Genomic DNA, 72089 nt, shown 5'->3' with positions numbered 1-72089 from the left:
CTTGATGTCAGCTCAGGTTTCATGAGTTCGAGCCCCACATAGGGCTCTGCACTCACAGTGCAGAGCCTTCTTGAGATTTCTCCCCCTCTCTTTGCCCCTCCCCCGCTTGCACTCTCTCTGGCTTTCTCAAAAATAAATAATAAGTGGAAAACAAACAAACAAACAAAAAACCCACCAGAAACTAGTTCTTCTCCTTTACTTAGCTTTGGCCAAGCTTGCCCCCTGAGAACTGAGCCGACCAGGGCTTGAGGCAACCAAAGTAGAGACCAAGCCCCAGTTCCAGGCTGCTCCCTTGTCTGCCAAACCTGAGCACAGCCCCAACCACCCTCCAGGCTGTTCCTTAAGGTTCTTGAGAATCTGGTTATGAGCCCTCACAGGGGATTCATTCAAACCATTTGGTGCTTTGGCATCAAAGCTCAAAGCATCCATGTCAGCCTTCCAGCATGCCAGTTGACAGTTGGCTCCTAGACTCTGCTCTGGTCCTGCCCGATCTCTCGTCTTGTTCTGGCATCTCCACCCCCAGCGGCTCCACCCCTCATGCCATGCTTCCCCCCAGCCTCACATAGACAGTCACCCAGCTGGCTGCCTCCACGTAGCTTATGAAAAGAAAGGAAAGGAAAGCTAACCAAAGAAAAGAGAAAACAGAAGAAGGGAGGACAGACTAATACAGAGCCCCAACATTCTTCAGAGTACTCTGTATCTTCGCAAGAGAGACAGGATGGAATTGAGGGCAGAGGAGAGGAATGTCAGTAGTTGTTTGACTTATCCTCCTGCACATCAGACATCTTAATAGAGAAGAACAAATACAGAGAAATAAAAAGGGTCCTGAGAAAAGTGGGGGGAAATTTTTAAAATTATTTTTTTAAAGACTTTACTTTTTATTATTTTTTAGTTTTTATTTTAGAGAGAGAGACAGCATGAGAAAGGGGCAGAGGCAGAGAGAGAATCCCAAGCAGGCTCCATGCTCAGAACAGAGTCTGATGCGAGGCTCAGTCCCATGAGCCGTGAGATCATGACCTGAGCCGAAATCAAGAGTCAGACGCTCAGCCTACTGAGCCACCCAGGCGCCCCTAAAAACGACTTTAATAAAGAGAATGAACTTGCACTTATAATTTAAACATTTAATTTCAATTTTCAATCCTCAAAATGACCCTTGGGGTAGGTGATAGTAAACCAATTTCATAAAAAAGGAAACTGAGTCTCAGAGTTGACTGAAGTCTGACTCAGCAATTTTCCTTCCAGTTTTCTATCCTGCTGTGAGAAATACTCATACATGTGCAGAAAGATGTATGCACGAGGATGTTAATGGCAACATTATTATATCAAAAAATTCAAAATAAATCTCCATATATAAGAAAGTGATTAACAGCATACTATAGATATTAATTAGTGGCATATCTTGGGGATACCATTTAGCTATATATTTTTTAATGCAGCAAATGTATTGGTAATAGGTAGAAAGCTCTTCAAGAGGCATATGGGTGGCTCAGTCAGTTAAGCATCCGACTCCTGATTTCAGCTCAGATCACAGTCTCCTGGTTCGTGAGTTCAAGCCCCACATTGGGCTCTGCACTGACAGTCCAGAGCCTGTTTTGGGATTCTCTCTCTCTCTCTCTCTCTCTCTCTCTCACCCTCTCTCTTGCCCCTCTGCCCTCACTCTCTCTCTCAAGATAAGTAAACTTAAAAAAAAAAAAAAAAGAAAGCTCTTCAAGTCATACTAAGTAAAAAAAGTTGCTGAACAATATGTTTAGTATGATTCCATTTATGTTAAAGATTTTTTCTTCATATATTTTTATCTGTACATATATGTATACAAATGGTTATAAAAACTATGAAAGGACACACACCAAAACTTCAATATACAGTCAAAATGAAGATCCTCCTTCACCCAACACCTCCCACATCACCTGAAGTTCTTTTTCTTTTCCCAGAGAAAGCCATTTCCTGTATATATTTCTTTATTGTTTGACTTTTTTTTCAATGAGAATATAGTCACAATTCCTTGTATAATTATTAAAACAAGTTTGTTTTTTAAAACCATAGGATCCTGTGCAAATATATCATGCTGCTATGATATTAGTTTTGCACGGGAAACATCTGCTACTTTGCAAAAGCCTGAAAGTAAATTGGCCTTTCTTTTTTGCTTTTTTCTTATGTCAGCAGCAGCAAATTCCTACGGGACCCTTAGCAAAACAGATTACCCTTCACGCTTGCTTCTGACTGATGGAGAGACTTAGTATGCAGACTAGAGACATGGACAGAATTGCCGGGTCACCTGCAAGCAGTATTTAACATCTGTAGGCAATGTAAGGTCTCATTCCATGATGTCCTCAACAGCTGCTGGAAGGCCAAAATTATATTTAATGCAAGTCCGCCTCACCAGTCTAGACATAGGAAGGAACAGATGAGAGCAGGATCCTTAAGCAGCTCTCATATCCTGAGCTGAAATAAGTGACCATCAAAAGGCAGAGCTGAAGAAATACCAAAAGGACACATTGAAGTCATTAGCAGAACTAGCAGGAAGTAGAGTCTATATCTGCCTTAATACCATGAAGAAAACCTGTTCTTGTACAAATTTTAACGAATGCCAAAATTCTGTCTCTCATATGTTTCCCACTTGATTCCCCACAACTATGGCAAACAGCGTAGGCAGTGATGATATTTCCTCAGGGGAGGAAACTGAGACCCAGAAAGGAAAGGTGATTGACTTGAGAACCCAGTCAGTGAAGGGGGTGCGGCTCGTTGCCCCTCGTGTGATTTCTGGGCACAGCAGTTACGTGGCCTGGGAGGCAGAGCCCCCCTCCACACATCAGTTTCTGGCAGGCATTAAAGGAGCCGCAGGGTCCCTTTTCTAGCAGGTTCAGCAGGCTGCAAACATTCCTCCAGTCCTACTCAGCATTCTCTCACTAACACCTCCGGTGTTGACATCTATAGACCAGGACAATTAAATATGGATGTCTGTGCAATCACAGACATAATATATCTTCCTGGTGAGCTAAATATATATACATATGTATAAATATAATATATATTTAATATTAAATATATAAATATATATATTTGTTGTTTTTAAATAGGGCATGCTCTTAGACCTCTCTCTTTCTCTTTATGCCTTAGAAAAAGCCTCAAAAACCTTACTCAAAAAATATGAAGTTATTTTTTAAGTCAAATTTTGTTTCCATATGGAAGCACAGCTTTTGATATAATACTATGTACCCTTAAATTAATAATAAAAGAACATCCAGAAAGATAGGCTGATGGCAGAATGCCAAAATTAACTTCAGAGAAATGCAAGCCAACTGACAAAAGGAATAGAGGGCAGCCGGGGAAGGACAGAAAACCAAACAGACATAGCAGATGGCATGAGAGCAGGTCTGCTTTTCTCAAGTAACCACCAGCTCTGCAGGCATGAGGTGCATGGAGGGGGACGATGAGTTCATTCACACAGTATGGGAGCCCCCTTTCTGGGTGGCCTGGTCTCACCGTCACCAACCAGGAAGATACACACAATAAGGCTTTCGGAGTGCTGTGAGATCACACTTGTGGATGCAGCAAGAGCATTTTCCCCATTATGCCTTCACTCTCATTTTCTACCCATGTGACCTTAGTTAAATCGCTTATTTTTTTGAACCTCTTCCTTATCTATACAAGGAAAGCATCACTCTGCCCGACTCACAGAGCTGTCCGAAAGATGCAAATGCTTTCTGCACACAAAGCACAACACAAACGAAAGATTCTGACTCGCACTAGCATTGCCCCGCGGATGAAAGAAAGATTAAATGAGTTTAATCAGGGTTAAACACACAGAACTAAGAGATAACTGGGAAGTTAGTCAGAAGGAAAGCTAAGTCTATTTAGGGAGCAAAAACAGGACAGGATAGTGATATGGATGGCTAGGGCACTTCTTATTTTAATTTTGTTTTACTATTTTACTCCTATGATACGAATGAAAGCAATAGCAATTATTAAAGCTACAAATTGAGAGTCAAGCACTGCACAGGTGGTTTGTGTACCTCACTGTTAGTATGAGTCATGGCATGATAAACAATGCTGCTAAATAACAGATGACTCTTTTTACAAGTTAGTTATTTTTTCATTCAACAATTTTTTACTGAGGGCCTACCAAGCACTGGACCACTGCTAGGCTATAGTGGGATGAATACTGTGAAAAAAACAAAGTGGTGACAAAACAGTGCAGGGTGTTGGTAGAGGTCAGGGGAGGACATCTTCTTTTCATAAAAGTAGTCAGGGGAGGCTGCCTGGAAGAGGCAGCATTTGAGCGGAGAGTTGAAGAATGAAAATGAGCCTTTGCAGAACTGAGAGTGGAGCATTTCAAGCAGACAGAATGGCAAATTTAAAAGGGGAAAGGATAGGAAAGAACCTGACATAGATGAGAAACATAAAGGAGCCCAATGTGGCTGGAGTTTAGTTGCAGCATATACGTTTAGTTGCATCTTGTAAGGCACGGTTTTGTGAGTACCTCGCAGATGCCATGAAAATTTAAACAGCAGACATACTGCACTATGAAAGAGGTAGAAATGCTTTGTCCCATCATGAACAATGGGGACCTGGGGATCTGTTCACCCACCCACAGAGAGGGACACATGATGAATGGGTTCATCTTGAGCACAGCACTCAACTATATCTACCGTAGCCCACATTTATCACTGTTAAAGCAGTTGATGTCCTGTATTTTCTGTGCAGATCAAAATAGCATCAATTGAAAAGACAAAGAGGACGCATCTTTCCTCCACTATTATAAGAGACTTGGAAGATACCTCTGGCCAATAAAATACTCTCCATTTACCGTAGTTTTGCATAAGGTGCCATTTTTACTTAATAAGATAGGAGAGTAATTGAATATAATTTAAAAAGAAGACCTTCAGAGGATTGCTGTGACAGGTTCTAAAAACACTTTGGAATTAAATCAGTCTATGAACAAATATTTAGTTTGTTTCTACTATACTATGCACTGTGGAAAATGCAAAGTAACAAAAGGCAAAGCTACTTCCCTTGAGGAATTTACAACTTACCTGTGGAGAAAAGTTGTATTGAAAATAGAAATTTAATAAGAAATTGTATGTCATGAAATACAATGAATGTTCTTTTGTATAGCTTAAACTGCTGTATGAGTCCAGAAAAAAAAAAACAACAACAACAACAACAATCATTTGGGGCTGATGTTAATCACATAAAGTTTCGTTATGCCCGGTGTATGGAAGATAATCAATAAATGCTTTGTTTGGATGAATAAGTGAGGCATATTTGAGTTTGGACTACAAGAATGTGTGGAAAATTAATTGGCAATGAGAAATAGAGGATCTCAAGGCAAGGGGACCAGCAGGATCTTATGCATGGGTGGGAATAAATATGACATATAGAGCGTCAATAGAGGTAGGCTGTGTGAAGAAAAATCATACCAGTTGACATAGGACCAGCAAAATTAAAACTTTGGATTTGACTCAAGAAGCTGTTCTAGGTTCCTGAGAAAGAGAGGAACATGCTGAAAACAATGTTTTAGGAAAATTACTCTCATAGTTGTATTCAAGGGAAAAGAAACAGAAGACAAAAAGTCCAGTTACAAATTACATAGACATTTTTAGAATAGCACAGTATAAAAAACAAATCCATAAATACCTAAAGTTATATATAAGTTAAAGACTTTGTACAGTGCATATATGATAATAGTAAGAGGATGAATGATGAGGTTATCAGAGCCTGTTGTTACACATTCGGAAGATCCAAGCTGTGCCTCTCTGAAATGCTCCCTTGCTGTTGCTCGCACATACACCTGCCATGTACATTCCTGCCTGAGGGCATTTACACCTACTGTTCCTTCTACCTGAAGTGTTCTTTCCCAAACATCTGAAAGAGTGGCTCCCTCACTCCTTCATTCCTCTATTCAAATACCTCCTCAGGGGCGCCTGGGTGGCTCAGTCTAAGCCTCTGACTCTTGATTTTAGCTCACGTCATGATCTCATGGTTCATGAGTTCGACCCCTGTGTTGGGCCCCGTGCTAACAGTGCTGAGCCTCCTTGGGATTCTCTCTCTTTCTCTCTCTCTCTCTCTCAAAATAAATAAACTTTAAAACAAACAAAAATAATTTTTTTAAAAAAGAAAAAACAACTATCACCTCCTCAGTGGGCCTTTCTAAACCATGCTATTAGAAACTGCAGCCATCCAGAACTCTCTACTTCCCCTCCTGCGTTATTCTACTTCAGAGCAGTTATTATCATCTCACATTTTATGTATTTTACTGATTTATTTGTTTATTGACTTTTCCCCCCAATTAGAATATTAAGTGAGGGACTTTTGTTTGTTTTGCTCATTGTTTTATCTCCAATATCTGGAACATTTACAGGAGTAAATATGTAAGTTTTTTCTTACTATTTAAATATCCTTAAAGATAATTGGCTTTCTAAATAAAAATAATAAGGAGGCACTGCAGTGTTAATATATATAGTTTGAAAATGTATGACAACAATAGCACAAAATATAGGAGTGGAATAAAGGAAGTATGCTTTAAGTCTCTTACTATTGTGATAAGTCATATAATCTTACCTGAGGCTAAAATGTGACAAGTAAACTATGTATACTATAGATTACAAGGCAACAACTAAAAAAAAAAAAAAATTAACAAAACAAAGAGTAACCACTATTAAGACATCAATGGAGGGGCACCTGGGTGGCTCAGTCTGCTAAGCGACGGACCTCCGCTCAGGTCATGATCTCGCGGTTCCTATGTTCAAGCCCTGCGTTAGGCTCTGTGCTGACAGCTCAGAGCCTGGAGCCTGCTTCAGATTCTGTGTCTCCCTCTCTCTCTCTGCCCCTCCCCCACTCATGCTCTGTCTCTCTCTCCTTCAAATCTAAACATTAAATTTTTTTTAAAAAAGACAACAATGGAGAGAAAATGAAATAATAAAAAAATGCATGCAACTAATCCAAAAAGGGGAAAAAAAAAGAAAAAAAAAGGAAGCAAAAAACAGATAAGACAAATAGAAAATAAATAAAATATTAGAGGCACTCCTAAACAAATCTATAATTACACTCAATGGAAATGGTCTGAACATCCCAACTAAGCTACCAAGATTACCAAAATAAAACAGCAAGACCTCACTATATGCTATCTATAAGAAAAACACTTTAAATATATAGACACAGACAAGTTAAGTAAAAGAATGTGAAAAGATATATTATTCTAATACTAACCAAATGAAATCTAGGGAGGCTACAGGAATATCAGATAAAGTAGATTTGAGAACAAAGAATATTATCAAAGATAAGAATCGTCTTTTCAGAAAAAATAAATGGTCAATTCATTAAGATGACATAAAAATCGTAAATGTTTATGCACCTAATAACAGAGCTCCAAAATACATGAACTGATATAACTGAAAGGAGAACTGAAAAAATTCAGTTACAGTTGGAGATTAAAGCAGCAAAACAAGAAAAAAATCAATAAAACCAAATGATTCTTCTGGAAGATCAATAAAATTGTTGAATGTTTAGGCAAAATGATCAGGAAAAAGGAGACACAAATTACTACAATAGGAGTAGGAATGGTGAAAAAAAAAGAAAGAAAGAAAGAGAATTAAAGAAAGAAAGAAAAAAAGAAAGAAAGAAATCAGGGGAAAAAAAAACCCTCAGAAACACAGACACAAAAATTCTAAACAAAATTTAGCAAGTAAAATTCATTAAAAATCCATTATAACCAAGTGAGGTTTATTTTAACATTCAGAATCAATGTAATTCATATATTATTAACTAAAAAAAAAAAAGCATGTGATTATCTCAGTAGATGCATATAAACCATTTGACAAAATTTAATAACCATTCCTAATAAAACTGTCAGGAAACTAAGAATAGAAAGGAATTTTCTCATCCTTATAAGGGGCATTTGTGAAAAATTTTAAACTAGTATCATACTTAATGGAGAAAAACTGAAAAATTTCCCCTTAAGATTAGGAACAAGACAAGAATTCTACTCTCATTACTTCTATTCAGTGGTGAACTGAAGGTTCTAGCCATTGAAATAACATGAGAAAAAGAAATAAAAGACATCAAGATTGGAAAGGAAGAATTAAACTACCTTGATTTGCAGAAATGTGACTATGCAGAAAACCTAATGGAGTGGCTAAAGACTGTTGCAGAATATAGGATCAATTTACAAAAAATAAATATATTTCTATTCTAGCAATGAATAATCCAAAATTGAAATAAAAAGTAAAAAGCTACTTACAATTTCATCAAAAAATATTAAAGATAAATCTGGCAAAAGATATGAATGACCTATCCACTGAAACCTACAAACTATTACTAGAAGAAAATAAAGAGGACCCAAATATATGGAGTGACACTGTATCTGTGTATCAGGAAGCTAAAATTTAAGATGTAAATTCTTAATAATAATTATATATATTGATATATCAAGTTGATTGTTATATAGAGTCAACAAAATTACAATAAAAATCTCAGGAGGCTTTTTAAAAATAGAAATTGACACACTTTCTAAAATTCATGTGGAAATGCAAATGACTTAGAATAGGCATTGTTGAATAATCATTCAAACAACATTGAAAAAGAAAAGCAAAGTTGGAGAGCTAGCAATACATGATTTCAAGAATTGTTACAAAGCTACTATAATCAGAAAGCATGGTTTTGGCATAACAGGCAAATAAATCAATGAAACAGAATAGGGTCCAGAAATAAATCCACATATACATATACAATTGATTTTTTACAAAGTTTCAAAAGCAATGCAGTAGAGAAAGAATAGTCTTTCAACAAATGGTATGGGAAAATTGGATATCCAAATTAAAAAAGAAAAACAAGAACTTGGATCTGTACCTTGCACCATGTGGAAACTGACATAAATGGGTTATAGACCTAAATGTGAAATCTAAAACTTGAAAATTTCTAGAAAATGCATAGGAGAAAATCTTTGCAACTTTAGGTTGGGCAAGGATTTCTAAGAACAATAAAAGCACAATCCATTAAAAACATTTAATTGAATTTTCTGTAAATTAAAAACTTCTGTTCCTCAAAATATACTTAAAAAATGAAAATTCATGCAACTAATAACTAAGATTAATTGTTGAAGAGCATATATCTGATAATGTACTTATATCCAGAATAAAGAACTCTCAAAACTTAACAGTAAGAAAACAACCCAGAAGAAATGGGAAAATGATCCAAACAGACATTTCACCAAAGATATACAAATGGCAAGTAAACACATGAAAAGGTACTCAACACCATCATCCATTAGGTAAATGCAAATTAAAGCGGCAATGAGATACCATTACACATTTATTAGAATGGCCAAAACTAAAAAGATTACACACATCAACTAAGGTGTTCAAGAGACTGGAACTCTCATCAACAGCAGGTAAAAAACAGATTATCAGTTTCTTTGAAATGTAAACCTGTATCTACTATGTGATGTAGCTGTTCTAGTCCTAGGCTTTTACTCAAGAGAAATAAAAACATCTGTCCATCCAACAACTTGTACTTAAATGTTTATGGCTTCCTATGTAATAGTCAGGCACTGGAAAAAGCTCAGATGTCTATCAACAGGTGAACAGACAAACTATGGTATATCCATACCATATGGATATGCATTCCATATGGATACCAATGGAATACTGCTCTGCCATATAAATAAATTAATGCTTAATATATGTTACAACATTGATGAATCTAAAAAAAAGAAGCCAGACCCCCCCCCAAAAAAGGGAGGTGGGGGGTTACCTACTTTATTACTCCATTTACATAAAGTTCTAAAAGATATAAAGTAACCCTTAGTTTATTAAACAGGTTAGTGGTGAACTGAAGACAGGCAAAGGAGATGATGGGAGGATTTGAAAGTTTACAAGGAAACTTTTGTGGGTGATGGATATGTTCGTTATCTTAATTAGGTTATATTTTCATGTGTGTATTCATATATCAGATTATCAAAATTATATGGTCAGGTATGGGTCATTTATTGTGTGCCAATTATACTTCAATAAAACTTCTTGTAAAAGTTGGTCCCTTAGTCACACTATCCACATTGCAGGCTCTCAGTAGTCACATGTAGCTGGTGGTTTCCAATGGGGCAGTGCTGATGTACAATATTTTCACTGCCACAGAAAGTTAATTTGGAGAGTGCTGCCCCTAAGGTCTTGGGAAGGGGCTTTCTGAAGACAGAATGGAAGCAGATAAAGAAGGGAACCTGAGAAGAGAGAACCCCATGCTGTGCAGCTTGGCAATCTTACAATGCAGCTGAGTAACTTGAGTTACCGTAAGTCAGCTTCAGGACTTCTGGTTCCTTCTATAACTTCTCAGAACTCACAAATCAGCATTTATAACAAATACTCTTGGTCTCTCAGTAGCTCAAAGTACAGCTATCACAACCACTGCAGAACTAGGCAAGAATTATTTGGGTAAAGTTCCATTACTTCAGAGATGGTGTGATGGATGCAGGAAGAAGAATGTGGGGTCCTAGATCTAAGGAGACAATTAAACTCCACAAATTGATAGTCTTAGAGGATAAAGCTTAAGGAAACACTGCTGTGATTAGCACTGTAAATGTATACTGGCAGGAAAACATTTACACACTTTGCCTAAACAAAATTCCCAAGTTTCCAAGACCTGGTGCCAGGTGGCACGTAGCAATAAACTGACATGCTGAGAGACCAGGAATAGCTCAGCCTTTCAATGTATAAGTGATAAATCTGGATTTCTGGGCTGCAGACTTATTTTGATATATAGTTTGCTTCCTCTCTTCAGTCCCTTGTGCAGATTTACTTTCTGCTTGTCAGTATTTTTTTCCAGTTATACCCAACCCTGGAAAGTTTCACTGAAACATCACTACTTAAGGTCTTCCTGTTATCACCTGGGGTCTGAGAGGTGTAGAGTCACGTAAACTCATTTGTTTCCCCTCAGAGTGCAACCTTCTCCCTGAACACTAGCTCCTTTAGAACCCCCAAACCACTGCTGTTTACCTTCCCGTGGCTTCTTCTCAACCCAATCAACCCAAGAGCCAAATCACCAATCCTCTGAGAAAGAAAGGATAAGTTATACCTCTAGCTCTAATGTGTCCTTCTCTGAAAAAAATGCTCACTCTCATTAATCAACAGTAAACATAATTGGATGTGGGAAGTGATGTGGTGTATAAGGGACAAGTTGAAAGGAGGCAGACAAGAACGAGATAATTGTGATTTCTGTCCTAATTAACAGAGATAATAAACTTCAGAATTAAAGTTCTCAGGTTGACTTAAAGCTCTGAGTCATTAGATAAGAATTCAATTAAAGGATGAATTCTGTTCCTAAATTTAATGAAGAGATGGTGCTAGATTTTGCTACATTTCATTTCTTGGCGATGTGGACGTGAAAGAACGTGAATGTGTTCCTTGTCTCGTCAGAGTCCATTAGAATGCTAGAAACCTGCCTGCATACTAATGGGGAAGGGAGAAGGTTCTCTGACTCTGTCAACTGAGGTGAAAGCTTTCTCCCTAGTGGGGAGACATTAGGAAAACCTTAATGTATTTTTAACAAATAATTTAAAATTTTAATACTCAGAGTATTTCTGAATCTTCTTCCATTGAAAAGTAGATTCAAATTTTTACTTTGTGACTTGACTACTTTCAGCAATGGCAGTAAACGCATAATAATTTCTGAGGTGTCTGAGGTAAAAAGTTTTTTAAATATGTGTAACTAGAATTTATTGAATACTTATTGAGTGCTAGGCATTGTTCTAAACACTTTATTTTAATTTACTAAATTCTTACAGTTTTTCTTCTTCTTCTTCTTCTCCTTCTTCTTCTTATTATTATTTTCATTTCAATAATGAGAAAACTGAGGCACAAAAGGTTAAATGACTTGTCCAAAATCACACAAATAGTGGGTGATAGAGCCAGGATAAATTAAATTCTAGTTCTAGTTAATCTCTCCTAAAAATCCAAAATTGACAAAAATTGGTATTAAGCTTTAGATATATTCTGAACCACTTGGAATATCACACCATTTCTCATGACTTATCTGAAGTCCAACTTTAAAAATCCAAGTAGTTTTTCTCCAAATACTTAAGAAAAAATGCACAATAGAGCCAAAGGTTTTTTCTCCCCCTCAGATATGGACATTACTTGCACTTAAAAATTTAAGAATGCAAATGATAAAAATATTGCATATTAAAAAGATTTCATTTTAGTTCAGAAAAAAATCATTGAGCATACAATAAAGACTAGAAATACTCTACAATGTTAATGAGTATATTAAGATTGTGTGACTATTGATAATTTCCCAGTGTTCTGAAATTAAAGTATATATTTAAATGCTTTCAGGACACTCTAAGTTTTTTAGAAATTTTTTACCTAAAACATTTTTTAAAAATCAGATATTAGTTGGAAAGAAGAGGAAATTTTTGACCAACAGAGTTGGAAAACAGTTGGAAAGAATTATAAAAAATCTTGGGAGCCCTCTCGATTCCCAGAGCTCTTCAGGAAAAATACAAACTCTTCCGTCTGTTTGCGTCAGAACTGAGACATTCTCTTCTAATACTACAGTTGTTTTCTAGTGGCTGTGGACATCAACCAGGGAGAGTCATTTTTAGCTTCCGTTGGCTCATGCTAAAAGGCTGATGGAAACAGAGAAATTGCCCCACTGAAGAATAAATTTGGACCCCACTTTTTACTCACCATTTGTTCCACTGACATTAAGCTTCTCACAGTTCCCAAATAAACCATGCCCATCTTTCCTCAAAATACCATTTCTCTTCTCTCATATCCACCTTGAATTTTTCTCATCTTCAAAGCCCCCGTCATATGTCACCTTAACCTACGTGAAGTCTTTTCTGCCTGCTCAAGGCAAAGTTACTCAGATCCACATCTAGGAATCCTCCAGGTCCAAGATCCAGTCAAGATCCCAGGAGACAATATACCAGGGGGAAACAGAAAGTGTACAAAATAGTGGGAATCCAAATCTAGCAAGAGTAGAGAAATTGGGAGAAAATAGTCTCTAGAAACCAAGTAGTGGGAATGCTGAAGTCTATATTAGATAGTCCTAGGAGAATTGCAGAAGTTGTAGAACAAGGGGCCAACATGTCAATGGGAGCAGGAATAAGTGAAAAGAGAATGTCAATTCAATTCACACACACACACACACACACACACACACACACACACACACACACACCCTTACCATAGCATGACTGTTAGTTATTCAGACTCCAATGGATTGTGACTTGTTACTGACCTTAAAGCCAAGGCCTCTGATTCTTGTTGATTGGGTCCTTCCCTGAGCCCCTGGTACTGTGCCTGATATCTGAGTCTCTGGATCTTAACTTTGCTTTACTAAGTCAGAAAAGCTGCCCACACTTCGCTTAGAAAGTCTCCTTGGACTGGAGCTGGGCCTGGACCAACTTACTGTTTGAAGGATGCTTAGCCAGACCCCCTCTGGACCACCCCTGACATTTTCCCCAGGGTCCTGGTTTATTCTTAAGAAAAAATAATACATAATGTCTGAAAGATTTCTATAAACCATGTGAAATAAATACATAAAGGAAATAAATCCAGAAGATTCCAAAAATACTTTTGAAGAAGTAAAAATATGTAATCCTCCAGTGACCAAGTTCTGTCACCATGACCAAAATATCTTGCCACTATTCTTGACTCTCCATCTGCTTTGCTATCATCTTTTCTTGAAGACAGTGTTGCAATAACTTACCAACTGGTCTTCCCACCTCCAGTTTGACCTTCTTCTGATCCAAGGGTCTAGTAATTCAGATACTTAAGAAGAAGAAAGAAGGAACACAAATGAATGACCAGAGCTGAGTATAATTACATATGCAAACAGTGCAAATGGGTTGGGGCCAAGGAGAAAGCACTTGTGCCATATATAAGGGACACCCACTCCTCAGCTACAGCTTATAGTTTTCTTCCAGAAATACAGGCCAGTCTTTCTAGAATACCCTATTAAACAAACAAACAAACAAACAAAAAAGACCAAAAATTCAGATTTTCATGTAAAAAACAAATCTAAATGTTGACTGCCCCTCTTTTCTTGATGTAATAAATTCCTCCGTATGCCTGAAACTGTTTGAAGTTGAGTTTCTATCACAAGGAAACCAAGAGTCCTGACTAATAGAGTTCTTTAATGAGCTGTTTACATGACTTCCTCCCAGGGTCACCTGGGTGGCACAGTTAAGTGTCCAACTTTGGCTCAGGTCATAATCTTGCAGTTCGTGGGTTCAAGCCCCATGTCTGACTCTGCTGACAGCTCGAGCCTGGAGCCTGCTTTGGATTCTGTGTCTCCTTCTTTCTCTGCCCCTCCCCTGTTCATGCTCTGTCTCTATCTCTCAAAAATGAATAAACATTAAAATTTATGTGACTTCCTCCCAAACTCGAGGGCAAGTTAGTCACTTCTGTACCCCTGGTGCTGCACAGGGGCTGGCACCAAACTGGAATTTAATTATTTACAAATGAATGGAGAGATGCATAAATACATGCTCTCTGAAGACCTAAAAGCAGGGAATGAAAATTCCAAAATAATAGGCAGTAGGAGATTGATTCTTGAAATTGCAGAAAAAGCTTATAAACAGATACTTGTGTTTCTTATTCAGGCTCTAAGCTCTTTCAGGGAAGGAGGGCTCGCACCTAACTCCTTAAAGACTGCCATCCGTTTTGACCCCTCGTGAGAATGGACAGTCAGCAAACCCAAAAGGTCAATGTGTTCAAGCAGAAGGAACACAAACTCACATTTCCTTAGGGTACACATTTACTCAGAGTAAACAGGCAGATAATGACTGAGTCTTTTTAGATCCAAGGACAAATCAAAGAAGCTTTAAGAAACAAAACAAAAAAGCTTTGAGGTTACTATTTTGAATAATGCCTTGGGTAATAAGAGGCAATTATCCACCTGAGCCATTGTCAGGGGCCACTTCCATGCCCTAAGTTGCTCTTCCATTTTGTTAACATTCATTTATTCATTGCCCACAAGGAAGTGCCTCTATATCGGATGACCCTGTACAGTTTTGACCTTGGACAGTTACCGCCAGACATACACATACCCTTCCTCTGTGTGTGTGAGACATAAATATCTTCTCCACTTCCTTCCCCAAGCCCCAGTTTCCTGCACCTGGCATACCAGAACAAATAGACAAGCACGTTTGGAAAGGTGCTGGCATACAGTTTGTTACAGTGGGAGGGCAGTTATCAATTATCTGGTTGAAACTTCAACTTTAAAATGATGAAACCAAGGTCCAGAGAGGATAGCATCCACCTAAGGCCCACAGCTAGTTAAATGGCTGTGCCTGACCCAGCCTGGCAGTTCTCGGTGTATAGTCACAAAACTGAAACTCTAATTACACAGTTTTGCTGACCTTGAGGTATAAAATTGCCATTCCTCTAAAGGGCGTTAGATACATTAGCCAAATTGGAGCAGTTAATTTGCAAATGAGCAATTTTGGTTTTCAGATCTTGTTATGGGGGGGGGGGGGGGGGGGGGACACAACTGAACCTTAAAACCAACTGGCCTTAAAACAGTCAAGTCACGAATTCTCTTTTTCCTGTATTCAATCCACACACTTCAGGACATTGCCCTGGGAGGTAGGAAGTCCCCCTGCTCTGCCTGGAGCTCAGAAGCACTCAGGACTGAGGCAATTCCTGCCTCAGCCTGCTGAACCTTGCGGGTGAGAAACAGAAGATTGTTTTCCAAGCTGAGATTATTTTTCAGCACACTGAGTAATAAGGACGGCTCCAGGGAGGCTTGGGAGAACTTTATGAAAGGTTTTGTTTGCATGAAACCCGGAATCATAAGGCACTGGAAAAGGCAGGGTTTCAAAGGCACTGTTTGCTGCTGCTTTCTGTATCGGCCACCTCCTTCTACAAATTTGGGGCATTTCATTTTCAAAGAGGTTATGAACACTTGCGATGTAAAATGGAAGCCAGGGAAATGCTATTGTCTGCTAAGTCCTCAAGCTATTATTTCCGAAAAACAAGATTTCTGCTCGGCTACCCTGCTTGTCAGTGAATTCTCATCCATCAGTCTGCCATAATGCCTTTGGGGATGCCTGGGCGCCTTTGCAATAGGCAGGTACCTAAATCAATCCAGTCTAATGAGTGTCTGTCTTAAGTACAGAGACATCTGCAAAGACATATTCCTTCCTCATCTAAGCTGGCCGTTCACCAATGACAAGAAAGCCTGCCATTCACCGTCACACCATAGGCAGGCCAGCCCTGCACAGTTTAATGAAGAAAGAAGGATCTTTTCCTCTATGTCCCATGTTGTGACCCACCTCATCTTCTATGCCCCCCTGTGGCCCTAAAACATGTGCTGACATGTTTTATCAAATTTCAGGGACCCAGAGACTCAATGGCACCCCCATAATCTAACGTCTCCCCAGCTCTACTCCCACTAACCATACTAACATGTCTTTCCTACATGCTTTCTCTTTGAAGTAACTAATTAATCTGATCAACAAAACTGGTGTCTCCAAACTTTGGTCATTTGTCAGCCATCCTCACAACTTTTGCATTGTCTGTGAACCACCTGCGCTGTGACTTACCTAACAGTTTTACTTAAATTCACTCATTTTTAAATGTAGATAATTGCTTTAAATTTAACCAGCTATATCTGTGACATTGCAGGTTTGATGCACTATTTATTTTAATGTATATTAGGAACAATATATATGTAGAACTTTTTTTTGTATGTGGAACTATTAAAATAAAAAATATTGAATAAGAAATCCCTTAGGATTTATGTACTTTTCTGTATGTAGATTCTAACAATATCAGTTTAAAAATTAGAATAAGAGGGACGTCTGGGTGGCTCAATTGGCTGACCACCCAACGTTGCCTCAGATCATGATCTTGTGGGTTGTGAGCCCTGCATCAGGCTCTCTGCTGTCAGTGCAGAGCCAGCTTCAGTTCCTTGGTCTCTCTCTCTCTCTCTCTCTCTCTCTCTCTCTCCCTCCCTCTCTCTGCACCTCCCCTGTTTGTGCGCTCTGTTTCTCAAAAATAAATAAACTTAAATAAGAATAAGAAATAAAGCTATAAGTTTTTTGTTTTTGTTTTTTTAATGAAAAGATGATCACTATCCAGGGTTAAGCAGTGCTTCTCAGGTTGCAGTAAGTATCAGTGACCTGGAGAGCTTGATGAAACACAGATTCCAAACACTCCCTAGAGAACCTGAGCGAGCAGCGGTGGACTGGGGCCCTTGGATTTGCGTCTCTCACAGGTTCCCAGGTGATGGCCTTGCTTCTGGTTTGCAGATCTCACTTAGTGGTGTTGAGGGAAAATAAACTGAGAAAGCACCATCCATTTTTAGATTGCCTTGTGTAAAAATACATGAGGTATAAAAAAAAATCTAGAAATAAAATTTTTTTTAAAAAGAAAGAAAATATTTCCTACTCATTATGCATTTACTACAAGCATACCCTATCAAAACAGAACTTTATAAAAAAATTTAAGTTTATTTATTTTGAGAGAGAGAGAACACGTGAGTGTATGTGCTTGGGTGCACATGAGCAGGGGAGGGACAGAGAGAGAGAGACAGAGAGAGAGAGAGAGAGAGAGAGAGAGAGAGAATCCCGAGCAGACTCCATGCTTAGCACAGAGCTGATGCTGGGCTTGATCCCACACAGATCATGACCTGAGCCGAAATCAAGAGTCAGACACTGAACCGACTGAGCCACCCAGGCACTGCACAGAATTTTTTTTTTACTTTTAATTTTGAAACAATTTCAAACTTAAAGAATAGTTGAAAAGTGTAAAGAGCTCCTGAATAACCACCAAAAATCCCATTCAGATTTCTCCAGCTATCCCAATGACGTTGATGGCATCTGACAGCTGAAGGACCCAAAGTGGGATCACACATTGAATTCAGTTGCCACATTTCTATTTTCTTCTCAGTGACTCTGACCCTCCTCACTTCATGACCTACAAAGTTATATGTAGGTCATTTTGTAGAATGTCCTTCCGTATGAGTCTGTCTGACATTTCCTCATGTTTTAACTTTGATTAATAGGTGAAGAAGGTTCTGTCAGGTATCCCCACTGTGAAGTTCTGTTTCTCCCTTAGTAACTATCTTTCATAGTAAGGCTGTAAGATTTTACCATACTTTCAAAAAAAATATATATATATATATATATTTCAAAATATATATATATTTTATTATATCTTGAAACTATAATAAAATCCCTTTCTCCATCCCCCTTGTGCCCACTAGCTTTAGCATCCTCAGCATTTCTTGCCTGAATTAATTATTATTATGATGGTTAACAAATGGTGTTTCCTTAATTCTGTCATTCCTTTTATATTTATTAGTTGGCACTCTTCTGCAAAGAAGCTTTCTCTTTTTTCAGCCACTGACTTATATCAGTGTGAATTCATGTTTTCTTCTATTATTTAATGAATTATAATCCACTACTGTCTTTACTTATTCTGATGCTGAGGTTGTCCCAGTTTTGACCAGAGGACTTCTTGACCTTCAGGAAGTACTTTGTGTCTTTTCGACATAGCCCCATCATTCTGTGAGCATTTATTTCCTTAACTTTCTGGTACAAAAAGTTGCTCCAAGCTCTTGTTCTTTCCCCTGCCCAACTCTGGAGTCAGCCAATTCTTTAAGGAGTGCTTCCTTTCAGTGTTTTAGTGGAGAGTGCTATTTAGAAACCAAAATGTGTCCATTGCTATGGGAGCATCATTGCTACCAGGTTCTTTCTTTGTGTATAGTTGTACTGTTTAATTCTAGCCACTGCTCTGAACAGTATTCCAGTTACTACACAATATAGTTAGCTTTATGTAGGGAAATGTGTGGCTTTTGTTTGTATTTTTTAGTATGGGTGTTGGCCAGATCTAGGAAATATAGGTACACACACACACACACACACACACACGTAAATACATACACATATACACATTTGTGTATACATATGATGTGTGTATATATGAGTATGTGTATACACACACATCCATGAGTTCACACAGATACATCTGACTGAACACCACAGGGTTCATTCTAGCTCTCCTCCCTTCCATACTTGTACCTTCTCTAACAGTGATAAACCTGGCTCCAGTGTCACCAGTATATTTACTCATTTGTTTAATCCCCCTCATGTAGCCAGTCTCCTGATCCCACCAGGCTGCCTCTCCACAACGTTCTTGTGTAGACTCCAGCCCCGCAAGGCCCCCTATCCCCTAAAATACTCAGCCATGAGGGCTCCAGCCTCTGCCCAACAGCCTTCCCACCCTGCTTGAAAGGAAAAAAGGAAGAGAGGAAGGCCAAGAGGGAGGCAGAGAGGGAGGAAAAGAGCGAAAGAGGCAGGGAGAGCAAGGTAAAACTCAATTGCTCTCCCCTCCAACCAAATATCCAGCTGCTCCAGATGCTGGAATCGTCCTTGAGTCCTCTCTTCTTCTTGCACCACGTCTTCCCAAATGGATCTCGAGTCAGCCTACTTCGCACCATCTCCTATTCTCCCACCATCATCTGTCACCTGGATTGCTGAAAAACCCTCAAAAGTGATTTATCCACTTCATTTCTTGTTCTCCTGGAAGTATTCAGTTTTTGGTTTAGCTTCAAACATTAGGATTCCAAAAATGGATTAAATGTGCCAACAATAAGGAAGTTTAGTATCCTTGCCATGCTAGAAATAAATTTCTTTTCAATGGCGTATACTCTCCAATCAAATGTCTTTTCTCATGTCTGAATAGCAGAGTTAAACTCTTTTTACTATGTTCTCTTTTCAAGATCATGTTTCTTTCTATTTATATAGTCTCATGCAGTTAGGATAAGAACCTAAAAGTAATGGATCAAAACAATAATACAGCTCCCAAGATGCAACTGAAAATAATCTGTTCATAAAGTTAAGTGTGTATATCTGTTTTAACGAGCACATATTAAATATCGTAGAATGCAACCTTTGTTTCTTATGCTTAGGTTCTCTTATTCTTATTACTAACTTCTTGTTCATTCAGTCAAAGTAGTACAGTTATATGAAAAGAAAGGAGAAAGGATCATTTATCCAAATAGCAAAGATCTAACAGTTGAAGCTCCTTTCATCTTAGAGAGTGGTTTAGAAGTGAGCGCTACTCTTTGGAATGAAATGGATGGCTAGCTTAGGTGGGTACAGTTTCCTGTACATGGACTTACAGTTTCCTTTCTCAGCACAATCTTCTTATTTTTAGTAAAACTCCAGAATGGCTTCCTTCCTCCTCGGAACAGTGTTGCAACATTTGCACTATTAGACTTGTCATCTTATGAGACAACCCTTCTCAGATAGTATTTATATCTGGCAGCACGATGATTGGGATCAGCGTGTAATTAGTTGTGCATATTAAACAGCTGTAATCACACATAGATTCTATTAACCTGGAAGGCTGCTGGGATGCTTACTATTTCAGAAGCCTAGAATAAAAAGAATGCACAGATGTCCCATTTTATTATCTCATTTTCAAAGATAACATTTTAAGTACTTTTAAAATGTGCTAGAAGCATAATTTGTGAAGTTAGATCAGTTTTGCTCTTATCCTGACTGGAATAAAAAAAAACAAAAGAAAAAAGAAATTTGGAACGCCTGGAATACTGGGAGCTGTATATAATATAAACAGAATTCCTGATCACACATATCCCTTGCCTTGCCTCAAGATCTAAAAAGTTATTCAAGGGAAGAATAGAGCCTTTCCTGAGAGGGCATTTTAAATTTTGTCAAAATACCAAGTGCTCTTCAGTGGTTATGGCAGTGGCTTTCTTACCTCATGTAATTTCTCTGAACAGCCACATAGACCTTTATCACAGCTTTCAGTACATATTAAACCGAGTCACTATAATTCCCTGATGTTTTGCCCTCCACAACATAATTGTGCTGAATACTATGATCGTTATGTGTGTTAGCAGGTGGCCTCCTTTCAGATCAGGCTAGGACTTGAGTAGACAAAAATTTGAGCAGCCATCTATCCACTGCTGGGGTAGAACCTGGCAGAATCAGAAAAGCCTTCTGGTAGATACTGAGGATCAGAATCCTATGCCTCTAAGGATAAAATCTGCAACCTGGAGTCAAGAGGCAGACGATAGGCATAGACAGAGGAGACTGGACTACACACGTCTTTCCCCCTCTCATTTCGTGTAGATATGGAAACATATGATAACATCAGCTTTGACTCTAGAGCATCCAATCTATTCTTCACACTGTAGCCTGGATGAGGTTTCAAAACAGATGCAATCATGTCCATCCCCAGTTTAAAATTATTCACTGACTCTCCACTGTCCTCAGGACAAAGTCCAAACCCCTTATCATTGCTTAAAAGTATTTTACCACTTGACATGGCCTGTGTCACTGGCCTCAACTCTTACTTCTCCATTCCAGCCAAACAGAAAAACTCGGGGTTCATAAACCTAGCCAGGTAGGCTTTTTACCCAAATTATTCATGTCACCTGGAAATGCTTCCTACAATCCCATGTCTCTTGCTAGGATAACCCCTGTTTATCCTCCACATCTCAACTCTTCCTGACTCCCCAAGCCTGAGTTTGGGGCTTCTTCTCTGCACTCTGTATTTGTCCTTGTAAAAGCAAGGATCACATTGTATGTAATTCAGCCTGTTCAGTTTTCCATATCCTTGATGCATATCTCATCCTGCCTGTGTAGTCTAGCCCTCTGCACAATAGTAGCACATACCAGGTCCTTAGTGTTGACTGAATGAACGGAATGACTTCCAAACCCAAGAGCATGCCCACCAGTATCACCTGCAGTGATAAACATAATGCCCTATTCATTTCCCATTCAAAATAGTCTAATCCCTCCATCAGAACACTGATGTTGAATAAACAGTTTGCTGACCAACTTTCCAAAGTTTACCAAAACTGAAGAGATTTTCACCTGAAGCCTTGAACTCTCCCTTCTCCCCCTTCACTTATCCAAACTGTCTCTGACTTTAAAGGATTCTTAAAGCACTCTCTTCCCTGACTATTGACACCATATTACCTGCTCTCTTTCTTTCTTTCCAGTCTTCACAGGTCTTCATTCTGCATCTGTAACTTAGCTCTTTATAGTATCCTACTGTTCTCATTGTTTTATGTTTAGTTCATCTCCCAATTAAACTGCAATTCCCTAAGCACAGAGATCAGTTCTCATACTTCTTATTAAATGTATCAAGACTCTAGGATAACATCCACTAAAGTGGCTATTCCTATCACTCTTACTGTATAGTACTTTCTGTTGAAATTTATGTGTTGTTGCCTTTGAATCGTATCTGTTTTCTCGTACTAAAGTCTAGATTTTTGATCTTCTGTGCCCTAATCCATGTCTTACGGTTCTTTTGCCCTTAACATGGGTAATGTGTGTGTTACGCACACAAAATAAATGTTTGTAATTGATGACAATGATGATGACGGTGTGTCTTCAATATATATTTGTTGATTATTTCGTTGATTTTCCATGGCAAATACATTTCCAGTTTGAGGAGAGAAAATGCATCTTTGTGCCCACTCATCTGATTAGTGGAGCCCCAGGAGCCTGAAAATTTCATGTCCCATTTATCTTTCACATTTGAGCCTGAGCATCTCCATCTGGGAAGCCAGGGACCCTAGGGATGGTACCCTTCCTGATAAGTTGCTCCTTGGGGCAGAAGGAGCAACATTTCTACTGTGGAACATTTACCTGTAAAGAATTCTTTTGTAATGAAGAGCACATATTCTGCTTAATGCAAGTCTCGGCATAGCAGAAGGCAAGTCGTATTTAATTACCCCAGCTGCTGATGCTTCCTTGTAATTATTGTATTTATTTTGAGATTTACAGCTGTAACGAAGACATTAAGAAATGAAATCCTGGAACTCTGCTGCAGTCCCAAGATATTCAGGATTAAGTTTATGATTAATAATATTCACGCACTGACAGCCTAAGAAGATAAACACCATCATCACTCTATTGTTAGGTTATCTTGGGATCTAAAATTACTTGTCCTACATTGATAATGAAAACTAACAATATTCCTCTTCCCATACTAAACACCTCACCTTCTCTAGATATATAAGCCCTTTTGTGGAGGAGACAAGCAGATGCAGGATGTGCTTACCCCACAGAACATGACAGCAATGACAACTGTATCCTTTATTGATGAAGGAGAATGTGCCCAGAAATCCTTGATTAGTATTAGTGTCAGTATATTATAATAGCAATATCTGTTCTGAAAATAGTGTTGACATTTATCTATAGCACTGATAATTCTTTTACTTCTTTGATAATTATCCTATAATCATTAGGGACCTCAAAACCCGGGTTCCTGGTCATGCCTAAAATGGAGAACAAATTGTACCTGATTCCTCCCTACTCCCCCCATCCCCCACCCATCAATCATGTAATACCAATAAAGACAGCAGCAAGTTATTCAGTATTCCAGTGTTGTGCTGTTCCAGAAGGGACCATTCACGCTGAACCATTAGTGTACAACATAGGATACTGTATAATGTGAATTGACCCCCTCAAATTGTGTACCATGGCAGATGTGGACATCTCTTTCCTCCAGGGAGGTGAGCCTCAAGCTGCTTACATTGTAATTCGGAACCAAACCTTGAAAATGTAAGCAGGATAAGGACTCCAAATTCTCCCTTTTTTCAAGTTAACAATGAAATTTCCCACATTTTCTTGCTAGGTTTATGAGACTCAAAGCAACAGGAAGAGATCATAGAAAGATATAAAGAGCTGACCTAAAACAATGATCAGTACTGGTCAGTGCAGTGATATTAATATACTGACAGTGACTGGTGGGAATGATGCATGCAGTATAAGTTCGTGCTTGTGTAGAAAGTCAAAGAAACCAGTGCTTGCCATGTACCTACGAAGTATCAGGCAGCTTAATGTATATTATCTTACTAAATGCTTAAAAGCACCCTGTAAGGAAGGCACAATTACCCCTATTTTAAAGCCAAGGAAACTAAGACTCCAAAAGTTTGAGGAACTGGGATAAACTCTCAGAGCTTTTTCCACAACACACTGTCACCCTAGAAAACAGAGATGTTTCAAGGGGATCACGAGTATGCTGTATAACAGAGCTGCCAATGGCAACATAATGCAAGCCACGTATGTAATTTTAATCTTTCCAGTAGTCCCATTTAAAAAATTAAAATTGGCCGGTGATAATTTTTATATTTTGTTTAACCCAGTATATCACAGACATTAGAATTTCACCATGTAAAACAATTACTGAGATTTTTTCATACTAAGACTTTAAAGTACAGTGTATATTTTACACCTATAGCACATTTCTGTTTGGACCAGTGAACATTTCAAACTTAGACCATGTTTCGAGTGCTCAATAGACACATGTGGTTAGTGATTGCCATGCTGGGCAATGCAGCTCAATAACGTGCATAGTCTGCTGCACAAAAGGAATATTAAACAACAATAATAATAAATGGTGAGAGGTTGTCTTTACCATGTTTCACTCGTTCATCCATCTCATATTGGCCGAGCACCTGGTGCACAGGCAACTGTAGGGGATAGATGGAAAACTAATCATGCTCGCAGGGAATTCAGAATCAAGCAGGAGAGATTGGAGAAGCAACAAATAAGAATAATTAGGGTGGGAAAGCTAAAAGTGCCACAAGAAAAGCGCAGATAGATAAAATGCTGTGGAGCTTCAGCAGAGGGAGAGGCTCTTTCTAGCTGGGAGATCAAGGAAATTTTGGGTCATTTAGACTTAAAAAAAGAAAAAGATGGATAGAGAGCAGGCACGCAGAGTTATAGAGAAGGGCACTCCAGGCAGAGGAAACAGCTTGAGCAAAGGCGTGGAGGTGGGTCAAGCATGGGGTATATGTGAAAAATGGTGAAAAGTTCTGTCAGCTTAGAGCTTAAAATGAGTGAAGAGGAGGAAGAAGGGGAGAGCTTTGAGGAGTAGGCAGTGGGCAGTCATTACAGCTTATGAGCAAGAGACTGAAGTTTAATCCAGCAATACAGTATGTAATTTGGAACGAATACTGTAAGATGGTGAGGGGACTTCTGAAATCATCTGAGTGAGAGGTAGCAAAGCCATGAACTAGAAGGAGAATGAAAAAAAAAGAAGGAGGCACAAGACGTACTATTAGAAGTTCCATTAGCAGGACTGGCAGATGTGTAGAACCAGGAGGAAAGTCCAAGATGCCAGGGTACCTAGTGTAGCGCTGATACCAGTAACAACAGAAAACACGTGAAAAAGAAAACAGGACCAGGAGATTTGGGAGAAAAGATGGTGGTCCAGTTCGGGACATACTGAATTTTATTGATAACCTTGTATTGGAGAGATAAATAAGTAAGTAATAAAGTATAGATACTTGTCTCCACAAATGCCACGTAGAAAATGAGCCAGTGTTGAGAGAAGTTGGAACGTTTAATTCTCCACACTGTAATCTTGGCAAACAGCCTCACACCTCCGTGTCTCAGTCTCCTCAAATGTAAAATGGTGATGATGGAAACTCCCTCTTGGAGTTGAGTGACAACCCAATGAGCTGGCGCAGGTAAAATTTGAGGACAGAGCCTGGTCCAGAGTAAACACTCAAGAAATGCCAGATATCATTACTATCATAACAATTTTTCCATTTGGGAGGTAAGTCAAGCCCCAGTGTACCTGTGTCAGTGAAGGTTTCCATCATTACTATGTGGAAGGCAGAATCAGCAAAAGCGTCTTAGATGGGCTCAGGGCCTAGGATTCCTGGTGCTCTCTCTGCTTTGTGGGCAATTCCAAAAGGCAATTCTGCCTCTGTGGTAGAGGAGTCAGTGTTAATGTGGGAATCTCAGCGTCAAGAGCTGCAGTATACCCTAGAATATTAAGCGCTACATTTAGTGGTTTGGCGAGGCCAACTTGTACCAACTTGCAGAAGCCGATTGTAAAATTTCTGAGAATTTTTCTAGTTGTTTGTTGCCATTATTAAAAGTGAAATTATATAATCTTACAAATAAGTTAATAACATAAAAGTAAGGTAACAAATACCCAATACTCAGAATTTCTAATTATTTTACTATTATCTATGCTCTTGAGGTTCTTTTTACCTATTGTGTATCTATCGGGTGGAAATACTACATAATGTTGTACTACTCCCCATCTCTTCCCAACATTCAGTGGTATCACATTAGCGTCTTGAAATCAGCCATAGTAGTAATTTTTATGCCACGGGACTGGCAAATGCTACAAATCAGGGCTTGAGTTACTCTTTTGTTGATGGACAAAACAAGGGAATGACAAACTACAGTTTATAAACCAAATCTAGCCCACTGCCTATATTTGTATGACTTAAAAACTCCAAAAGGCTTTTAAATTTTTAATAGTTGAAAAAAATCAAAAGAAGATTTCATGATATATAAAAATTACATTACATTCAAAGTTCAGTGTGCATAGAGTTTGACCAGAATACAGCCACGCTCATCTGTTCACATGCAGCCTGTGGCTGCTTTCAGACTGTGATGGCAGAGGGTCGTACAGATAGAGAGACAGTTAAAATAGAGACCTTCTGGCCTGTAAAACGTAAAATGTTACTCTCTGGTCCTTAGCAGAAAACGTTTTGGCCAAGTCCTGGTTTGGACTTAAGAACATAGTAGAGAAAATTTAAATAATGCAGATCAAACTTTTTAAATGTATCATGTGTTTGGCTATTATATTGTGAATAAAAACATGAGGAAATAGTCTCCCAATATTCTTACAGTACTCAAAGTCATTGACAAACAAGTGAGTTCCAACATACACAGTTGTTGTTTTACTTAGTCTTACTCACTGACTTGAATGAAAACATCTACTAACATTCATGTAAGAACCATATCGGGTTGTCAGCTGCAACTATAGATTGGCTATAGATACAACAGTTTGGCAAAAATCAACAAAAGTATTCTGTAAGAATCAATTAACTATATGGGATTTACAACAAAAGGTATGTATTTTATTATTATTGATAAATTGTGTGCTACATATTCTTTACAGCAATATAATTGGCAATAAACCTACGTACACAAATATAGTAAAACCTTGGATTGCGAGGAACTTGTTCTGTGAGTGTTCCGCAAGATGAGCAAATATTTCTAATAAATTTTAACTTGATAGACAAGCGATGTCTTGCAATGTGAGTAGTACATGACACTGAACATCCCATGATCACAACTGAGCCAATGGTTCCTATAATTCATTTCGATATACAGTGCTTTGGATTACAAGCATGTTTCTGGAACAAATTATGCTTGCAAACCAAGTTTTTACTGTATAGGCATACTCTCCCACCCCCTCACTGAGCTAATTGTTAAACATTTAGTAGCACATCACTGGGTTAAGTCTTTTTCTCACCTCCTCACATTCTTACCTCCCCTAGGAAATAATGGGAAAATCCCAGCTGATTCAGTGAGCTGTAGCAATAGCAGTTTGGTATTCTACAGTGACAACAAGGCAGGAGTCTAGGGACAAGATAGGTCTAAAATGAAGATTGAATCATGGCTCCTCTGAGAGTCTTTAAGACTAGGCTTAACAGCAACCTATTATTCATACTTCACACAGATTTCCTGAACTGTACCCTTGACTTTCCATCAGGGCTTTGGCTTAAATTATTTTCATTTGGATTTTTTTTTCATTCTTTATTCTCCTTTCTCCAAATTGGCCTACAATCCAGGCTTCCAGGACCCCTGAAACATGGAACTCTTTTGATGGTCTCCCAGGTGATTTAAAAGCTTAGACATCTTGGGACGCCTGGGAGGCTCAGTCAGTTAAGCGTCTGACTTCAGCCCAGGTCATAATCTTATGGTTCATGAGTTTGAGCCCCGCGTTGGGCTCTGTGCTGACAGCTCAGAGCCTGGAGCCTGCTTCGGATTCTGTCTCCCTCTCTCTCTGCCCCTCCCCTCTGTGTGCACACTCTCTCTCAAAACTAAATAAACATTAAAAAATTTGTAAAAAGAAAAAAAAAAAGCTTGGCATCTCTTAAATCTGCCTGATGGGGTGCTTCTTCCGTCTTTCTCTTACCTCAATCAAAGTTACATCGACTGAGACCCCAGGAGCTCTCACTCAAATGAAACCTAGCCTCTGGACAAACATTAGGTAACAGACAACCAGAAGGATTTCAAGCAGCTCTCGTTCTCATTGCAAATTCCTCTAACCACACAGTGAAAGAAGGGGAGTGCAGGACTCGGGAATTAATGCTTTCAGCATTTCTTCTGAGACCGAGGGTTGTTAGAGTCGCTCACAGAAAATAAATGACTTCTTTTTTTCTCGTAGGGCAGCTAATCCGGTATCAGAAATCAGGTGATAATATATTTATGTAAAGAGAAATGGATTAAAGCTTTGGGTCGGTAGAGTTCGTAAGAGAAGAACATATTGTCTTGTTATTTTCTAAAGTGAAGACAATGTATGCTGCGCATTTAAACACTGTTTGCTTCACCTGAATGTGCTTTCTGAGCACATGTGTTTCAGGCACCCAATCAATGCTTTTATGTAATCATTTTTAAATTGGAGAGCCAGTTTAAATTACAACCATAATCAAAATTAATGGCATAACGTGTTTTGAAACATGAGGTGTCTGAGAAAATTATCCCTCGACTTCACCATGGGACTGTGTTACCAATTGATTTTGAAACTACTCCGATGATCTCATGGTTATCTTGGGCTGTCATTGACTAGCATGTCACATCCCACCTTTCATCAGCTAACTATGCTCTTGCCAAATAATGTGAAGTCAAATCTGCTTATATTTTCTCAAACTAAGGAAATGCAGGGGGTGTGATGTTTTAAATTAAGCAAGATTGTTATTCTCATAAGGATAGAAGAACTTAAAAATAGTTGTACCAATCCAGAAAGCCTTTATTTGTATTTCACATATTAAAGTAGCTCTAAATCTTATATCCCATCCTTTTGGAAGTTTCAAATTGAGCAAATCGCTGTTTCACTTTTTCCTTCTCAAGGATGGTGTGCAAAAAATAGCAGAAACGGTTTTTTTCAACATATTGTCCAAAGCAACACGATTTTGCTGTGATCTGTTTAATGAATTGTTGCCCTGAAATACTCCCCTAAGCTTATGAAATTCCTTCTCACAACTATTTAACTTATTAGAATGGAGGTCCATTTCATAGATGGCTAATGGTCACGATATTCAATGCGTTGTGTACAATAGCAGTAGCTAATGCTTGGGTTAGGGTTATGACCTTTACTACCTCACAGTAAGAATTTGGAGTAAAATAACACCAGTTAAATGACAAGATGGGCTTGTATATCAAGGCTTCGCTACATAGGATGAAAATGCATATCCACATGTGTATATATCTCTGTGCATTCATACATGCATAGTGTGCAAATCTGAATTTGACTTGTTCAAATACAACTCACTTTCCCCAAATTAAACAAAGCAAAAATAAATAAATAAAAGGCCACTCTGGGTATCATCTAGTGGTTTAAAGTCAGAGTTCCGTGCTTCCTTTTAAGCACCTGACATTTTCGTCTTGTTCTGGCAGCCCCATTTTTAGTTCCTCCCTCCTGTTTGGCCAGAAATGAAACCTTAACAACAAGCCACATTCTCCTGAAATCTGATTATAAAGCGCATCTGTGTGTTTTCTCAGCAGCAGGCAGGAGCTTCATATTGGGTTGTAGAAATCTACACAGCTGGAGCTAAACTGTAATTTTATTCAAACTCTGCATGAGAATTGGAGAATTATAGACATAGATCATAAATAGGCCTCTAGGAGAAGAGGTAAAAGATAAAAAGGCAAAAAAACACAGGCAGAGGGATACAGTATGGTCTTGGCTGCAAAGACTGAATGCAAGACTGCTTCCTATCAAAGTTCCTATCAGTGAGCCATACTGGAGTTCAGATTAACAAACACTGTGCTTACTATGTGCTGGCAGTGATTTAGCTCTGGTGATACCAAGATGAATGAGGAGGCATGGTCTCAGCCCTGAGGGAACTTAGAGTCGGTGGATTCATACACAGCGTGGAGAGCTAGTGATGTACCGAATGCAACTGGGAAAGAGAGTTGGGGCACTCTGCCAGGGAAAGGATGGGATCAGAAAATGCCTCCTGAAGGAGATGATGCTGGAAATGTGCTGACGTATAATGAAAAGACCGTTGGACTTAGAACATGAAGAAGATGGTTTGAGCCTAGGCCTATTAATTTTTTTTTTTTTTTTAATTTTAAAAAGAGGCTCCTGGGTGGCTCAGTCAGTTAAGCAACCGACTTCAGCTCAGGTCATGATCTCATGGTTCATGGGTTCGAGCCCTGTGCCAGGCTCTGTGCTGACAGCTCAGAACCTGGAGCATGCTTCAGATTCCATGTCTCCCTCTCACTTTGCATCTCCCCTGCTTGTGCTCTGTCTGTCTCTCTCTCTCTCTCTCTCTCTCAAAAATAAATAAACTGAAAAAAAAAATTGAGTCCTAGATCTAATGTGGTCACACATTAGCTGTATGATCTGTCAGTAATCATAGTGGCTAACAGGTATCACCTCTACCTGTGTGCAGGCAGGCACTAAGCTACAGTCTTCACATGTACCACCATCTCCCTTGTGGGCAAGACCGAATTATTTTCCTTCTCATTTGCAGATGAGGAAACTGCGTCCCAGAGACATGAAGTTAGTTAGTTGCTAATGGTCAAGGAATGAGTGGAGTGAGTGAATTTGAGCCACTTCTGTCAACTACCACCGCAGACTCTAAACTCGCCAAGACTTGTTTTCTGTAAAATGGGGCTGTAATGACTGCCCTATTTACTGTTGCAAAGTCTTGTGAGGATCAAATGAGATAATATAATTGAAAGTGCTTTGGAAAGTGTGTATCCAATAAACGTACAAGATACTAATTCTTTTCCCAGCATTGAATTGCCATGTGCTGTTGCCTTGTCAGTACATGCAATGACTATCTTCCCCACCCCAGAGCTACGAAAGCTCAGTGTGATAGTGTAGCATGTTTAACACTCAGAAGGTGTACTAATTGTTGACTTCTCCAACCATGGGTCGCACATCCGTAGGTAGATACAAACCAATCTTGCCTAGATACCTGGAGCTCATATTAGTCACAGGAACCATCACGAGGGGGGTTGCTCAAGGAGAAGACTTGCTGGAAGATTCCATATGAGGCCTATTAATCCACCATCTCTCTCAGACCCAAGCAAGGTGCTGTTCCAGGAGGAGGAGCTGGGAGTGCTCCTGGATGTGAACTTGATCTTTTTATGGTTCCTTTCTAGTTAAGCATCCTCCTAGAGGAGGCAGTTGGGTATATAGTACTGTGATATGGCCAGATCTGGCAAGCTTGGCCTTTGAAGTTTAATGAGAGAAAGAAAGGGAAGGAGGAGAGAAAATCTTTGAGGACCTCCCGTTTGTAAATTTTTTTTTAACGTTTATTTATTTTTGAGACAGAGAGAGACAGAGCATGAACGGGGGAGGGTCAGAGAGAGGGAGACACAGAATCTGAAACAGGCTCCAGGCTCCGAGCTGTCAGCACAGAGCCCAACGCGGGGCTCGAACTCACGGACGGCCAGATCATGACCTGAGCCGCAGTCGGCCGCTCAACCGACTGAGCCACCCAGGCGCCCCGAGGGCCTCCCATTTGTAATCAGAGGTCTCACCCATGGTCCTTCACCCTCCATGGGTGTGGGACCGATGCCTCAGAACTGAGAAGTGGTAACTGGAGACTAAATGCTGACCTTTCTGCACATTCCTCAGAGTTATATTGCCACACGGAGGTCATTAAGCGGTCAGAGAAAGTGGGAAGGTGGCAGAGATGGCTCCATCTTCAAATTAAGTGTTTGTTCTAAGTGCAAGATAATCATATAGAAGGTAACTTTTTAAAAATCCCACTTTAAATGTATGTAAATCTTGGCTCACTGTTTATTTCCAGCAGATGTGTAACGGTGAAGTCTAAAGTTCACAGCAACCCTGGAGCAAAGAAGTTAAATGCAGCTATCAATTCTTGAAGGTTTCTAATCTACAAACAACAGCCAAACTTTATTCATCTCTGAGTATTTCTGAGTTGGTGCTGTAGGACAGTGCTTCTCAAACTTTAAAGTGCATGTGAATCGCTCAGGTGTCTTATTAAAATGCAGGTTTAGGGGTACCTGGGCGGCTCCCTCGATTAAGCGTCCGACTCTTGGTTTCTGCTCAGGTCATGATATCACAGTTTCGAGAGTTCAAGCCCTGCATCTGGCTCTGCACTGACAGTGCAGAGCCTGCTTGGGATTCTGTCTCCTTCTCTCTCTGCCTCTCTGCCTCTCTCTCTCTCTCTCTGAACAAATAAACAAACTTTAAAATGCAGGTTTATATTCAGTACACCTTACAATTTTTAACAAACACCCAAACAATGCTGATGTTGTGACCCATGAGCTACACTTTGAGCAGCAAAGCTGTAAGGGATAGAAAGATAAAATAAAATAGATAAAATAGTATTTCTGCTTTTAAGGAGCTTGTATTTTGCCTCAAGCTGGACTAACCATATGATTGCCTAAAAGTATTATTGTAAAGCTTCTCAGATTACAGATCACTTATTTAATTGTGGGGAGGTACACATGTAAAATTTACTATGTTAACCATTCTTAAGTGTACAATTAGTGTTAACCATATTCACATTGTTGCCCAACAAATTTTTAGCTTTTTCTGTTGTAAGAAACTACATCCATTAAACAACTCCCTGTCTTCCCCCTTCCCCCAAGCCCCTGGCAGCCACCATTCTCCTTTCTGTTTCTATGATGTTGACTACTTAGATACCTCATAAAAGCAGAATCATGTAGTGTTTGTCTTCTTGTGACTGGCTTATTTACCTTAGCATGATGTTCTCAAAGTTAATCCATGGCGTGGCATGTGTCAGAGCTTCCTTCCTTTTTCAGGCTGAATAATATCCCATTGTGTGTATAGACCACATTTTGCTTATTCTTTTATCCACTGATTGACATTTGTATTGCTTCCACCTCTTGCTACTACGAATAATGCTACCACCAATACATATGTATAAATAATTCTTCAGGATGCCGCCTTTTAGATAATTGTAAGGATCTTTGAATAATTTCCAAAACATAACGCCTGAAGGATTCTCTTATATGCAATACTAATAAGTGCTTTGGGGGCTCAATTCTTTTCAAAAAGCCAGTGCCATGGAGTTATAAATTTTAGCATTCCATACTGTCAGATGTTAGAAACCAAAACTTCAGTTTCTCCTGAGTGTGATAATAAAATCTCTAAATGCCTAATAACCTAGTAGACATTCTTAAAGATTCCCCAAATCCCTCCTGCATCAATATTTAATATATGGTCACTAACTTGGTGATTTGCATTAACAGCATTCAATAGAATGCGCCCAGGGGAAGCAGAAGGCTGCTGTTTGCCTGGATTGGTCCTGCCCTAGGCCCCCGGGGCAATAACTATGATGGTGATTGGGTCCTTAATAACACCTGAAGGATTATTTTAATCCAGAAAACTGAAATAAAAAGAAAAGACTATGAAAGACTTACACAAATTAACACATAATTTAAACATATGTGTACAAATCAAATTATAAATAACATACAAATTAAAGTGTAGATGGCTTAATTATTAATTAACTGCCCTTTTCTCTAAGGCAGCATTTCCAATCGTGTTCCAATCGTCGCCTTTTTAACATGACAGGTTTGTGTAAAGAACGTTTTCTCCGGCCAAGTGCATCTGGGAAATACTGTCTATCCCCTCTTTTTGGGGGCCACCCAAAAGCAGACACCAAGGCAGGATTAAATGTGCAAGACATTTACTGGGCAAATTGCCTGGGAGACAAAAAGGGGATGGAGTTGGAGGAGGCCAGGGGAGCCTTCAGACCACAATGCAGGCCCCATGAAGGAGAGAAGGGAGATAGGAGGGTTGGAAATGAAGAGACTCAGACTGTGGCGTGATGCTAAGAAAGTGTTCAGAAGACTGTTAGGAGTCCTGGAGCCCAAGTCAGCAGTCACAAGAATGCCAGATCTCTTTGTAATGATCTTCCGTTAGTATCCCTGCTGTGCCCAGTCATGGGGAGCAGCCAGAGGAAAGGGCAGCCTTCCCTGCAAACACAGCAAGGGATTGCAGAGCACAACAGCTGGACCCTGGGCCAGCTATGTTCCCCTCAGAAGGAGATGTGAGGGGTGCATTATCATGGCCAGGTAAAGACTGCGAGAATTCCAATAATAGAGAAATCATTTAAACTGTTGAACCACCAGGCTTAGTTGACTGAAAAATGCCTCCCCACCACACACATGTTACGCTTCCCCTCCCGGCCTTCACGATCTTCGTCTCGAGGAGTATTAGGGTCCCCCAGAACACAGCCTGGGAAATAGTACACCAGGGTAACTATTCCATTCTTGTTCTGATTCTTTTGTTGTTCTTGCCTACCATCCTTGTCTGTAATAGTTCAAAATTCCATGCTTGAAGAGTAACCTTTTTGCTTTAACTGCAGTTCAGAATGCAGTTTTACTGCCCAGGCTGTTTCTGTTTCTAATTCCTAACTCTCAAATTCAACAGAGAATCTCCAGAAAGATGTTAACTGTTATAGCCCTTGGTATGTGTTCATCTAACCATTCTCTCTTCCCAGGTCAAAAAGTTAAGCTACTTTTTCCAGCCCCTGTGTCAGCAGAAATATGTGCAGTTCTAGCCTGAGGGTGGTTGAGTTCCTTTGTGTCTTCTCCGTGTTCTCTTACCCATGGATGCATCTGAAAGCATGGATGCATCTGAAAGCAGGTTGGCGGAGCTGAAAGATGGAAGCAACCTGGAGCCCTGAGTCACTGTTTAAAGCAAGTACACAGACAAGCTGGCCAACTTGTTTTAAGCCACTGGAATTTGGGCCTTATTTGTTATTTCAGCATAGCTTAGCCTAAGCTGACTAACATAACAATCCATACAATACAGGATCCATAGGAAGATGTCGGTTCTGCAAAGCTTCTTTCAAAAACCTAAAAGCTTAGCTCTATGCTGTTATGGCAAGAAGGCCTTTCTCCACCTCCCAGGATTTAGGGAAGAGGTAATATATCTTCCATGATGAATGAGCTCTAGAAGAATTTTCCTTATCGCTTAAAAGTCCCTTTGTCTGCACCTATTTCCTGCCCACCCACTATCCCCTACCCACCACCCTCGCTCCCTAATCTGAGCTCAGTACCTTTGCTTTGGCCTTAGCTACTGAAGTGCTCCATAAGCACAAACAATCTTGCATTCATCATTGTTTCTGGTGGGCCTTGATGGTGTTCCCCTATCATTCTGCCATAAAGCCAAAGTTTTTTTGTTTTTTTTTTAAGGGATCAAAGAATAAACCCTTCCATTAAAAGGGCTCTTCTTTATGCATTTCAAAAGCAAATATGATTTATGATAGATCACAGCACATGCAAAATAAAGCTGTTGTTGCTCATTAAATGGCAGCTCAGGAAGACCTCTTTTGACGGCAAAAATCTTCCCTGTAAGACAGATGGAGAAATATGTAAAGGCCAAAAAGATAGCAAAGCCCTAGATCTGTCTCTCAAAAAGCCACTGTATTCCCAGTTCTCATCTAAGAAATGCCTTTGTTTCAAGACCCTAATGAAAGTTTTCCCTTTATGTTCTAGTTTCTTATGTTACAATAAATGAAAGAATTATGAGGAGAATGAACTTTGTATGACAGTACATTGACGCCATCCACTCTTACCTTCTGTTGAAGCTTCTTCTTTTTTTTTTTTTTTTTTAATTTTTTAATGTTTGTTTATTCTTGAGAGAGACAGACACAGAGAGAGAGACAGAGCATGAGCAGGAGAGGGACAGAGAGAGAGGGAGACAGAATCTGAAGCAGGCTCCAGGCTCTGAGCTGTCAGCACAGAGCCTGATGCGGGGCTCAAACCCACGAACCGTGAGGTCATGACCTGAGCTGAAGTCAGACGCTTAACCAACTGAGGCACCCAGGTGCCCCACAACTTCTCCTTTTAAACTCATTTTATCCAAATGTACCTTGAAAGGTTTTATACTTCTCAGCGATATCACTTTATACTGGATTAAATTGAGGGCTAGTGACTTTCTATAAAAAGAATGATGCATTCATTCATTCAACAAAATATTATTGAATCTCTAGCATGAAGCCTGATGCTAGGAGTATAGGGATGAAATGTGTACTCTAGGGGAAGATAGACAAGGGCAAACAGACAATAGCCAGTGAGAGACACTTAACCCTGAGGCTGGTGGGGAGGTAAAGCCAAACACTGGTTCTGAAAAATCACCTCAGAGGTAGCCAAAAGGTTTTGGGAAGTGGGAAATGTTTTTTAGATAGAGAGTAGTCTGTGTGGGAGAATACGGGAAGGGAGAACATGGCCTATTCAGGGAACCACAAGTAACTTGGCAGGGTTAACTAAAGCAGAAGCTGTTAGTTAAGGGTGGGCAGGGTCTGGCTAATGAAGGGCCTACGTGCCCCCTATTTTACTCCAGTGGTGATGAGGCATTGAAGAATTAGATGCAAGAAAGAGATACCGTCAATTTTACTTCGGAAAACTCTGGAAATGGAAAAGGAAACTGAAGAGCCATTAGGAGGTTGCTACAGGGATGGGTGCATTTGAGAAATGACGGGGGCTCAGCTAAGGCAGTGACAGCAGGGGGATAAGGACAGAGATGGATGCAGGCATCGGGAACATAATCCCTATTATGTTTTATTTCCGTGAGAAATTCTAGTGTGGTGTATCATCTCAACTTTAGGCACCTTTTCCAGCCCTTTTCTTCCCCTAAATGTCAGAACTGCCACATCAAAGTGTTCATTCTAAACAGATATGTCAATCTTCCGACTTCCCTGGCTCTTGCTTTTAATGCTTGAGGAGGAAGGATAGGGTAAAGGCTGAAAAGAGATGCTATCCCATTATTGTAGAGGCCTAAATCCATATCACCCCTCTCTGTGGCCCTTGATCATCCTAAGATAGTGCCATTCTCAATGCAGTTCATGACCAGCCTTCATATTTCCTGCCCAAGTACCATCAAGTTTAAGACACATAAAAAAGTGAATTCTTGTTGGCATTTACTTTTTGAAGCATTACAAATTTACCACAGAACTGGGAAGAGTTTAAGATAATTGAATTTGGTGTTTCCCAAGAGGTGACATAGCACCCAGAATTTTAAGTGACTCACGTTCAGTAATTATATATTGAGATGCATATTAGAAAATACGTAACTGGCGTATCACATCCATTATTAAGAAATGTTACTGTTCAGAAGTGGTTGGTTTAAAAGGTCAGTCATTTTAAAGGCCATATTCAGATTGGAGAGAAATAGTAAAAATGGATAAGTCACTCAAAATCAACAAAGACTCATCCAATCAAACTCTGAGTTCATGATGGGATTAAAGTCAGGACCCTAAGTAAAATGCCCACAGGCAAGGACTGATTGTTTATCCACACTGCCCTTCCCCCAGAGTTTACAGCTCAATTACAGTTCCCAGGCCTTTGCAGTAAGAATAGGTATGTTTTCTCCATGTTTCTATTCCCTCATCTGCTGAAAACAAGAATTCAGTGGGCGACTCCAGGGGAAGGATGGTCATGTGAAAACAAAAGCCCCCTTTTTCCTAATACACACCGGAGAGTGACATGAGAGAGAAACCCATCATGTGATGAGCCACACAGGTTTGGGGTGGTTAAAGCAATCAATGCAGTCAACTTACCTAGTACCACCAGCATCACTCAGTTAATAGCCAAATTGGAATTAGGACCCTGGTCTCCTAAGGGTCTTTGTGAAGGATAAATTCCTGGGTGAAAAGAGAAAGGCAGTACTGGCCTTTCACTGCATTTGTCTGCGTCTTAGTTTCAATTCTTATAAAAGAATGAGCTGCTGTTAATCACCAGAAGAGCAGAAAGCACGTTTTTAGATGACAAAAGTTTGAAACAAGTTGTCCGAAGACTGACATACCCAACACCACAGATTGGTATCTGGTTGTAGTTCTCTCTCATTGTTAATTAAACTGAGGAGAGAAACCCCTTCCCAGTAGGTTAAGCTTAGTCTGATAAGCGGAAGCCAGCCCCATTCCCTCCATCTGGCATCTGTTCCAGACATTTCACTCACTGCTTATCTCCGGTTCAGTGTGGGACTGGCATAGCAGAGCAGGGACCCTGATAGCACTTTCCTTTTATTTTTGAGTCTGTAACTGCAGCATCAGCTGCTTGGAGAAACAAGGGGGTACAGAAGATACGCACAGCTCCTGCAGCTGGTGGTTCCAGAATCCAGGCTTCCACTGTGGGATTTGAATGTGATAACAAACATGTCCCGACCCACTGCCTCCATGAACTGAGTCAGGGCTTTATCAGAGTGAGTTCAGCTGTGTTCTGTTTTATGTACTATATATGCACTGTCCATGCAGCTAAAAGGAAATCCGCAGGGACTTGGGCATGTATATAACAACTGCAGATTCCCTGCTGAGATTGTGGCTTTTGGTATCCTCTTTCTCCCTTTGCCTACCAACCAGTGGGGGGAAAAGTTGGTTGTCTTTGAATGTGATAGTCCATGCACTGGGCATAAAAGATGGGAGGTTGGCATGGATGTTACATGGAGGATGCCTCTACAGGTAACTCTTGATGATGCAGGGAAAGAGCAATCGATGTGAAGATCAACCATTGGGGAGGGTGGGAGGACATATACGATGAAAAGTTAATAGGATTATGAATCATTTGAGAATATATATGTATTTGTAGCATGTGGCTGAAACTAAATAGTAACCAGCCAACATTCCACTGTGTTCACTGCAGTGTGTAAACAGCCACACCAGTCATCTGGTTGATCAAGTTTGAAGGAGCAAATAAATTGATGCAAATAATAATATCTTGATTGATGTAAGCAGGAAACCTAGTCAGTGAAGGAGAGGAGTGAAGGGGAGGAGACAACTAAGGAGAAGCAAACATGTATAGCCTGGGTGAACACCTACCCCACAAGGTGACTAGGACCATGGGTCCAGTCACTCAACTACCTGCCCCAGTAAGCTTCATCCTCATGACAGACATTCAATCCACAGATCCTGGTTTGACTTGTTTTAACTTCTCTGTGTTACCTATGATCTCCTTCCCATAGCCCCTTTCCCCCATGCCTTTCCCCGTGTGCCTCTTCGCATCATTACACTAGTTAATTGAGCATTGGCCATTCAGTTTTTTAAGAATACCATTAAGTCCACAATCACTAATAAAACTCATTTATTATTTCTAAGGGAAAGTCCTCCCTGAAGTAAAACTTTAACGGTGGACCATAGGTTTTGCATGCTGGTCCTTGCAGGAGGCTAAATGGGGTCACAGCCATGAGCCCCAAGGAGTATGTCCCATCCCCTCAATCTGGACATAGGAAACAGAAAGCCTGAGAGTACCTAGGCAAGGGAACCCTCAGCCAAACAGTGTGGACTTCAATTTCAAGGTTTTAGTGCTAAATCAGGTCTAGATGTTTTAACGCTCTCATGGGGAAAGCTTACTGGAATGACAGAAACAACAGAGCAGCTTGGGTATATTCAATTTCTTTCTTTGGCTCCTGATAATGGGTGGGCAAATGTGGTTCCCATTATCCTTTCTCATGGCCCACTTCAACAAAGGCCCCTCAATTTGTGGGAAAGGCCTGAAGCCACAGGCCAAAGAGACCACAGAGACGGGTGTGATACTCCCACATCTACAGCCCTGTCCCAACCAATTGCCTTCACTGGCTGGCAAGTAGCGGGTGGGGTGGGGCAGGGTAGGGAAAAAGATGAGGGAAAATCAAGAGAACAGAAAAACCATGGTATATTCATTTAACCTTCCACAATAGTATATAAATAACTAGGATTCTCCAGATAGTCTCCAAATACAGAGAAGCCTGAAACACTTATCACTGAAGGATATGCAAGATAGTCAACAATCATTAAATTTTAAAAGGAAACGTTATTGTTTATGCACACATTCTTATGAAGTATAAAAACCCTGTGTGACCAACACCAAATTCAGGGGAGAAAAAAGAATGGGATGAAAGGAGGGCCACTGAATGAAGGCTGCTATTCTCTCTCCGGCTGGCTGGGAGGGCCACAGGCGACAGTTGTATTCTAGTTTTAAATAAAGTATTTCAGGGACACAAAAAAGTAATAAGACAAGCAAGTCAAAACTGAGAACCAGTTCTTTGCAATTGGCGGGTGTGTGTTGGGGGCTGGGAATGAGTGTGTGCAAATCGCTGGCAGCAAAGAACATAAGAATTATGGGTTCAGACCTCTATGTCCCTTAGTATGGTTTTGTGACCCAAAGTCAGGGTTAAATTTTGGACCCAGGTTAGCAACAAAATCCTCCTTTGCAAAATAATTCATAAGGAAGGACTATTTCTCAGGTCTCTTCTAGGTGAAGCAAAACATTCCAGAACAAGAATATCGCTAGCAAAAGAAAATGTTATTTTGTCAGGATTCCACATGGCCGCAGTTCGAGACAGGCAGGTTTCACAGGGAGTTGGTTGGCCCGTGTAAACTGGCAGAGGATGAGAGGAAGCTTCCCTGGCCAGGTCCCTCAAATCTTTAAGGCCCGAAAGGGACAAACACAGCACTTCTACCACGAAAGTCTTAGCCTGAATTAGCCTCCCCCACTGCCTCCTCAGGAGAGGGCAATATTATGGCTCACCTAATAGTGCATGTCTGTTAACGCTGCCAAGTCCACAGGGTAGTTGGAAGGTAAGCACATCTATGCAGTGAACAGAAAGGTGCCCAGTCATAAGTCAGGACGTGACATGACAGGGGCGCCCCGGTGGCTCAGTCAGTTGAGTGTCTGACTTAGGCTCAGGTCACGATCTCACGGTTCATGAGTTTGAGCCCCGCGTGGGGCTCTGTGCTGACAGCTGAGACTGGAGCCTGCTTCCGATTCAGTGTCTCCCTCCGTCTCTGCTGCTCCCCTGCTTACACTCTGTCTCTCTCTCAAAAATAAATAAAGATTTAAAAAAACTTTTTTTTAAAGAAAAAGAACGTGACATTACAAATTGTGGATTATAGAACATAAAAACAGAAAACTCGGTAGTGATATAGGTCCTGTATCCCCTTGGTGAAACTCATGGAAAATAATTCACAGAATACTTAGGGAAGTGTTGATTTCTTCAGTGGAACCAGAAATGGAGACACCTTGAGAATGTTTATCTGCAGAGGGAAAAAAAGGCAATGCTAAAACCTTTTTAGAGTTTGTGGGTACTTGAAACAAAAAAGTCTTCACAAAATTTGAAAATACGGCTGTATTTCTATACTAATAATTTCATTAGAGGTTGAAACTTAGTATTTGGAATTAATTTCATCTACTACCATTTTACCAAAACTTACCTGGGTCTAATCTTCTCTATGTAAAGGGATCTAGAAAACACAAGTTTCCTGTCCTTCTTGCCTCCACAGAGCCATGGGGACTGAGCCCGGGGACAGGTCTAGAGACGGGGCACACAGCACAGAAAGCTCATGTGTGCCCACGGCCTCCTGGTTTGACATTTACAAAAGTTACATTCAGTCCCCAGTAAGTACCACCCTGCATCGGGTCAAGTGTACTCTTGATTTTCCTTCCAATCTTTAAAACAAAGTTGCAACAAATGGATGTTTTGGCAGTTTTCCTCACCTTGCATACTATGTGAGTGCTGCTGCAAGGGGCCATATAGGACTGTGTATGAACTGTAGGATAATTGGAGCTATGGCAGAGCTTAGCACGGACATCTCCCCAGGGACAACTATGAGGGGTCAGCTTCATTGTTCTGAAGTCCCACCCTGTGGTGAAATTTGCTTTTTCCATCTCTCTGAGCATCTTCTAAGGCTGAAATATATGCTTGATGGGTGACTAAATCAAAACTACACACTGACATAACCTACAAAATGAGTGTCACGTCCTTGGAGTAGTATTAAACGTAAATCACCCTTCAGAGGTACCTTGACCACACTCAGTCCTCAACTCACTGTCTTTACTCCATAGGGTCCAGGAGGGAAGCTGGAATAGATAGTGCCTGTTTATATCCCTGAGCTTGGGGTTCCTTCCTTTTCCCATTTATGGAGAGCTATGTGAAAAGTAAAGAGACAGGAAGGAAAAACCCTCGGGGTAGCCATTTACCAAACATGAAAATCTCTGAATTCCTCAGAACACTTAATCCTAATAGCAGGCCAGATTTATGAAACCAGCTTAGGAGAACCCTTGAAATAGAGAGGACATTTAGAATGCTCCCCACTAAAACTCCAGGCAAGTACATCAGCCATCCTAATTAGTAAATAAGTCTAACTCGTGATCATAAGGCAAGTTCTTTGTTTATTCTTTAAAAAATGTTAGATGACAGTACAAGCTACCAAAGTCTAAGAGAACCTAAATACAATTACATTTTTAAAAATATGTCATCTATATTGTAGCAACACTAGTTGATCCAACCTGCAGAAACCTATAAAAGTTAAGACGAATTCTGTTGATCTGGAGATTAAGTTCTGAAAGTGCTTCAGTAGGAAACTTATTGCAGAGGGAGAACTGCGGGTGGTTCCATGAGAGACACATGCATGTACCTGAAATGAGACCCAAAGGATTTCAGTGTTGTAAAATCTTGGGCCACAGAAAACTTTCAACAGTAATTGAACAGAAGTAGTTTCAACAGAAAGGAAGAAAGCTGTCCGACTGTATGTACTACAAGCTGACAAATTATACATCTGGACCTCTCTCAACTGATTTCCCCTGATTTAACATGCAAGCCTAGTACTAGAGATCCGACTTGTTCTATTTTTAATTCTGACATTCCTATAACCTATTAAAGCTTTAAATCAGTAAGCCCAGATAAGAAAATCTCAGAAACTTACTTTGAAGCCTTATACTTCTCCCTAATTGCTTGCTGAGGTCGATGGGGTATATCGAGGCATGCTTTATGTAGCTCACTCAGGCAAGGCACAATTTCATTTAATGAATAGCCTGTAAATGCAGCCAGGGTTTCTGGCTAATCAAGACAAAAGAAAAAACTGCATCATATAACTTCATAAGATTATCAGAAAGCTGAAGATAAAACTGTGAACTAAAGGAAATTGATCACTTAGGAAGTATCCACATTCATCTCAAAAGAAACTGTAATCCTCCTTCAGTGACTTTAGAAAAAAAATATTAGGAAGAACAGTCAGAGTTCTCAATTTGCTCATATTATATTATTTATAATGCTCGGTTTGGGACAAGTTACTTTGACCTGTTCCCTCATGAGCAGGATTTTTACTGGTCCCTAAAGAGCCTCTACTTACCAGACACCATATTTACATAGAATATGAAAGATTCTTAGTGAAAAGCAGGATAGTAAATAAGTATTCTAGAAAGTAAAAGTAGACACGCCACTTCTTTCAGCACAAAAGGAAGCCTTCAGAAGCAAATCTAGGGATCCATTTTCAATCTTGCCTCTTCTTGGACCGACAGGCAATACTAACTGCCCTGTTTCCTTGAAAACTTGCTACAACCTTCTGACCATTCTAAGTGGATCCAGGTTGTTTTACACAGAGGGGAAAAGTCAACAACTTTTGCTCACCTTGTGTGAGGGGGGCATTGGGGTTTCCAGGCCTGCTTCTTTTCAATAAGCATGCCAACACCATCTCCTTGACTTCCTGCAATCTCTACTCCAAGTCACTGAGTCAAAGTCATAAAGGCTGACCTGTAAGACTCAGTGGCATATTGGAATCTGCTGGCAAGACAACCAGTTCCTTATTAAACCAACTCTCCCTCACTCTAAGCCTTGGGAGTTACTGAACAGATTTTTACATAGGCCTTGAATCTCATCTAGAAAGAAGTAGAATCTTACCCAGAAGTGCCTGTTCACAGTATAGTTTGCCAGGCAATATGCTGCTGCAGCTATCAATGAAGGAAGATATTTCAAGAATGGGTCAGCTTCAAGTAGACTCAGTTCTGCTACATACTAAGCACAAGAGAGAAAATCCCAGTGGAATTAGAAATGTGACTAAGGTTACACGTAAACCTAGAAATGTCAAGGGAAAAAAAATTGTCTTATCTCTGTTCATCCTGTATCTAATGATGAGCAGACAAAAACAGATGCTCAAAATTATTCACTTTATTAATTATTCAAGTTAATAATTGCTATGTCTGTCCATAACCGGAATAACATTTATGTTGTAGTAAATGTCAGTATACAAGTATTTGGTCCACTTGCACATTATATATGATAGATTAACTTATCTTGTACTAGTACTACAGACTTATGCTAGTCAGGTAAAGTAGCACTGATCTGGCCACTAGTGTGGAAGAGTCTTTGGCCAATGGCAAAAACACAACCATATTGAAGCTATTAATTTGTCAGGCAAATGCATTCAGTTCAGAGGCTAGAACAGTACCTCTGAGAACTTGTTAGATTAGAAGAAACATACTGTGAAACTTACACGTACCCATATTACTTTTTGCATCGCATATACATACCGGATATACTAGCTCATAGTATCGTGGTTAGAAAGCAAGTTTTCTAAATCAATACTTCAGTGCCTTCAACTCAAGTACTATAACCTCAGGTGACCAAATAATGCTTCATCACTTAATACGTCAGGATAAGATCAGAGCCAAATCAAACCGCATATACTTTGTTCCCATTCTGTAAACCTAAGAAGAGGTATTGCTCGCGTGTGGTCTGTATCCGACAAGGGAACAGCTTCCAAACTTGAATTTCTTTAAGAGTTGGGTGATTAGACAATCCATGCCTACCAAACGTGATCAACCATAATGTCTTGGAACCACAAATCATGGTCCTAAGATTAGCTCTCTTGAATTCCTAAAGAGTTTTTCTGTGCCCAAGACAAAGAACTAAAAAAGAAGGAAGAACTGAAGGATGATCAGGAAAGACTACTTTTTACTCCTTGGCTCCCAAGTTCCTGGAAGTCACGTGGCCTACCTTGGCCAAATTTTCAGTCCTGACGCACACTCCTTGTCTCCTTAAGTACTGGAGGAGAAACTGGTTAGTGGTTGGCACGGTCAGATCAAAAGCTAGGACTTTCAGGAGCAGGTGTTCCATCCTTAACAGTTGTCGTTTTGTGTAAGTGTCATCAGTTATATAGACAAACTCGTCTACTTCAGGTGGATATATTTCTTCATATTTCCTGTGAAAGGTAGAGAGTTTTTGGAAGTAAAGCTTGGAACCTGCATTCTCACCACCATGCCTCTTGTGTGGCCCTCGCAGACTTCTTTACTTTTTATCCAGATACCCACTTAAGTATCACTAAATGGTACTGGCCTGGAAAATATTAGGGCTTGGTGCCAGAACCAGAACATGAGTATTAATGTTGTACTTATCGCTAGGAATAGTAACAGAAACAATTTCTAACTGAGGATTTTAGGTTTTGGCCTCTGATAGGCTGAAAGATTCCGAATGACAGACACACAGATAAATTCGTCTTAATTCTAGAGACCTCACTCACTCATCTTGTAGGAAAGAATGTTATATTGAACACAATAGTTGAACAAAAATTCCTTAGAACTTAGGTCTTTAAAAAGATCATGTTCAGAATTCCCTAATGAATTAGCAAGTGAGGCTATGTATCCAAGAATAAAATAATGATATAATTTCATTATTACCAACTTTTGTTTTTGTTTCTGCTTTCTGTAGGGGAATTTTGGCAAGTTTCTAGGCATATTAAGTAGAATATCTGAGACAAAAAGATAGAAGAAACTACCATCCACCACAGGTCACTTAATTAAAGGCAGCTCAGCCACAAGCCAGCTCTTTTTTGTACACAATGAGCTATTATTATGAATGACTGATAGTAACAGGAACAAGCTGAAATTGTAACCAAATAAACTGTGCTATTACCATTTGCTAGATCCTGAAGATGGCTTTTCTATAACCAAAATCTTCTATATAACCAAAATATTTTTGTATTAGAATGCAGTCAAAAGACCACCCTGCAAAAGTTAAATTGGATCTTGAATCTGAGCTGATGGCTGCCTCAGTCATGATACTGACCTTGTTGCTATAAATCTTAAATACCTGATTTGAAGAGTGAAAGTGTGTTAAGATTCAGTTTGTCAGTAAATACTGCAAAAAATGATGATACTTTATCAAGGAGGTATGAGTAAGCTTTAGTTATAAAGCACTGCATTTCCTCAATAAAAGGGAAACAGAATCAAGCGTTTTGACAGGCTGCAGTCTTACATTAAGCTGAAAGAACACTTACGAAGCCAGAAGAATAGCTGCCGTTCCCACAAGCTGCAATTTCCCTCTCAGAACAGACATGCACGAAAGAAACCTGTCCAGGAAGTTGACGGCCAGGTAGAGAGTCTCTGCTCGAAGCTTATACTCTTCGCCGACCTCAACCAGCCAGTCCACCAGAATTGTTCGCATGCCTTCTGTGATGTCTGGTTGCTTCCTCATGTAGTATGCTTTGGGCCTGTGTCTTATCTGTGTGGAAAAAGAGTTTTGACACTTAAATCATAACGATCACTCCACAGCACAGTTGCTATTTCAAAAAAGAATCTCGTGAGCAAAGGTTAAGAAGACACTGATCAAGAGCCAAAGAAATCTTTACTATGGAAAAAAGTATGTAATCCAATTGATAACAAATAACTTAAAGGAGGAGTGGAAATAGCAATATGGCTTATTACTAAGAGTGAAATACTTAATGTACAACCCCTCTGAATCATGGAGAAATAGTCCAGGTAATTGCTACTCGCTTCACAACTGTTATTTTTCATAGATCTTCCTATGTTTAGATGTCGTAAGAATGCTCTTCACTAATGGTTATGGCCAAGAGTTTATAACTATCTTATTATTAAATGTTTTGGGTGCTGGAAATTGAAATAGAATTTGGAAAACTCACTTCAGCTTCTCTAAGGTACTGATGAATTTCTTCAGCATATTCAGTCACATTTATCACATCTGTACCAAAATCTGATGCATCTTCAGACTGGGAACGGAGAGATGAATCTACCAGCATAGGGGAAACTGTGGGGGTTCAACATTATCAGGTAAGACATTGAATTTAAAAATTCATTCCAACCACTAACCCTCCACAGGCAGTTGTGAAAATAAGTCATTACATCATGGATTTCTCCTGCTAGTTACATGCTATTGAATGCTGTAGGCAATTATGAACGCGGGGTACCATCGGCCTTAGGTGAGTCAGATTACCTGTGCTAAAATCCAGCACGAAGTGAAGGTCTGACTGGAGTGTGCTGGTATCTACCTCATACACATCCTCAAATGCCATCCCCTGTCTCCCTGTGCAGCTGTCTCCGTCCCCCTGCTCAGGCTCATCCATGTAGATATCAAATCCTTGCTTGGCTGGCACCTGGCCCCCGTAGTCAGCGAGCACTTTCTTTCCAGCTGGAGGGAAGACATTTTCTGATCCAGAGAAACACCTGATTGTTGTAATCCCCTAGAAGAGAGTTAAGTTTTTTGTCAGAGGTCACCCCAAAGATTGTATAGGTGATGTAAGCCTGTGTGACTCAAACCAGGAGGCTGGGAAGATGAAAGGAGGCTTAAATTGAAATATCTAGGTCTGCAATTTAATTTCAGAAAATGAAGCTTCGAAAGTATGACTTCTCCCTTATCTTTGTCTATATCTGACATTTGGGAAAAGAGCTACCTGTAATTTGTCATCTTCCTCACGTATTTATCAAAGGGGACTCAAGATTATAGAAAAAAGGGAAAGCATAGCTTTCCTCCAAAATGAAATAGGTATTACAAGGGGAGAAGGGGATTGTTAATTGCCTTTCATACTTGTAGCTTTATGGGATTTCGTAAGTACCAGCAAAGCTCTCACACACAGTCACTGAGTTCCTGTAGTCTTCCTCCTTAAATAGCTTTTAGTCAGTAAGCTCCTCTAAAGTTCCCATTTTATACCCTGTTATTTAGAAACATGATCATTTTAGAAACTCATACTACTAACTTCTCTTACAAAGCCATAGAATCTTTTGTATGACATAATGTAATGTAATTACCTCGGGGAAATCTATCTCTCAATCCCTTTTCTTTATCCCTGTAGCATTGCAGTGTACAAACCCTCCATGAACAAGCACATTACCGTGAGTCATGCAGGAAGGCCTGAATGCAGCTGAACCAGGGTAGGTGGGCAAGGTTTATGAATCTGAGTTATATTTATGAAAATGTTAGGTCTAGCTACTGTATTAACATTTTATTGTTTATAATTAATCTTGGTGTTTCCTTTAGAGGCTACTTTCAAGTTAGTATGTGTTTTCCATAACTTTCCCTTATATCTAGCAAAGTAAATATCTGGCTTATTTCTAGTAAGAAAAAAAAAAAACTCCTTAAGATAGTACTAGAAAAGAAATAACGGAATATATAAAGGACCAAAATCATAAGTTACTAGAACCATGATTCCAAGTTACTACCAAGTTTGACTTTTGCTCAAAGATATATGTATGTGGGATGAGACATATATTCATTAAATAAATATTTACTGATCATCTACTATGTACCAGACACTGTTCTAGGTGCCCAGAATTTAGCAGTGAACAAAATGTTCAAGAAGGTTTGCCCTCATGGAGTTCATATTCTAGCTCAGAGGGTAGGGAAAGATAAGACAAGATCTATTATACTGGATAGTGTTAAGTACTTTGGAGGAGAAGAACACAGCGAAAAGAGAGTCCTTGCCATTTTAAACAGTGTGATCATGGAAGGTCCTAATGAAGAGGACAGAGTTGAGCAAAGATATGAATGAGGTAAGGGAGTAAGTCACACAAATAGAGGGGGGGAAGTGCATTCTGAGCAGAGGGAACAGCGTGGGTAAATGCCTGGATGTTCAAGTATGTCTTAGAGACACAGCAAAGAGCAGACAAAGAGCAAAGAGCAGCAAAGGGCAGGGTGAGAAAGAGAGTAGTGTAGGTCACAAAGTCAGAAAGAAAAGAGAAGCCAGATCAGGTAGGCCTTACCACAGACCATTTAAGACTGTCTGCTACTCAGAGGTGGGAAGCCACTGGAGAAGCCACTGGGCAGAGGAGTGGTATCATCTGATTTGTTTTAATACGACCACCCTGGCTGTGTATATGTACAGAGAACAAGTAAGATGAGTAAGATGACCAGTTATGAAAGTTGCAAATTCTCAGTGAGACACAAGAGGGATCTGAACCAGTGTTAACAGCAGTAAAGATTAAGAGGTAAAGAGATTCCAGACATTTTAAAAAGGAGCCAATATTATTTTCCCAGAAAATCTGATGTGAGGTGGGAGAAAAAGAGTCAAAGATGACAAAGGTTTTGGGGCTGAATAATAGGAAGGATGGATATTCCATTTACTGAGATGAGGAAGACTTTTGGAACAGTTATTTGGGGCTAGGGTTAGTGTTTGGTTTTGCACAAATTTGAGATGTCTATTACATGGTCCAAGAGAAGATGTCAAGTAGGCTACTAAATACGTGAGCCTATAATATAGCTAAGAGGTCCAGACCAGAGATAAAAGTATACGTCATCAACAGATAGATGGTACTTAATGCTAACAGGCTTGAGAGATTGCTTAGGGAGTACATTGCAGATTCAGATCAAATACCAAGCCCTGAGTATTCTTTTAGAGATTGGATAAAGAAGAAACAGGATATTGAGGCTGAACAGCCAATGACCTACGTAGACAACAAGGAGAGAGTGGTGTTCCCCAGGCGGAGTGAGAAGAAATTACCTCAAGAAATAAAGAAAAATCAACTATGTCAAATGTTGCCAGATCAGTCAAGTAAGGACAGGACTAAGAACTGAGTCAAAAGAGAACAAGTGAACTTGATATCCTAATCCTCCTCCTGTTGGAGTTTATAGTCTAGCAGGATAGACAAACTCAAGAATTATTGCTATAAAATGGGTAGTCACTACAAAGAGCTGTGAAGTTGAAAGGTTAAGATGGAAAAAAATTACAGTATATTTGTATGCTTGAGTTTAACCAAGTAGACAAGACTAAGGAGCAAAAGATGAGTTGCTGGAATGACATCCTAGAAGAGGCAAGAGGGCATAAGGTATACTCCACATGTTGGGGGAGTGGGGGGGAGTTCACCTTGCATAAGATCAGGGACACATAAGTCATACAGTAGGATGCAGATGGCAGGGCACACTTTTTGAAGTAATTTCGCCTAGCCTTATCCCATCCGGATTCTAACACCATCTCCAATGAACACAGCAAAGATTTTTCAGGATTGCCTCAGGCACAACCTATGTCAGTCTGAACACCACTCTGATCTGGAGGAACCCCAGTTCCATAATTTATTTTGGTGCATCAATATTTCCTCTTAGCCCAGTGCTTAAATGGCTTTACGTATACTTAAAAGATTCAAACAGTTCCTAGAGCTATTTCCTTGATATTAGAAAAATAATAAAATAATTCACTATTTCTGGTTGGAAAGGGGACCAAAGTGATCTTTAACAAAATCAATGTCCCTATCGTCCAGATTCCAGGGCTGGAATACTCATGGGTATTTGTTGGCAAAACTGCAAGAAAAACCCACCTCCCACCATGATGTAATAGCCCTTCTCAACAACCAGCTTCCACAGCAGTTCTCAGTCATTACCTGGCCACAGGACCTCCTGTACTGTCCATTCTCAGTTAGCACCCCTAGCACTGTTCTTTGTGAGGGATCCTGGCCAAGCTGGGTTCTGGTTACCATCTGACAGCCATCAGGACCTCGAGACAGTGGAACTAGGGCTACTCCGCTTTTGGAGCCGCTGCAATGCATACCCTCGGTCTCCACAGGGTGCAGCTAGAGAAGCAGAAACAGACAAGCCAACGGTTAGTAACCTATTCCACCTTGGGCTCCAAAGCATGCAGTGAATATCTAGGAGGGAGAGCACTAAGATATATGATTTTCCCTACAATTATTAGGGCTGAAAAGAAAAGCGTGAGCCACGATGGAAGTGATCAAAGCTGCTTTGAAACAAAACAGTGATTTGAATCTCTCAAGGCTTTCTTCCAAGACCTGGTGTGACGGCTGGAGGGAGAGATTAATCCTGACAAACCTCCGAGCCAGGATACTAAACGCCACGTTAATCGGGAGTCTGAAACCACAAGCTCGAATCTTCGAGTCTTTCCCGACTGCTATGCTTATCTTATCCCGCACCACCCCCCACCTCCCTGCAAACAAAAGACCCAGGATACATCACTGCGGGAAAGTACGTCCCCTTCCCAAATGAGAAGCAGGGTTCTCCTCCGCGGCCCTCCTTACACCAGATATAAGGCCCCAAAACCTGCTTGGAACCCACAGAGGGCCTTGCTCTTCTCAGCTCTATATCTTTATATAAATCTCGAACAATTAGCAAGTGCACACGAGGATTGGGAATGAGGGGCCGCCGGAGGGGGCGGGGCGGGGGCGGGGAGGGGGCGGGAGGGACAGAGGTGTTAATAGATTCCAGCGGGGGCGCTGGCCTCCCAGCGGCGGCGGCCGGGGCGCTCAGCGCTAATTACTTTCAACCCCCCCTCCCCCGCGTCTGTTGAATCGGCCAATCAGCGGCGCTCCCGGGCCCCGCGGGGGCCGCTTCCATGCCAACCGCAGCGGGCGTGCGCGCTGTGGGGCCGCATCGCCATGACGACCTCCTCACCTGACACGCTTCGGGCGGACGCGCCGCGACCCCTGGGCGTTCAGAGCCGGGCGGGGCCAACTGGCGGTGGTCCCCAGCTGCCCCAGCACCGCCCTGCCCGGGCGTGCTAGGGCAGGCGGTCGCGGTCTGTACACGCGCCCCTTCGGGCCAGCGCCCCCGGCCTGGGAGGGAGGAAGGCGGCCCACCCCGCGATGGCCAGGGCTTTGGAAGGGACTGTTTCCGTGAACCCGTTCTTCCAACAGCCGCTAACTCCTCCCGCTAACGTCTTTTCCCCGGCCCGCTCCTGAGAACCTTGGCTCGGGAGAGCGACGCGGGGCCCTCGGGGCTGCGCAGGCTGCGGCGCCCTGACCGCGCCCGCCCGAGGGCGCGGCTCGCTCCCAGTCCCCGGCTCACACACCTACGTTCCTCCTGGAGAGAGGCCGGGAAGCAGCGGGCTGGCCCCAGGTTTCAGCCGGGGCCTCCAGTCCATGGTGGCGGCTTGCCTTCGGTCATTTTGGATCCTCGTGCACCAGAGGCCGCACCTGGCCGGCTCGGTTCCGGTGCATGAGACCCGGCAGGGCGAGAGAGATGGGGGTTTTAGGTTCGCAAGTGGTGTTCGCAGTCCCCTTTAGAGGTGTTCCCAGTCGGGTTCCGGCAGGCACTGCGTGAAGCGGGTCTAGGAACAGCGAACTAGCGGTCCAGGAAGAGGAAGGAACACAGGTGGCAGCACTGGGGCCTGGGACGTTGAGAGAGCCTCGGAAGTGGGGGCTAGGCAGGTGGCCTGGGCACGTGGGAAGAGAAATCCCTGAACTGGAAGCCCATGGCCAGGTAGTGAGAAAGCAGAGGACCTTACATGGGGAGAAGGGGGCCTGGCCACGCAGGAAGGGAGGAGAGGGTCCTTGAACCCGGGGAGCTCTGGCACCCAGCAGAGGTGACTGGCGACTGGCAAAACAGGTAAAATAACCTTAAACTTTATTATTATTTTATAAAAATGCGTGTACACCCAAACACATATTGCATAGTGTTACTGCTTTCGTCGTTTTGTTTTTATTTTAAACACACGTCCCAAATTTCTAAAGCAGACCCCTAAAGGCCATTTAAATGACCACTTTACGAAATGGTTAATTACGGCTTCCTCCTTATTTTGAATGGAAATGATGGTTAATCTTACCAAAAAAAAAAAAATTTTTTTTTTAAGTGGTTTTCATTAGCGAGCTGGGTATGCATTATTTTAATAGGAAAATTGAAGTATTCTACCGAAAGTGCCTCCGAAAGCATTTTATCCAGTCAGCTGTGGAGGAAGTTGGAAAGCATCTTGGAAATCCGTGCAAAAGGAGCACGGAAACTGCCCTTGCTTAGTATGAAACTAGTTTTAATCACGTTTATCACCCACTCTCCACTGGGAGGCAGCAATCCCCTCGAACCCTGGAATTCCTATGTCTTTGAAAATGAAGGCAAAGCAGGATCCCTGGTAACCTCTTGATTGTGGCAATGGACGAGTCATTTGCAAGCAGAGACCAAATGGTCCACTTTGCAAGGTGCCTCTACCTGGTGGAGGAAAAGAGCCTTTCTGCCCTCTTGGGGACACTGTCGTGACTTCTGGGGACACTGAAGGCCTCATACGATGAATTCTGTCTGGGAGGGGGTAGTTGGTAGCAAGTCTTGCCTAGAACGATGGTTGCTTTGGTAGATTCAAGAGTTCCCTGCACTCATGTGACCTGACCTTAGGTATGCCCCTTCTGGTTTCTTAGACAGAATTGACCGAAAAACTTCATTCCTTGCCTTTCTTCCTAAACAAAGGAGCCAGTGCAGTGTTTGTTCTGGCAGCCTGTGGTTTTGATCCTCTCTTCTGATTGGAGCTTGAGCAGGGAAAGGGTAGTGCTAGGCTCTTTCAGAGGCAGCTCTTTGAAGTTGGGTATACCCCTGACCTTAAGCTAGTCAGGACAAGAAGACAGGCTACTAAGGTGTCTAGTGTGTCTTAGCTGTCCTGGGTCTGAAAACTGCCGTTAGATAAAGAAAATAACTTGTAACAAGGTGGAATCCTCGAATTATTTTCATAATCCTTTCCCCCTACCTTTTCTCATGTGAGTAGCTGCAGCCTAATTCTGCCTTAATACATATGAAATATTATTATCATTACATCTTACCATCCTCTCTTTCCACTTTGATAAACTTGGCAAAGGGAAGTGACACGTGGCTTATGATTTTATTGTGCTGCCTTAGAATTACATATTAAATCACGGTAGTCTTCTGGTCAGATCTTGAATTGGGGAATAATTTAGATGAACTGATATTTATATATATTTTTTATGTGTAGGCATATAAATCCAAACATTTGTATAACTTGTGCGATATTATGGCTTTCTTGACCTAAATCTTCAGTAAGTATTTGAACAAGTAATGATTTATGGCATAAAAAATAAACAGCTGATAAATAAGAGCACAATTTTCATTAAAAATTTAAACAAACAACTTGGCCTTGTAATTTAGACAAATAGGAGCAGAGAGAATAGAACAGACTTTCTCACAAATTATATGGTTTTTGTGAGCTGCGTAGTTACAATTTTGCTGTTATAGCAAAATCAGAATTAGAACTCAAAGTTAAGTCAATTTTAAATGTCTGCATGTTTTACATGAACTATATATTTGTTAATATATTGAGAAGTGAACCGTACATTTAACTGTAAATACATCTTTAATGTCTAAAAGACTTGGGGAAACTTACATACTGATACCACGCTTTTCTTAGCTTAAAAATTAGCTGGTCAGCATTTCTGCCTGGTATTCAGTACTCAGCTAGTTTTGACATGGGATTAATTTCCATAATAAGGATGACAGCTGAATTCTTCACTAGGAATTTTGGAAACCCAACAGTCCTTTTAAAATCAATTCCTCTCCCCTCCAAATTACAATCTTTTCTGTTTGTCAGCAATTACCTTGCATTTCAGAAGCTGTTATTACTTCTATTACATTTGCTCATGGTAGCTAGTAATTAACCTCCTGTTCAAACATTTCAGTTTTCATTAATTTGTATGAAATCAAGTTGATTTTCTGCATAGGGCTGAAAAATATATGAAAAAGTAGAAGAGCCTTTTTTTTTTTTTTTTTTTTTTAAGAACAGATGTCCTTTCAGAGACCTATGTTGCCTATTCATAGACCTACCTTTGCCATGATACATTTAATTTCACAATATGGCTATAATAGTGAGGTGAGGGACAGATGTTGGGGCTGGTGGGCAATTTGTGACCTTTTAGCCCACATCATTCCGGGGAAGATGACCAAAGGGTCAAGGAAGCCCAGTTTGAGAAGTAGTCCAAAATGTATAACCTTAGGAAGCAGGCATCCTTGGATGGTGCAAAGTGGAGCCCTTCATACATAACAGGTGAGGTGAATTTTCCTTAAAATTTGTGAAGTTGCTTTCTCTGAGGGAAAATAGTTTGGATACACGAGACTAGCCAAAGTCTACTATTCATTCACTCCTTTTACAAATATTTTTTGAGCATCCATTTTATACCAGGCAGTAACTGGGTATGGAACAGCAATTAAAAATGATACCTGCCCTCAAAGAGCTTTTTGTTCCAGGCAGAGAGATGGTAAACAGGTAGTTATGGTGAAGCATAATTAGTGTTTATTTCACCGTGGGGGACATAGATATATAAACAGGGAGCGTTTGGAGCTTAGAGAAAAGGAATAAAACATGCTGTAGAGATTTGGAAGCAGCATTCAGATCTGACAATAAAGATGATTAAAGTAAAAAAAAAAAAAAAAAAAAAAGGCAGGGCAGATGGTATAGTCTACATATATCCTAGAAAGGGGGAGCCCAAAGAACAAGAATTTTCAGCTGTGTTTATCCAGTACCTTCCAAAGGAGAGCAATAAACTGTGATGTCCAAAAATAGCCCATAAGTATGTCTCTACTGGCTCTGGGACAGACTCCACAGTAACTATCTCATGAAGAAATCAACCTCCCAAGAACTTGGGTAAGAGGAAGAAGGTTCTAGTGACTTTAGTTACCAAGACCCAGTCCCTAATAATGTGCTCAACTATAGGTACACAATTAAAATCAGATACCTCTGACTGCAGAGTTGAGCCTCTCCAAAATTCTACACCAAGGGAAAAATAAGTTTCAATGGGATGATGGAGCCATTGTAGTTTAAATAATTTTTTAAAGTTTTGAGTTGCCAGATCTTTGCTGAAAATCTCTTATTAGAGGAAGTCAAGAACTTGGATTTTACACAATCTTTCATAGGTCTAAAATTCATTTCACAACTCATGTTAATATGAAGTCATTGCATCCTTAAAATTAACTGTCATTTACTGGTTATATCCTTTCCATTAATCCTATTTGTACCGGTTTTTCTTTGCAAATCAATTGTACCATCAATTTTGTGACACAGTAGATTCCATAAAATAGTTTTCCTGTGTTTCACATTTGTCTCTAATTATCTCAGTCCCTAATTTGAAAGTGTTATAGAATTTCCATGTCAGCTGCCTGTGTCTTATTGTCTAAATACTGTATCTGAGGACAGGCTCATTCTGTGTTAACGTCAGCAGCCATTAATATTATCTGCCTATTAATATTTTTGTTCATTCAATCCTATTGTCAGTAAATCACAGAACATTTGTAAAATTTGTTTTGCACTGCCTCAGTCCCTTTATTGCTCATCTATAGTAGTATCAACCGTAGTCACAGCAAATGACATTAGTTCCCTTTCTAAACTTAGATTCTTAGCAGCGCACCTGGGTGGCTCAGTTGGTTGAACTTCCAGCTCTTGGTTTCAGATCATGAACCTTACAGTTCATGAGTTCAAGCCCTGCATTGGGCTCTGTGCTGACCCTGTGGAGCCTGCTTGGAATTCTCTCTCTCCCTCTATCTCTCTGTCCCTCTCCTGCTCATGTATGCAGGTGTGTGTGCACTCTCTCTCTCAAAATAAGTAAAAACTTAAAAAAATTACAAACTTAGATTGTTAGAAAAACAAAATTTTCCATGCTAAAGACAAAAAAGAAAAAATCCAAACTTTGCCATAGAACTATTATGTCATTTTGATTACAATCAGAACTATTTAGCCTAAAGAATTTATATAGTCCTCACTTGTGAAAATTCTATCTGGATAGAAGAAATCTCAAATTCATATAACTTTTCCTATAGCAACAATGAGTCATAAAGTTGTCTGCATGTATGTATATGTGTTCTGTTTTAGGCATTTGATTATTTTCTGACTAAATGAGGCAGCTTAGTTATTTGTTCATATTGCCAAAATTGTTTTATTATCATTGATGAACCTTTTCTCTAGTCAGCAGTCAAAACCACTGTATCCATCTGAAGTGCATTGTGTTCTGTATATGAAGAGCCTTAGCTAAACCAACCCTAGGATTATAAAAGGCCCTTGTCACTGCTGTCCTTCCATCTATCTGACCCTTATGTTGCAGAGTAACATCACCTAGACATGTAACCTCCCATCTCTGATTCCTCTTTCCCCCTGGAGTTCCCTTGCTTTCTTCCTCTTTTGGGTGGTGGCCCCAAGCCACTGAAGGTTTCATAGTTGGAGAGACTTTCCCATCCACCCCTCTCCCTTCCCCATGCAAACCTCTCAAATGGAGCTCATTGTGTGCTATTGCCACCGTGTGGTCATATCTTTTCCCTTGATGAATTCCTGAATCCCTGATCCTACAGATAATGTAAGTGTACAAGAGGAGAAACACATTCATTGCTTTAAATTGCTTTCACAAGGCTGTATGGGTTTTTTTTTCTCTTAATTTTAGTAAATTCAGAATTTGGCACTCGTTGAAAAATATTCTTAGACCTGGCAAGCTGGAAGAATACTTGGAGGTCATGTCATTAAACCCTGACCTATATAGGTGAGGACACTTGGGTTCAGACTTCTCTTTTCTCAATAAAAAAAGAAGTCATTATTAAAGAGAGAAATTATCATGGCACGTTACAGGATCATACCAACAGTACTCTCCAATAAAACTCTGCAATGATAGAAATGTTCTGTATCTGCACTGTCCAGTACAGTGATCAGTGGCCAGATGTAGCTATTGAGCATTTGATATGCCAATGCAACTGAAGAACTGCATTTTTAATTTAATTTACATAGTCACATGTAGCTATTGGTCAAGGCAGGATAAAATATTTAGTGGTTGGGAACAGTCATAGTGCATTAATAGACATCATGGACAGTTTCGTTCTACAGTATGCAAATGTGAGTGTTTTTCTTGACTAACTTCCTCCTAAGTTATTCTTATACTTCTTCTATAAATTATTCTTACATTTCATAATTTGGGGTAAAATGCACCGATAATTCATGATATGAAAGCATGTATTCATTGTAGGTTCTTTGAGAGACATTGAGTTCATGCAGTTCATAAAGAAGACCCATTTATAAATGAACAAGGAGAGTTTATCCAGAAATTACATGTTCCTTGTCAAAATGAAATGCTTATGCTTTTCCCTGGCCAGACAATTGTCTAGAGATAGAACCAGAACAAACTGAAAGATCAAGTTGGATTCTGTTAATCTGGTGAGCTAATCAAATATTCACCATTTAATTTTATAGATGTAAGTATACTTAGATTTGCTGGATGCTGGCCTTGTATAACAGTTAATATAAATTGAAGCTTAAGCTTCATTTTTGTTACTCAAGTTGTATGTTGAATTTTGTGAGCAAATCCATACTCTCCTTCCCTAATTTAAGAATTCACCTTTCTGGGGCACTTGGGTGGCTCCTTTGGTTAAGTGGCTAACTCTTGATTTCCACTCAGGTCACGATCTCACCATTTGTGAGCTGGAGCTCCGCTTCGGGCTCTGCGCTGACAGTGCAGAACCTGCTTCAGATTCTCTCTGTCCCTCTCTCTCTGCCCATCTCTGGCTTGTACTTTCTCTCTCTCTCTCTCAAAATAAATAAATAAACTTAAAAACAAAATTCACCTGTCAGACTGATCCCAGTGTTTGTGAAATCTTCATCCCTCCACCAATACTTCATCAGCACCCAAGACCTGTCCTTATTAGGATCTATATTTTTGTTTGTTTGTTTTCTTCCTGACTGAGGAGACACTTAGAATGCACTTCTGCTTTCCAGAACATATGTAGTTGATGTATGCAGCATTGTGTTCACAGTTCTGCTTCTTGAGGTTACTGTAAACAAATAATTTTTATTATGAGTTTCCTTGATTGAAGGGTTGCTTTTTGATAGATTCCATAGTGATTCCCCTCATATATTAACTTACTTGATAAAGCAAGAACACTATAGTGATTAAGAAGTCTAGAGATGTGCTAGGGATACATTAGGAACGTTTTTAACATGATAAGTTTTTCGGGTAGAACTTTTCTGGCAGAAATCTTTATAATTACAATGAATATAGAAGATATATAGCTACAGTTATGAGTTTCTTTGGATTTCAAATCCAAGAGAATTCATTTAGAACAAATTATAAATTTTTACTGAAGATGGCAGAAACAGTTGCTAAAAAGAAGAGAAACAGAGAGTTTGTAATTCAGGCTACAGGGAGAGAAAGGACGCTGGTAAGCTAAAGAGATCAGTCTAACAGTGTGCTGCTATGCCAATTCTTTGGGGAGATAATCCAGAAACTTATTTACCCAATTAATGAAAACAAGTTCAGATAAACAGTGATGAAGTCATGTGTACTTTATAAATGGGATTTGAAAATGAGAGAATACTGTGAGCAATTTCTGAGGTGATGAAAATAATACTTTCTTTGTTTCTGTTTGCTGGCTTTGAATCCACAGGTAGTATGTTATCCCACTAGAGTTGAACCATTTTTTTTAATTTTTTTTTTTAACGTTTATTTTATTTTTGAGACAGAGACAGAGCATGAATGGGGAGGGTCAGAGAGAGGGAGACACAAAATCTGAAGCAGGCTCAAGGCTCCGAGCTGTCAGCACAGAGCCCGACGTGGGGCTCGAACTCACGGACCATGAGATCATGACCTCAGCCGAAGTCGGACGCTTAACCGACCGAGCCACCCAGGCGCCCCAGATGAACCATTTTTAAGTTGTCTTTGTTTTGTAAAAAGCTAGCTTCTGATCCTTTTACTAAAGGAATACAGAAAAAAATAGTTTTGTTGGTAAGTCAAGAGGAATAGCCAATATGAAAACTTGTCAAATCCTGATTAAGATTTCTATTGATTTCAAGCAAAGATCAAGGCAATAGGGAGAAACACTCCATGATAATTGAAAACCATAGAGAGAAATAAAGGAGGGAAGCTTCTGAAGCTAGGAGGAACAGAGCTGGGCGTGTTCTCCAAATATACGCAACACACAGGGTGCAATGCTCTGCCTTCCTGCTAATGTTAATAAACTTTAGTCTGTTCAGGATTAACCAACCATCTGTCAGTTCAACAACAGCAATGCTTTCTGTGCAATGAGTAAAATGGAAATTCCAACACATAAGAGTGAATTAATAATCTGTAGTAATGTATTCTAAGAGTATTTCAGGATGGAACTGATTTAAGCATATTTGTTTAAATTTTAAGTCATTAATCAAAAAGACTCAATCATTTTTTTTCCTATAAACTATATAGGGCCTATTCATTTTTCACTTTGAAATTACACTTTTGGGAAGAGAACCTGAGTTATATACAATCAAAATTGCATACCACTTCTTTTCCTGAACATTGTTATGTTCCTTTGGGGGGAAAATGTATACTGCATGTTATCTTTGGGAAAAATCTTGTAATTTAAGAGTTGAAGTCCATTATTTCTGTATATATATTAAATATATATATTAAATAGGAATTATTTTGCTGGGGGGCACCTCATTGACTCAGTCAGTTAAACATCTGCTCTTGATGTTGACTCAGGTCATGATCTCATGGTTAGTGAGTTCGAGCCCCTTACTGGGCTCCATACTGACAGTGTGGAGCCTATTGGTATTCTCTCTCTTTCCCTCTCTCTCTGCCCCTCCCACACATGTGCACACCCTCTCTCTCCCTCTCTCTCAAAATAAATAAACTTTTAAAAAGGAATTATTTTGCTGATACTACTGGTTTTCAGAAATAAAATAGGCATAAATCCCCCCCCAAAATTCTGATTTCCATGGTGCCTATAAATTAGCCTCAAATCTGGCTTCTACTACTGTCTTTGATTTGTTTAATCTATATGTAGAACTTTTTAAAGCTTAGATGAATCTATTCTTATACCTTGCCATGATAAGTTTAGTCGCAATTTATAAATTGATTATTTTGTTGTAGTTGTTAGGAACAAAATAATAAATAGTACCAAACACTTTGGTTTACATTTTTATATCTGATTTTTAAAAATTAACCTGATATTTATTTTTGTTGGGCATCTGTATAAGTAGTTTTTAGAACTTATTTATTTATTTAAAGTAGTCTCTGTACGCAATGTGGGGCTTGAACTCACAAACCTAAGATCAACATGCTATACTGACTGAGCCAGCAAGGCACCCCTTTAGGGCACATTTAGAATAAAAGTCAAATAATGATTGCTATTTTCTCTCTAACAACCTGTCAGACCCTTCCTATGGTTCAACTATAAGCAAGCAGAGTTTGGATTCATGGAGAGGCTCTTGGCTGAGAATCAGAACTACATAAAGCTATACAGTTTTATTGTCCCTTCCTTTTTGTGTATTCATTCTGTGGCTTTTCAGCAAACATTTATCAGGCACCTAATATGTGCCAGGAATGATATTAGGTATTGCGAATGTGACAGTACCCAAGAAAGACATAGATTCCTGTTCTCACAAAATTTTCAATTTACTTCCTGGTTTTTTTTCCTAATAGTGGCTGTGGATCAATCCTACCAACTTTTAAAATTCCATATTACACTCTAGATTTAGAACAGTGACATTTGGGGGCTCCTGAGTGGCTCAGTTGGTCAAGTGTCCAATTCTTGATTTCGGCTCAGGTCATGATCTCACAGTCATGTAGCCTGCTTGGGATTCTTTCTCCCTTTCCCTCTGCTCCTCCCCGTCTTGTGCTCTCTCTCTCTCAAAATAAATACATAAACTTAAAAAAAAAAAAGTGACATTTTGCTCTTGCACAAGGGCCCAAGCTCATCCCTCTGGAGCACATTTGGTTGCCAAGACCATGAGCATCTTGGCGATGCCTAACGTGACAGGGTATGGCAGTGACTTCACTCTGAATCCACTCCCAGAGGGGGGTCACCCACCCAGAAGCCATGTGTACAGGTCTTCTCATCCCTGCCTCAGTCAGTTAAGAAACCATCTCTAGTCTAGATCTAAGGTCTCTCTGGCCAGAATTAGCCAGGTATATTTAGAGACATGATAGAGCTGCCCATTCCCATGCTGTAACCAGAATTTTAGGCTAACTCTGTGCTCTGTGAGAACAGGACTCGCTAAGGTTCTATTGGGGGCCCCTCACCTCTCATCACCCTGCGTTCTCTAGCAGCCTCAGGCCGTAACTTTCTGCTGCCTGCTGCCTGATCTTCCTATAGTGCCTAGAATGCCTTGTGGTAAAACTTAGAATGCTTTTTTGCAGTATCACAAATATATATTTTTTAACTTTATGAGGATGTTATTTTTTCCTTCATCAATCTGAAATTCTGCATTTAAAAAATTCATTCAACATTACTGAGCTGCTACTTGGTGCCAGGAGCGGTTACAGGAACAAGGATAGCAGAGTAATATAGAATCGGCAAAGTTCTTCCCATCAAAGGCTTTATTTCCTCTTGGGGGAAACAAAAACAAAGAGATAAATATATAATGAGAACGAGTGATAAATGCTAGGAAGAAAATCTAAAGCAGGGTAAGAGGTGAAAAAGTCAAAGGAGAACCCACCCTTTACAAGGCAGTCTGGGAAGACTTCTGATCAGGTGACATGTGAACAGAGATCTGAATAAAGAGACAGTAAACCCCATGGCTGTCTGGAAAGAGCTCTAGGCAGAGGAACCAGCAGGTACAAAGACCCTCAGAGGGAATTTGGCACGTGTATTAGTTTGCTGTGGCTGCCATAACAAAGTCCCACAGGCTGGGTGGCTTAAACAACGGAAACTCATTCTCTCACTGTTCAGGAGGCTCCAAGTCTGAGATCAAGGTGCTGGGAGGTTTGGTTTCTCCTGAGGCCTTTCTCCTTGGCTTGCAGATGGCCACCTTCTCCCGGTGCCCTCACGTGGCCTTTTCTCTGTGTGTGCACTCCTGTTGTCTCTCCCTCTTGTGAGACTATCTGCTTAGATTACAGCTTCATCTTTATCACCACGTTGAACCGTAATTACCTTTCTATCGGCCCTGTCTCCAAATGTGGTCACAATATGGGGTAGGGCTTCCACATGTGAATTTTAGGGGGACACGGTTCTGCCCGTACAGAGTGAGAAACAGTGATGTCAGAAAAAATTATGTATCAGCATTGCATTCAAAAAAGGACATATGATTTATTATAACTCATATTCGTGTGTTTATTCAGCAATTTTTTTTTAATTTTTTTTTTTCAACGTTTATTTTATTTTTGGGACAGAGAGAGACAGAGCATGAACGGGGGAGGGGCAGAGAGAGAGGGAGACACAGAATCGGAAACAGGCTCCAGGCTCCGAGCCATCAGCCCAGAGCCTGACGCGGGGCTCGAACTCACGGACTGCGAGATCGTGACCTGGCTGAAGTCGGACGCTTAACCGACTGCGCCACCCAGGCGCCCCACAGCAATTTTTTTATTAAGCATTCACTCTACATGAGATACCACGTTTAGCACTGGGAACTAGAGTCTTGAACATGAAGAATTTGCTGGGGAGTAGGAGCTGTGATACCCACACACCGAGCCACAAGACACATCAGATAAATGTGGCTTACAGTAGGAAAAGACTTTGCCAGTTTTTAATTTGATGCCTTTAACCTTGCCTTTATCTTGTTTTCTTTCTTACATTGCTCTTTCTCATTGATTATTATTCTTTACTTACACCCATAGAAGAATAGAAAGAGTTTTATTTTTCCTGATAAGGAACAACTTTCAAAAGAAAGACATTTTATGTTGTTGTAGGTTTTTTGTTGTTGTTGTTATTTATTTAATTTTTTTAATGTTTATGTATTTTTTAAAATGTTTTTTAATGTTTACTTATTTTTGAGAGGGAGAGAGACAGAGTGTGAGCGTGGGAGGGGCAGAGAGAGAGAGGGAGACAGAATCCGAAGCAGGCTCCAGGCTCAGAGCTGTCAGCCCAGAGCCCGACGCGGGACTTGAACTCACAAACTGCGAGATCATGAACTGAGCCAAAGTCGGACACTCAACCGACTGAGCCACACAGGCACCCCTTTAATGTTTATTTTTGAGAGACAGAGTGCAAGCAGAAGAGGGGCAGAGAGAGAGAGAGGGAGACAAAGAATCAGAAGCAGGCTCCAGGCTCCCAGCTGTCAGCACAGAGCCTGATGCGGGGCTGAGATCATGACCTGAGCTGAAGTTGGGTGCTCAACCAACAGAGCTACCCAGGCACCCCTATTTATTTTTATTTAAAAAAAATTTTTTTTAATGTATGTTTATTTTTGAGAGAGACAGAGCAGAAGCAAGGGAGGGGCAGAGAGAGAAGGAGACACAAAATCCAAACCAGGCTCCAGGCTCTGAGCTGTCAGCACAGAGCCCGATGTGGGGCTCAAACTCATGAGCCATGAGATTATGACCTGAGCTGAATTTGGACTCTCACCTGACTGAGCCACCCAGGTTCCCCAAAGACATTTTATTTTGATCCCTAGAGCCTTTAACAGAAATTTTATCTCCTTGATACTTTTTAAAAAATATTTATTTATTTTGAGAGAGAGAGTCTGTTAGCAAGGGAGGGCCAGAGGGAGAGCGAGAGAGAATCTTAAGCAAGCTTCCATGCTCAGTGCGGAGGCTGACATGGGGCTCCATGCCATGACCCTGGGATCATGACCTGAGCCGAAACCAAGAGTCGGCTGCTCAACTGACTAAGCCACCCAGGCAGCCCAACAAATACAATATTTTTAAATATTAGCACTCGTTAATTTATTATCTCTGATCCAAATCCATAAATAACACCTAGTCTGTGTTTTTGCTAAATAGATTTCATCTCACTTTGTATCATTGTGTGAGCACTAATACATATTTTTATGGAGTAAATGCATTATCAATATGATTAATCTTTGAACACAAGCAATATAGTACCATACATATAAAGGCCCATTCAACATAGAGTCCACTGAAGTAATTCAGTAGGTCTAATTTAGATTGTCCCAACAAGTAGCACAAAAAATTATAGGACCCTTGGTAGAGAAAGCTCTCTTCTCAGTCTGTGAGATGATAAGAGCCCAACAGTGGATGCTCCTGGCCATGTTCAGAGCTGGAAAGGCCCAGATCCAGCACTCGCCATCTTCTGTTGGAAAAGAGCTAGGGCTTACACGTCTGTGCAAAGTCAGGTAAAAACATAATTTCTTCCATGTAGACTGACATCTTTCTTACATTGAATTAAATAACTTGTTATGCTTTTTATGCATTTTAATATTTGTTCTGTATCTATTATAATGAAATTAAGGAAAAATATTGTTATTTTTCATTGTACTGTTAGATTTTTTTTTTATGTATACCTTTTGTCTCATAGGTAGTGGTTATGTCTAATGTTTCATTCGTCCAATACTTGGATTCTTGAGATGTCAGGCCATCACTAATGCACCATTATTCTATTTGGTTATTTTCCATGGTGCCCAGAATGTTAGGAAGAGCTGAAGCTCAGCCCTCTGTGAACCAATAAAAGCAGTTACTTATTTCTAAAAATGGAAGGATGTGTGTTTCCTATTGTGGTTAAATATGACTGTTGACTCACTAATAGGGTTTTCACTTAGAAATTCTATACAATACTTTATTATTCAAAATAAGTAGACAACATTATTTTTTTTTTAATTTTTTTTTTTAACGTTTATTTATTTTTGGGACAGAGAGAGACAGAGCATGAACGGGGGAGGGGCAGAGAGAGAGGGAGACACAGAATCGGAAACAGGCTGCAGGCTCTGAGCCATCAGCCCAGAGCCTGACGCGGGGCTCGAACTCACGGACCACGAGATCGTGACCTGGCTGAAGTCGGACGCTTAACCGACTGCGCCACCCAGACGCCCCAACATTATTTCTTTGAGATGAATAAATTGAAAGTGAATACCTGTTTTGAATTAGAATGATTTTAAGATCAGGTCAGATTAAGATCTGTTCAAAATGAGGAGGTGTTGGGGGCACCTGGATGGCTCAGTCGGTTAAGCATCCTACTCTTGATTTCAGCTCGAATCATGATCTTGCCATTCATGAGATCATGGCCTGCATAGGGCTTCTTGCTGCCTTGTGCTGGCAGCACAGAGCCTGCTTGAGATTCTGTCTCTCCCTCTCTCTCTGCCCCTCCCCAACTTGCTCACTCACGCTCTCTCTCAAAATAAATAAATAAACATTAAAAAAATGGGGAGGTGTTGGTCAAAGGGTACAAAGTTTCAGTTATACAAAATGAATAAATTCTAGACCTCTGCTGTACGCTATTGTGCTTATATAGCTAACAATACTTATTGTATTCTTAAACATTTGCTGTGAGGGTACATCTTAGGTTAAGCATTATTACCACCAAAAAAAAAAAAGAAGAAGAAAAAAAAGGAAATTTTTGGAGGTAATAGATATGTTTTGATGTTGATGGTGGTGATGGTTTCACTGTTTATACTTATTCCCAAATTAATCTAGTTGTATACATTAAATATATAAACATTTTTGTATGTTAATTATACCTCAATCACGTGGTTATTTTTCTTTATTGGTCTCCTTTCCCTGTTATAGAAGGAATGTAAATTAGTATGATACTAATACTAATAATTAGTATTAGTAATTAAATAGTATTTCAGTATTAATTAGGTTTGAAGCTTTGTCTTCCCAACTATTCTGAATCAGTTTTCTTCTCATATTCTGCTGGTACAGTTTATTGAAGTATGTTACCTGTTTGGTCTCACTGATAGACTCAGTGCTCACAGTACTATTTAATTTTGTTATTATTCAACCAGTATGTAAGGATTACATGACCTTTATGAATATTATATATTTATCTTTCAAGCCCTAGGTGGCTGAATCTTTACCTTATGGGAATATGTACTCCTCAACAATGAAAATATTGAAAAGGTGATTGAAGTTTAATAAAGCTGCCAAGTCAATGAGATTGATCTCTTTAGAGATAATTCCCTTGCGAGATTGTAGAAATGATATAAAATTCAGAAAATGTATAGCCAAGATCATACAAAAGTAAGACAATGCTGAGGGATCTTCTATAAAGAAAAGACTAATATCTGAGTGCTAATCTAGCTATGAGGTCTTAGTTGACCTCCAGATATCTGAACAGCAGGGAACTAGAGCTTTATTTTTATAGTTGTTGTTGTTATTATTATTGCATAGAGTCTGTTTATTAATAAGCACCCTGAAAATCTACATGCGTTTCAGCTTTCATGTTTACAGAGAAGGAGCTTTTCACCATGGCATGTTAGGATTCCCAACAATTCCCTGGCAAGTTCTACATACTGAAATAGAGAAGTTGCTTCAAGGGACTCTAGTTTCCCTTTGGTGCACATGCATGAGTTAGTGGTTCCCCAAAGTAAATCTAAACTAGATATCCTTAGGAGATTCTGTTGGTTAATCAATCTACTGCTGGACTCTATCCTCAAAAATGAACTCCTGCTGAGGGCTATAATTCTCTACCAAAATACTTACATGAAAAGTGGCTGAGAAAAGTGGCTGATTTATTCCCACTTAATAGCAATCTGAAAAAAAAAAAAAGTGTTAGTATCTAAAAAGTGGCAGGGGGGCGCCTGGGTGGCGCAGTCGGTTGAGCGTCCGACTTCAGCCAGGTCACGATCTCGCGGTCCGTGAGTTCGAGCCCCGCGTCAGGCTCTGGGCTGATGGCTCAGAGCCTGGAGCCTGTTTCCGATTCTGTGTCTCCCTCTCTCTCTGCCCCTCCCCCGTTCATGCTCTGTCTCTCTCTGTCCCAAAAATAAATAAACGTTGAAAAAAAAAAAATTTAAAAAGTGGCAGGGGCACCTGGGTGGCTCAGTCAGTTAAGCATCTGACTCCGGCTCAGGTCATGATCTCGCGGTCCGTGAGTTCGAGCCCCGCATCAGGCTCTGTGCTGACAGCTCAGAGCCTGGAGCCTGTTTCAGATTCTGTGTCTCCCTCTCTCTCTGACCCTCCCCCATTCATGCTGTCTCTCCCTGTCTCAAAAATAAATAAACGTTAAAAAAAATTAAAAAAAAAAAAAAAAAGTGGCATGCACTTCACCAATCTATTAATAAGAATGGAACTTGTATGAAACACCACAGATTAGATAGAAATCAGGCAGAGCTTGTATTAAATGACCTTTAAGAGACAGGCAGTTCCTTTTTAGTGGAATTTTTTTCAAAGAACTGTGTTGACTTCATATGGTTTAAACTATAGTTTTTCTGTGGGTTACTCTCAATGTACACCTATATACTCATGTGTCAGAGCTTATTTCCTTTAACAATATATAAAAATATACATTTTTAGGGTGTTAATTGAACATGTCAATCTAATATATTAAATTTTTTTAATGTTTATTTATTTTTGAAAGAGACAGAGACAGAACATGAGTGGGGGAGGGGCAGAGAAAGAGGGAGACAGGATCTGAACCAGGCTCCAGGCTCTGAGCTGTCAACACAGTGCACGACGGGGGCTTGAACTCATGAGCCGTGAGATCATGACCTGAGCCGAAGTCGGATGCTTAACCAACTGAGCCACCCAGGTGCTCCAGTCTAATGATATTAATTAGTAAGTATCAAATTGCTGTACTAGCCTTATGGCTGTCCTACTAGGATAAAAACTGTATCTGTGTAGGATGTATTTTATCCTAAAATACGACTCTTCTCAGAATTTCATTACACAAATCAACTTTCATTATACATCAATTTATATTTTTGTTCTCTAATAAAAAAATGCTAATAAGAAAATTGTAACCAGACTTTATATGATTTACTAATAATAATTCCTCATTTTTTTTTTTTTTACATAATAATGTGAAAAGGTCCAGGAGCTATGTCCATTGCCAAAGACCTTAGTTCTTTTTAGTGAAATGGCACTGCAAAAACTATTCCCACACAAAAACATCTCTAAACATAGTAAAAAGAGTCTTAGGTTTTAATGACTGTTCTGGAATAAGAAAGAAGGGCCTTAAGCTTAAGTAAAGCAGAGTTAGAATCAAGGCCCTGGCAAATAATTGGTGCACTCAAAAGACTGTACCCTCATTAAAATAGCAAGGTAAAAGAAAAATTTTGCCCTGGGAAAAGGGAGAAAACCAGGAGACTTTGTATTTTAATTCCTGCTATAGGTAGAAAAGTAAAGTAAAAACTGGAACCTCTTATGTGAGAATTTTAAACTATGACCCTTTGACTTGGATATGTTGTTCAAATTATACTGACTACAGCATCTAGGAAACACCAAAATGTAAAGGAGTATCAGGTTGGTAGTGTCTGAGAGCACCTGACTGAATCAAATACACGTCCTCTATGGAGAAGTATACCCTCAACACAGAACTCAGGATTTTCCAAATCAGCCAAATATGAGCTCCCAATATGAAATGGTAATTCACATGAGGAAATAAGCCACCATTGACAAAAGTCATCAGAAACAAAAAGTATGAATAAAACATGAAAGGATTTCAGATACTGAAATTATCACATGGATAATATAAATACACAGGCCAGCTGTCAATTTCATTGTGGTTGCTTTAAAGGTATCAAAAATATGAGTAAATAATAAAAAGCTTCTGCACAGTGAAAGAAACAATCAGCAAAACTAAAAGGCAACCAACAGAATGGGAGAAGATATTTGCAAATAACATATCAGATAAAGGGTTAGTATCCAAAATCTATAAAGAACTTACCAAACTCAACACCCAAAACCCAAATAATCCAGTGAAGAAATGGACCAAAGACATGAATAGACATTTCTCCAAGGAAGACATCCAGATGGCCAACCAACACATGAAAAAATGCTCAACATCACTCATCATCAGGAAAATACAAATCAAAACCACAATGAGATACCACCTTACACCTGTCAGAATGGCTAACATTAACAACTCAGGCAACAACAGATGTTGGTGAGGATGCAGAGAAAGAGGATCTCTTTTGCATTATTGGTGGCAGTGCAAGTGGTGCAGCCACTCTGGAAAACAGTGTGGAGGGTCCTCAAAAAACTAAAAATAGAACTACCCTACGACCCAGCAATCGCACTACTAGGCATTTATCCACGGGATACAGGTGTGCTGTTGTGAAGGGACGCATGCACCCCCATGTTTATAGCAGCACTGTCAACAATAGCCAAAGTATGGAAAGAGCCCACATGCCCATCAATGGATGAATGGATAAAGAAAATGTGGTATAGACATACAATGGAGTATTACTCGGCAATGAAAAGGAATGAAATGTTGCCATTTGCAACTACGTGGATGGAACTAGAGGGTAGTATGCTAAGTGAAATTAGTTAGAGAAAGACAAAAATCATATGATTTCACTCATATGAGGACTTTATGAGAAAAACAGATGAACATAAGGGAAGGGAAACAAAAATAATATAAAAACAGGGAGGGGGACAAAACAGAAGAGACTCATAAATATGGAGAACAAACTGAGGGTTGCTGGAGGGGTTATGGGAGGGGGGGATGGGCTAAATGGGTAAGGGGCACTAAGGAATCTACTCCTGAAATCATTGTTTCACTATATGCTAACTAATTTAGATGTAAATTTTTAAAAATAAAAAATAAAAAACAAAAAAAACAAGTAAAGAATAGCGTATTATAAATGATTAGAAAGTTTTAGAAAAGAACCAAATATAACTTCTAAAAATTAAAAATATTATTGATAGAAGCAACCTAAGTGTTTATTAATGGGTGAAGTCAGACAAAGATAAATACCCATACAATACTCTTACAAATGTGTGATCTCACTTCTATGTGGAATTTAAAACTAACAAACCAACCCCGAACTCCTAGATACAGAGAACAGATCAGTAGTTGCCAGAGGCAGGGATGGGGGTAAGGGTGGAGGGTGGGCAAAAAGGGTGACTGTGGTCAAAATGCACAAAATTTAAGTTATAAATCCTGAGATGTAATGTACAACATAGTGACTATAGTTAATGATACTGTATTGTATATTTGGAAGTTGCTAACACAGTTGAAAGTTCTCATCACAAGAAAATAATATCAATTCTGTAGATGGGTTAATCAGAATAGTCATAGCTGAAGAGAGATATATTGAATTCAAAGATAGAATGGAAGAAATTGCACATAGCACAAAGAGACAGAAAATGTGAAAGAGATATAAGAATCATAGAGGATAAAATATGAAAATCTAATATAACTTGGAGTTCCTGAAAGAAAGAATAGGGCAGAGACAATATTCCAAAATACCAGAGACCACTGAATTGTTCACTTTAAAATGGTTAATTTTATTATATGGATTTCACCTCAATAAGTTATTTTAATATGTATTTCTTAACATATATATATATATAATTATCTTTTACATAAGGAATTTAATATATTTGATATATATCTTAATGTGTATGTGTATATATTTCTAGGATGGATTAAATGCAGGCATCCACCTTCAGATTCAGTAATCCCAAGTAAGACAAGTAAAAAGAGATGTACAGTTAAAGAAAAAACAGATGATCTCTGAAGCACTGACAATCAACTGACTTCTTAAAGTAATAATGGAAGTCAGAATAGTGGGAAAAATCTAATATCCTCAAGATGTTGAGCAACAGTAACATCAAAGTAGGATAATTTATCTGGCTATACTGTGATTCAAGAATGTGAGCAAGGGGCACCTGGGTGGCTCAGTCGGTTGAGTGTCCGACTTTGGCTCAGGTCATGATCTCACAGTCAGTGGGTTCAGGTCCCGCATCAGGCTGTGTGCTGACAGCTCAGAGCCTGGAGCCTGCTTTGGGTTCTGTGTCTCCCTCTCTTTCTGCTCCTCTCCCACTCACTCTCTGTCTCTCTCTGTCTCTCAAAGATGAATAAATGGAATATTAACAGTCACAAAAAAGGGATGAACTCATGCCATTTGAGGCAACATGGATGGAAGTACAGGGTATAATGCTAACTGAAATAAGTCAAACAGAGAGACAAACACCATTATTTCATTCATATGTGGAATCTTAAGGAAAAATGAATAAATGAACAAAAAGCAGAATTGTGGATAAATATGCACAATTATAACATAATTGGGGAGATAAAAATGGTAGAGTTATCAGAGCCTTCAATCTACTTCAAAAATTTCTTCTCCATCATATTTATTTCTCTAGTCAGGGGAATTTTCCAATATTTGAGCAGTTCTTGACTTCATCTTTCAAAGATTTTAACATGTAACCTCCCTCTTTCTCCTTTTTTCTCCTCTCTCCTTTCAGTGCTGTAGACTGGAAATGTATAGATTTAGGACCTCTGTTCGTGTTTTCAGCAAATATTCATTGAGTGCTTGCTATATGCCAGGCACTGTTTCAGGCAGGAATGATCCAAAACATCTCGCTGTCCAGACATATGTATGAATAAGAACATGAAATACAATGCTAAAGATGTTGTGATAGAAATATTCAGATCAAAGAAAGGAATGACTGATTCTGAAACTTGAGGAGACTGAAAAGACTTCATAGAAAAAGTATTTCCAGGTCAGCAGGGGAAATCAAGGGCATCCCAGGCAGAAGTATGCATGTGTGTGCAGGGGGGATTGGTGTGAAATCATATGACACATCAGGGGAACCTCGGAAAAGTTTCACACGGCCTTAGCTTGAAAAA

General features: G+C 39.9%; 1 protein-coding gene across 2 annotated transcripts; it reads right to left on the bottom strand.

Moving 5' to 3' along the window:
• Positions 1 to 42107: 42107 nt before the first annotated feature.
• On the bottom strand, positions 42108 to 51079 carry CCNA1 (cyclin A1). Of its 2 annotated transcripts, none has more exons than XM_030309081.1 (9): positions 51021 to 51079; positions 50333 to 50521; positions 46959 to 47205; positions 46648 to 46772; positions 46006 to 46229; positions 44727 to 44931; positions 43632 to 43745; positions 42658 to 42791; positions 42108 to 42369 (listed from the first exon to the last, which is right to left on the bottom strand). In XM_030309081.1, the coding sequence occupies exons 2-9, from the start codon at positions 50495 to 50497 to the stop codon at positions 42318 to 42320; spliced, it is 1266 nt and encodes a 421-aa protein (XP_030164941.1). In that variant the 5' UTR covers positions 50498 to 50521; positions 51021 to 51079; the 3' UTR covers positions 42108 to 42317. The 2 variants fall into 2 exon arrangements, with proteins under 2 accessions (XP_030164941.1, XP_030164938.1); XM_030309078.1 differs by having other exon boundaries at positions 50984 to 51060.
• Positions 51080 to 72089: the final 21010 nt, after the last annotated feature.

This window comes from Lynx canadensis, chromosome A1, assembly GCF_007474595.2.
Source record: "Lynx canadensis isolate LIC74 chromosome A1, mLynCan4.pri.v2, whole genome shotgun sequence".
NCBI lineage: Eukaryota > Metazoa > Chordata > Mammalia > Carnivora > Felidae > Lynx > Lynx canadensis.
This window is presented reverse-complemented; position numbering and strand designations above follow the sequence as displayed.

Excerpts from the sequence above, each read along its gene's own strand:
- CCNA1 (XM_030309081.1), bottom strand. The coding sequence starts at position 50,497 with ATGCATTGCAGCGGCTCCAAAAGCGGAGTAGCCCTAGTTCCACTGTCT. Across the intron at positions 44,932-46,005 it reads GCAGCTATTCTTCTGGCTTC|GAAATATGAAGAAATATATC; the intron begins GTAAGTGTTCTT and ends TACCTTTCACAG. Across the intron at positions 43,746-44,726 it reads GGACTGAAAATTTGGCCAAG|TATGTAGCAGAACTGAGTCT; the intron begins GTAGGCCACGTG and ends TCTTGTGCTTAG.